Below are 72089 nucleotides of genomic sequence, written 5' to 3' on the forward strand. Positions count from 1 at the left end.
GTGGGTGTATATAGCCCCAATTCTATTGCTAGGGGACTTGCAGGGTATTTCTGAGGTGAAGGTGGGGGGGCACACCGTTGGAACGGGGATTTGGGGTGTATATATGGGGTATACGGGAATACACTGTCAGTGTGTTCCATTCAGGATCCTGGGAAAGCTGGGTTGCGGCGATTGAGCCCGTCAGTGCCACGTTACACTGACAAGCTTCTCCCTGGAATTGAAGTTATATGTAAGCCCAATATATTCTTTGAATTCCCAGTGAGACAATGGCACTATATGGCAGTAGCAAAAATAGTGGGTGTATATAGCCCCAATTCTATTGCTAGGGGACTTGCAGGGTATTTCTGGGGTGAAGGTGGGGGGGCACACCGTTGGAACGGGTATCGGGGGTATATATCGGGTATACGGGAATACACTGACAGTGTATTCCATTCAGGATCCTGGGAAAGCTGGGTTGCGGCGATTGAGCCCGTCAGTGCCACGTTACACTGACAAGCTTCTCCCTGGAATTTAGCTCTTATAAGAGCTGTTGGTTGTCTTCTCCTTCCTATCCTAGCCTGTCCCTGCCTACCCAGAATCTAACCCCTAGCTAACTGGACGGAAACCTCCGTCCTCGGTGAATTGCAAGCTCAGAATGACGCGAAGCTGGGCGTCGCTGTTCTTTTAAATTAGAGGTCACATGTTTTCGGCAGCCAATGGGTTTTGCCTACTTTTTTCAACGGCACCGGTGTCGTAGTTCCTGTCCCACCTACCCTGCGCTGTTATTGGAGCAAAAAAGGCGCCAGGGAAGGTGGGAGGGGAATCGAGTAATGGCGCACTTTACCACGCGGTGTTCGATTCGATTCGAACATGCCGAACAGCCTAATATCCGATCGAACATGAGTTCGATAGAACACTGTTCGCTCATCTCTAGATGCGACCCATAGTCCAGCTTCATTTAGGACAAGCATGCTCAGTTTGTCTTTGACTATGCTAAAGAAGCTTATTAGTTCAGGGCTACATATCCATGTATGTGCCGTCCTAATAGATGGAGCATGTGTAGTGCACAAATGAACAGACAGTTAGAGAGCACAAAGGGCAATAGGCACCGGCAAAATTTAGAAAGCAGTCACATGTTCTACATAGGGTTGATCGATCGGGATCAGAAAAGATCGGATTCCGATCGGCGATCGAATAAATTTCATGATCGCGATCAGAATTCCAATCCCGATCTTTTCCGGCGGGATTGAGATCGGAGGTTATCTCAAGAACGGCTCAACCCTACTCATGTATATACTAATAGGGTTGAGCGATCGGATCCCGATTGGCGATCAAGCTAATTTCATGATCAGGATCGGCTGGAAAATGATCGAAAATCGGATTTTAAAAATGATCCTGAATTCTCAAGATCAGCTCAACCCTAAATCTACAGTAAAGACCCACAATTCTGGCCATTGCATGCTGAAAATGTAATAGTGCTATTGGGGTGTAGATTCTGAAATAGAGGTGAATCACACATCTTACAAAAGTTGTAGTTGTATGTCTGTAGGGAAAATCCCTTTAAGTAAGTGTTGATAGAGCTAATGTTATGGGACTGGATAAAGGATGTTCTAATTTTAAGCAAGTTTATTCTCTGTCTGGATTTCCCTTACAGTGTTCCTGGAGATACAAAAATTTCAGAAGAGACCCCAAAGTATAATAAGTAGAGGCCAAGGGGAGGTGTGGGCACATCATAAACACTGATACTCACCTTTCCTTTGTAACTTGCGTCTGAGTGTCATGACCTTGGTGTGCCTCCACCAACTTGGTCGCACCTCCCCTTGGTCTCCCATTATTATATTCTTGGACCTGATAATGATAATTTATGGTTCAGACCAAAACTAAATACTTTTTACCATTTTGGCCATTCGTTACATCTAATGGCTGGGGACAACTTGTGATGAGATGATGGGGACAACCTGTGATGGCTGGGGACAACATGTGACAAGATGATGGGGACAACTGGTGACGAGATGATGGGGACAATCGGTGATGAGATGATGGGGACAACTGGTGACGAGATGATGGGGACAATCGGTGATGAGATGATGTGGACAACCTGTGATGTCTGGGGACAACCTGTGACATGATGATGGGGACAACCGGTGACATGATGATGGGGACAACTGGTGAAGAGCTGATGGGGACAACCGGTGACGAGATGATGGGGACAACCTGTGATGAGATGATGGGGACAACCTGTGACGAGATGATGGAGAAACCTGTGATGGCTGGGGACAACCTGTGATGAGATGATGGAGATCCCTCTTATCAGAATACCATATATACAATATAACCGGCTTTCCTTTGTGAGATTGTCGTCTTTACGTTCCATGCAGGCTCTCGTTGCATTGCTATAAATACAGTATTGTTCAGTGCATACAGTTCAAGGCAATGACTACAAACATAATCAGAACTGATTAAACATAATTAATCAGAAAGTGTTTAGGGCCAAGAATAATTATTCATGTAATCACAGGAATCGGAGAAGGAAATGAAACATATGTCTGTGAAGTCCTGAAATGAATCCTAATACTGTACTTTAAAGGCGCAGGCTGGCATTGTGCATCCTGAGCCGCTTTATATTGTATTTCTACAGAGGCTTTGATGATTGTCTCCGGAACAGAAACGATGAATACTTTCTACAGCGGCTCCTTTGCTTTGTACATGACGATGGCGCAGAATTGTATCCGAACCTGATACCAAAAAATCCACAGGTTTATAGGTGCACTAAAGTATCGGATAAAGCCATGAATCCTATCTTTGTAATTTTTAAAGGGAGTCTATCATTGGTATTATGTCATTTTACCTCTAGTGAAGAAATCCATTCCTCCGTTTTTCCAAAACACATGCAGGTTAATCTTCTTGGAGCACAGGGGGACATTACTCCTGTGCTCTGAGCACATCTGCGTCATCAGCAGTGATCCTTCTTCACCACGCCTTCTTCAAATCGAGACTCCTCCTCTTCACTGCTTCTTACACTTCCTTGGAACTACACAAGTGTAATGCCTCGGCACAGTACGCTCATGTAAGAAGAAATCCAAGATGGCGGACAGAGCAGGTGCTGTATGCTCGCCCACTTTGGCTTCGGGCTGAGCATACAGCACATGCTTCGTCCACCATCTTGGATTTCTTCTTATATGAGCATTCTGTGTAGGCACTGTTTGCTCATGTAACTCAATGCTGTGTCTTGCTGAAAAAATGGAGTTCATTGCCTTGGATCATGCAGTGATGAATAACACATCCATCCCCTACTTCCACCATCACTGTAATGCCTCGTGTTCCAGGCCACAGCACCTTATATACTGTATGTGACATCAGCACTGTAAGGCGTCCACCTACCACTGACTATTGGCTGAGAGGTTGTCAGATGTTGTCAGGACGTCACACACTCACGTCTCTTCTGTATCTTCATTGCACAATGCAATGGGGCGGCCATTTTAGTTTGTCCAAGATGAATCACAAATTATTCCGTTTTATTAACCCCTTCCCGCCGATGGCATTTTTTGATTTTCGCTTTTCGTTTTTGACTCCCCTCCTTCTAAACCCCATAACTTTTTTATTTCTCCGCTCCCAGAGTCATATGAGGTCTTAATTTTTGCGGGACAATTTTTTCTTCATGATGCCACCATTAATTATTCTTTATAATGTACTGGGAAGCAGGAAGAAAATTCAGAATGGGGTGGATTTGAAGAAAAAATGCATTTCTGCGACTTTCTTACGGGCTTTGGTTTTACGGCGTTCACTGTGCAGCCGAAATGACCTGTCCCCTGTATTCTTTGTTTTGGTACGGTTCCAGGGATACCAAATTTATATGGTTTTATTTACATTTTGACCCCTAAAAAAAATTCCAAAACGGTGTTAAAAATTTTTTTTTCTAAAAGTCGCCATATTCCGACGGCCATAACTTTTTTATACATAGGTGTACGGGGATGCATAGGGCGTATTTTTTTGCGGGGCCGGGTGTACTTTTTATTTCTACCATTTTCGGGAAATGTTATTGCTTTGATCACTTTTTATTCAAATTTTTATCAGAATTAAAACAGTGAAAAAACGGCGGTTTGGCACTTTTGACTATTTTTCCTGCTACGGCGTTTACCGAACAGGAAAAATATTTTTATAGATTTGTAGAGCGGGCGATTTCGGACGCGGGGATACCTAACATGTAAATGTTTCACAGTTTTTAACTACTTTTATATGTGTTCTAGGGAAAGGGGGGTGATTTGAACTTATAATACTTTTTATATTTTTTTATATTTTTTTTTACTTTTTTTTTTTGCATTTATTAGACCCACTAGGGGTGTTGAACCCCAGGGGGTCTGATCACTAATGCAATGCATTACAATGCTAATGCATTGCAATGCATTGCAAAAAATCATCATCTCTTTTGCAGGCTGTATACACCAGCCTGCAAAAGAGAGAATTTGCAGACTGGCTGGGAGCCCTTAACAAGGCTCCCGGCTGTCATGGCAACGGGGGTCGGCCCTGGAGCATGCTCCAGGAGCCGGCGATCCCTGCCAAAATGGCGGCGCCCATGCGCCGCCGGGAAGATGGCGCCTCCGGCGCCTTTGACAGCAGCGCCGGAGGGGTTAATGCCTCCGATCGGTCCGGGGACCGATCGGAGCCATTAGAGCCGGTTGTCTACTGCTTAAAGCAGTAGACACCCGGCGGCTATGACGGCCGCCCGGCTCCCGGGCGGTCGCCATAGTTACAGACCCGACACGCACCGTACTATTACGGCGCATGTCGGGAAGGGGTTAAACAATGAACAATTTTGGAATATTTTAGTTGAACCTTGCTCAAAAGGGATCAGTTCAGCCGTGTCTACTTGCTAACTTTACAGTGCATATCTAGGAGTACACTTGTGTAGGGGTCTTAAGGGAATGTTGAGAAGGAGGAAATTTTCTTAGCTGAAATATTCCGTGTCCAATTCTGTGGCAGAATTTCTAAGTTCCGCAGCCTCTAGGCAGAAATTTTCAGGCTTCCATTGACTTCAATAGAAGTTATTAGGCAGAAAGAAGACTTGAGGATCGACCATGACTAGCGTTGAGCCGATCTTGAGATTTCAGGATTGATTTTAAAATCCGATTTCTGATCATTTTCCAGCCAATCCCGATTGTGAAATTTGCTCGATCTTCGATCGGGATCCGATCTTTCCTGATTCCGATCGCTCAACCCTAATTGTATATTATATATACAGTGGGGTTAAGCCGACCTTGAGATTTCAAAATCCGATTTTCGATCATTTTCCAGCTGATCCTGATCGTGAAATTTGCTTGATTGCCGATCGGGTTCTGATCCCGATCGCTCAATCCTAACCATGACACTTATTTTCTGCTAGATGAAGAATTCAGCGTCTGCCTCTCATTTGTCTCAAATTCATCACCAAATTCAGCCGTGTGAACATGAACAAACCTTTGTGGAAAGAAGTCAGAGAAGTAATGTCGCCATAATCCTCTTTTCCTTAATATGTAAATTTGTCTACAAGTGCACAGGAGGTGGGATGATGTTGCCAGATTCCCTACAGATAACCCCCAAGTGCTTCAGGTTTCCTCTGGAATTACTGTGGAACACCCCTTTAACTGAAATCAATATTTTCAGACTCTGCATCAGTGTTGTCTGTATGTACAGCAGAATTATTGGTTTGGGTGGAATTTTTCAATTTTACTAGGAGTGCTGAAAGAATACACGTAGTTTGGGAGTCTGGAATATTCATAAGGACAGAACTTGCTCCAGCACCTACCGATTCTCGAGTCCTCACTGCCCCTCAGATACTTGCAGGATACAAAGTATACATATACACAGTCCAGTCATATTAATGTAACCCTGCCTGCTTTTGTCATCAACATTAACCAATGGCAGAAGGCATCTGGGTGCACTCATCATTGTGGAAGGCACAATGGATCAGCACAAATATGCTTCTATCCTTGCGGACCATGTTCACCCCTACATGTGAATTGTTTTTCCTCAGGATGATGGCATCTACCAGCAGGACAATGCGACGTGTCATAAAGCTCGCAGTGTACGTGCATGGTTCGAGGAGCACCAGGATGAGTTTACCATAATCCCTTGTCCAGCAGATTCCCCGGACTTGAACCCAATCGAAAATCTGTGGGACCACCTCAATCGGGTTGTTCGCACCATGGAGGCTCAACCGCGTAACCTAGTGCAGCTGGCCACAGCACAGGAGTCGGCATCATCACAACATCCCCTCATGTCTCGCTGCGGTCCGATCCGCCAAAGGTGGCTATTCTGGATTTACACAGCAGCCTGTCAATCATTGAACACAAGGGCAGTGGGATGTATGGACTAGTCGGGGGATACCCCCAATGAATACACCAGCCTTATAAATCAGGTATTCTCGGCATTCTTATGAAATAGTGTTCAAAGGGAACATTTTGGCTACTAGAGATACAGGTTTGGCTTCTTTGCATTTCCGCTGTATAAGCATATTGTCATCCTTCCCACCTCTCCGCAGTATCTATCTAAACCCGACGGATACAATAACAATTACCTAAGTTTTCTTTGGCGTTCCATTAAACCCCATACGCGATATCGTCTCTTTGCCAGGATTTCAGAACACATTTCCACAATAGGAAATAAAAATGTAAAAAATGATGTGTCTGACTGGATGTGTATTTATTTCTGTGCCTTAGCAGGGTTTGCACAGGGGGAGAACATACTTTGTGGTAGAAGAGAGCGGGTAATGTGACTCCGGAGACATGGGCAGAGGTGGAATTTATGGATCTGCTGTTAGAGCATCTGTGGCGTATGTTTCATCACGGCGCGCCCGCTCACAGCGTCTGCTGCTTTATACAACTCTTGTTAGTGTGAAACATCACCCCAAGACGGATACAGAACAGGAAGACTCGAAACACTTATTGGAGAAATTCACATTCTAGGAACAATTATATACATTGTAGCCAAATATTCTGGAATTTCATCAGCCGTCATGTCCAGCCCTGATCATATTAGATCATATAGACATCATAAAGGGACCTCTCCCATGTAGAAGCTCATCTATGACCTAGAGCCAAGGACCGCCGACTATCAGAAGCTTTATGGACCCTGGCTCATCCGTGTATTACATAGTAATGGCCGCCAGTGGAGGATACTGGACAGTTTTAAAATGTATGGATAGCGGTCACTTCCGACCTGATGCTGTAAATGCTGGTTATATGGTATATATGATGTATTAGGTTTATTATACACTGCTCAGGACACAGGACGGGTCATCATGGAAGAGACTCAATGGGGAAGAGTATGGAGGATTATAGTCAAGCGATGATGCAAAAAAATAATAATGCAGCTCAGAACAGTCAGGTCATTCATACAGGACAACCATGATGGCGGGTATAGGGCTAATAGTCAATATCTCTGAAGGTATATATTGCTTATGTGTGCATAGATAGATAGATAGATAGATAGATAGATAGATAGATAGATAGGAGATCGATAGATAGATAGATAGATAGATAGATAATAGATAGATAGATAGATAATAGATAGATAGATAGATAGATAGATAGATAGATAGATAGATAGATAGATAGATAGGAGATAGATAGATAGATAGATAGATAGATAGATAGATAGATAGGAGATAGATAGATAGATAGATAGATAGATAGATAGATAGGAGATGGATAGATAGATAGATAGATAGATAGATAGAAGATAGATAGATAGATAGATAGATAGATAGATAGGTAGATAGATAGATAGGAGATAGATAGATAGATAGATAGGAGATAGATAATGAGATAGATAGATAGATAGATAGATAGATAGATAGGAGATAGATAGATAGATAGATAGATAGATAGATAGATAGATAGATAGGAGATAGATAGATAGGAGATAGATAGATAGATAGATAGATAGATAGATAGGTAGATAGGAGATAGATAATGAGATAGATAGATAGATAGATAGATAGATGGATAGATATAGGAGATAGATAGATAGATAGATAGATAGATAGATAGATAGATAGATAGATAGATAGATAGATAGGAGATAGATAGATAGATAGATAGGAGATAGATAATGAGATAGATAGATAGATAGATAGATAGATAGATAATAGGTAGATAGGAGATAGATAGATAGATAGATAGATAGATAGATAGATAGTAGATAGATAGATAGATAGATAGATAGATAGGAGATAGATAGATAGATAGGAGATAGATAATGAGATAGATAGATAGATAGATAGATAGATAGATAGATAATAGGTAGATAGGAGATAGATAGATAGATAGATAGATAGATAGATAGATAGATAGGAGATAGATAGATAGATAGATAGATAGATAGGAGATAGATAGATAGATAGATAGATAGATAGATAGATAGGAGATAGATAGATAGATAGATAGATAGATAGGAGATAGATAGATAGGAGATAGATAGATAGATAGATAGGTAGATAGGAGATAGATAATGAGATAGATAGATAGATAGATAGATAGATGGATAGATATAGGAGATAGATAGATAGATAGATAGATAGATAGATAGATAGATAGATAGATAGATAGATAGGAGATAGATAGATAGATAGATAGATAGGAGATAGATAATGAGATAGATAGATAGATAGATAGATAGGAGATAGATAGATAGATAGATAGATAATAGGTAGATAGGAGATAGATAGATAGATAGATAGATAGATAGATAGATAGATAGTAGATAGATAGATAGATAGATAGATAGATAGGAGATAGATAGATAGATAGATAGATAATAGGTAGATAGGAGATAGATAGATAGATAGATAGATAGATAGATAGATAGATAGTAGATAGATAGATAGATAGATAGATAGATAGATAGATAGGAGATAGATAGATAGATAGGAGATAGATAATGAGATAGATAGATAGATAGATAGATAGATAGATAGATAATAGGTAGATAGGAGATAGATAGATAGATAGATAGATAGATAGATAGATAGATAGGAGATAGATAGATAGATAGATAGATAGATAGATAGATAGGAGATAGATAGATAGATAGATAGATAGGAGATAGATAGATAGATAGATAGATAGATAGATAGATAGATAGGAGATAGATAGATAGATAGATAGATAGATAGATAGGAGATAGATAGATAGATAGATAGATAGATAGATAGGAGATAGATAGATAGATAGATAGATAGATAGATAGATAGGAGATAGATAGATAGATAGATAGATAGATAGATAGATAGATAGGAGATAGATAGATAGATAGATAGATAGATGAGGGAGGGAGATTTGTGGTTCTGAGTTTATCCTCTTCCGACCCTTCCCATTCTCTATATCCAGTATACATTGAGTTGCGCTCCTGTCGTTGCATTTCCTTCTCTCTGTTCCATCTTGTATATGTGTCGCTGTTCTTGTTATTATTTCTCCACCCGCCGCAGATCTCCGCTCCTCTGGCTTTGCCCCATCAACCTCTTTACGTAGGGAAATCCTGTGCAAATCCCCACCGGCCATAACATTACTGCATGACTTAATACCTAATTGCTTGTAAATATTACTAGAACAAGTTCTTGGATTGGGCTAAATTAACTCTTGAGAACTCGCCTCATCAGGGGAGATGGGAGCGCGGCGCGTAGCACGTTCCATGCAGATCTGGTCGAGGACGGAGTTATAAACAGCAGAAATCAATAGACTCTGGGCTGCAGATGTTCCTATTGCACTTGCATTCTCCTTTGTGTGGGAAAACAAGTTCCTGGCATAGATGAATGCCCCGGGCCATCGGACAATCGGTATATTTAGTCACATGTGTCATTATTGGCAGCGCATGGTTAGATATGTGATGGGGCCCGGTCTTATATCAGACAGTGAAATATTGGGTTGTACAGTCTAAGGGCCTTATGCACAAAACTTAACGCTGGGTGAAAATTATCATTGATGTGAGGGATGCACGTGGCATGAAAAAAGTAATTTTTGAAGCACAGCCACGAAAAAAATTGCAACTTTTTGTGTTTCTTGACCAACATTGCTATCTGGTCTCCGCTTCTTCTCTCCTGTTTGCACAGAAAAATGGCCAATGGACGTGTGCAGTGGCCATGACATATAACAGTCACAAGAAAAACTATCATTAAATAAATTAGTAGCAGAACGCTGGAGGAGATACAAAGAAAGCAGGAGAATGCACAGGACCGAGTATGTTTTTGTTTGACAAAGTCTCATTCGTCCAGCAAACAGGTGACAGTTCACATGGGAAGAAGCAGGTCTATCATTCTTTCTATCCGGATACATGTCATGAGATGACTAGCTTATCAAGACAATACTGTTAGCCTGCGTTGTGTCACAAATAGGGTTGAGCGATCGTGTTCGGAAAAGATCGGATTCCGATCGGTGATCGAGAAAATTTCACGATCACGATCAGAATTCCGAACAGGATCTTTTTAGATGGGATCGAGATCGATGATTATTTCCCACAATGCTTTGCTACTGGCCAAGCATTGTGGGAAAAGCTAAGAATGTTAGCCTTCACACTGAGTATACGCTCCGCTCATTCTGAGCGAGTGTATACTTAGTGTGAAGGCTCCGCTGCGGTTCCATAGGAATGAATTGAAGCAGCCGGCACACAGCCTTAACCCTCTGTACGCCGGCTGCGTCCATTTATTCTAATGGGAGACTAGCTAACATCTCTAGTAGCTACTTACCTGCAGAGATGGCTGGTCCAGTGCCCGGTGTTCTCGTTCTTCTTCGCCTCGCTGTCCCCTCCTCCCAGGTTAGTGTTAAAGAGCTAGGAAGAAGGCGGGGCTTGTGGCTTAGGAGAGTGTGGGCGGGTACAGGGTGGGGAGACGTGACATGTCCCCTCCCAGTACCCGCCCACACTCTCCTAACCTGGGAGGCAGGGGGCAGCAAGGCGAAGAAGAACGAGAACAGCGGGCACCGGACCAGTCATCTCTGCAGGTAAGTGGACACCAGGGGGGGCTAAGTAGCCAGAGGATTAAAAAAAAAATCCTCTGGCTACTTAGTGATTAAAAATAATCACTACACAGCGTGGATTCTAACAATTAAAGTGTTCAATTGTTAGATTCCATGCTGTATAGTGAATAGGATTGCTCTTAAAATCCGACCTCCGATTAGTAAAAAAATCCCATTGACTTGCATTGGGATCGGAATTGGGATCGAGATCGGGTTCGAATGAAAAATGATCGGAAATCAGATTTCAAAATCGATCCTGAAAAGTCAAGATCGGCTCAACCCTAGTCAGAAAGTAATATGATATATATGTCCGCCCAGTGGTTGTATTGTGAATTGCAGACTCTCAAGTGTTTTGTTATTATATCATACTCATGTGGAATTGGAGTCCTGAGATAAGTTAAATAGTTTGTATAGTAATTTTTTTATTATTATAAGAATTAGGTTCTTACTGCTTTTCTCTTGAGGTTTATAAAACACCACATCACGCGGTAATATGAAATGTAACATACAGACCCGCGGATAATAAGAGGCGACATATTCAATTAAATGGAGGCGTTGTACGGCAAGCCCAACACTAGATCTAGGATAAATAAATGATAGGTTCTATAAGTGACACATACATCTGACCATCTCCCTTCCCGCCAACACCTGTTTATGAAGGTGGTCGGCTACTTACAGAGCCATCATTCACACGCAATGTCATTTAAAAGCCCATCTTGGATCTGGAATTTAGAACATCCTAGTGAATCTTTAAGTAGATCAGTAACCATGGTTTCTCCGCCTGAGACTACCATCGCATGCAAAATCTGTATGTTTTCCCTTTCTCTCAACCATAAAGAATGGAGAATAATGAGCCTCCTCCGTTACAGCCATTCAAGCCTGAAGACAACAATAAATATCTGCTTAACTAACAGGAACTGACCTTTTTATCTTACACGCTTTTATATTATGCTGACAATTTATTTTAAACGCTGTTCTCACCTGTGGCGGTATACGTTACATTACATTACGTTACGTTACGTTACATTACGTTACATTACGTTACGTTACATTACATTACGTTACATTACGATACGTTACATTACATTACGATACGTTACGTTACATTACGTTACGTTACATTACGTTACATTACGTTACATTACGTTACGTTACATTACGTTACATTATGTTACGTTACATTACGTTACGTTACATTACATTACATTACGATACGTTACATTACGTTACATTACGATACGTTACGTTACATTACGTTACATTACGTTACATTACGTTACGTTACGTTACATTACGTTACATTACATTACATGACGTTACATTACATTACGTTACATTACATTACATTACATTACGATACGTTACATTACGTTACATTACGTTACGCTACGTTACATTACGTTACATTACGTTACGTTACATTACATTACATGACGTTACATTACATTACGTTACGTTACATTACATTACGTTACATTACGTTACATTATGTTACATTACATTACATTACGATATGTTACATTATGTTACGTTACATTACATTACGTTACGTTACATTACGTTACATTACATTACGTTACATTACGATACGTTACGTTACATTATGTTACGTTACATTACGTTACGTTACATTATGTTACATTACGTTACGTTACATTACAATAAGCTAAGATGAAAAATTAAAAAAATACACAATAAGGGATAAATCCGATATCGTGAAAAAAATAGAATTGAAAAATTAACATTCTATTTTTCAGACTTTGTTCCCAATAGGGGGAGCTCTTTGCATAGACATATATTTTTAAGAATGCATAATATTAAAAAAAAGTTGCAATAACTTGGATACAAATGTTAAAAAGTTTATTGTGACCTATATAGTTACCAGGTATCAGAGGACCCAGGATGTGCCAAGAAACCCTTCCACCCAAAATGACTCCACCTCCACCAGCCTGAACCATTGACGCCTTACAGGATGGGTTCATGGATTTAGGCTACCCTACAAAAACAGTCTTACCTCATGTGGACCTAAAAAATAAACTCAGGGTTTGGAGATTACAAGCCTATAAAAAACTAGTCTTGGATGGGTGTGAAGAGTACACAATCAAAATGGAGGAAGCCACTGATCCCAAATGTGCAAAGCAAGGAAATAAAGCATCTTAGTAGGAATGTGGGGGTGCACCAGTGCCACCTCCATCTTCTTCAGGAACGGGTCTTCTTTGCGTCTTCTTCCAGCGGTGGCTTCAAACTTCTAGGCCTCGGGCAGCCAACTGTGCATGCCTGTCGGCCACAAGCAAATAGCCGCTTGCAATACTGTGTAAGTGACCATTTTCTTGTGGCCATGGGCATGCGCAGTCAGCTTTGCCCTAGGCCCGGGGCCTAGAAGTTTGAAGCCATCACTGGAAGAAGACGGCGGTGGAGAGTTCTCTCGCCACATTGGGGACCGCTCAACTCATTTGCATACCGACGTAAACCGGATTATATACCGAATGGTGGCACGGAGAAGACATCTAATTGTAGGAGAACAATAGCCTTTCTTAAGGCTATCCTGATGTGGTACCCAGAAAAAATTTAATTTTAATGATAGGATCCCTTTAAATGTTAAGACTAGAGATGAGTGAACAGGGTTGTAAAAGGTTGGGCTCTTTATAAGTTTTCCAAAAATATCAGGTTTGGATGAATTTGGGGTTCTGAGTATTTGTCACTCCAAATTATTATTATTCTACTCTGTTTTGTCTTCAAGTCCCAGAAAATAATATGCTGAGACCTCACAATATAGAAATAAAAGCACTACGGTTAGAACTGGAAATGAAACTGGAAACTTTGTGACTCTTCATGAATTGAATCTTGGGGGCATAAATATGGAGTACTTAAAAAATTACATGAATAGAGATGAGCAAACTGATTGAGATCAAATAGATTCGCCCCAAAGTCTAATAGTTTTGGGCTCAAACAAAACCTTTTTGGGATCATTCACGAAACACATATGACATGTCATGATGTCTATGCAGATCTCTGAGGGTGAATCATTGGCCTTAATGATGACCCTGGAGCCTGTGACATCAGCCAGAGGTCAGGAGAGGACACCAGGCTGGATGCCACGAGGATGTCCAGGAAAGGTGAGTATAACTGTTTGTTATCCCTGTGGTCTCCACTTATGGGGTCTTGGGATTGATGTGGCTAGCTGGCAAAGGGAGAAGATGTGTATTACAGAGCTCCTCATCCCCTTTCGCTTAATCCTGCCAGTATCAGGGATATCCTGAGCCTGATTGTGTCCTAAATACCCAGAGACCTTCCCCCCGGGTCTCCGTGAGCCAGTCTGGGGTGTTTTTTCCAGTTTACAGCCTTTCCTGATCTTCCCTAGCCCAAGGCCTACCTGACACCGATGACCGCCCGCCATATTGGATCTTGCAGCCTAAAGTGCATCGACGAGTGGCAACTCAGCCTTCTGGTCCTCAGCCCTACCACCAGTTGCTTCATCCATAAGTGCGGGCCTGACATCCTGACAGAGGTGCCCCTTCTCGCTCCTGCCGGGCACCTTGTCGGATCTACCTCTTGTGGTTGGCGTGTCCTCTTCCTCCGTCCCTGCGAGGATGCCTGCTGGCAAAGGCCTTCTACAGACACTTATGGGGTCTTAAGAGACAGAGTATAATATGAATTGGAGGGTCGAGTCTCACAAATATCCGTTAGCCCATCTCTAATTATGAATTTTTGGAGTGAATCTGCCTCCATATTGGCTGTAGACTCCTTCCCATTTGTGTAGGACAGGTTATACTTAGAATAGAGTTAAGTTGGACCCTACTGTCCCCGTTCACCTTGTAGGACGGGCCATCTATCTTCATCTATTGTGTTAGTTCACGTGTACACCTTGCAGTAATATCGGCTACAGACGGCTAATGCAGCTGTGATGAATGTAAAACTGAAGGCTCCTCATTAAATAGAATTTTAACACTTGGCCTTCAGAAATATCAGCAGCGACAGGAGCATGTACAAAAAAAAAACTAAGAAAAAAAACCCTCGATATTCATTTCCACCAAAATGAGCAGAGCAGGATTATTTCAACTGATGGAAAAATTAATGAAGGGGCTGAGAACGTTCACGTTGCATTTATAATATTGTGCATGTCTTCATGTTAATGGAGGTGAATCTGATTACAGCGAGTTACTAGATACTTTATTGCTGTGTTCTAAAGTGCATGCATATTAATGTGAGATGTCATACTGTGCGATGGGAATGTCATAGATATGGCTTATACAGTATTCATAGAACAAACCCCCCTCCAAAAAAAAAAAAAAAAAATGTAAGAAAGCTCCCGCCTGTACTATTATACAATTTCACACTATTTATAGGGCTGGGAAATCATAGCGCTCCAAATCTGTTGCCTCCTGTCGTAGAGTTGAATGGAATCTCCCGTGATTCGGGTTTTCTCGACTCCGACCAGATGTTTAAATCTGCATGAAGCCTCTTCTGCTCAGCGGCGTAGCAGGGGGAGGCTTAGATGGTGTTTTGTTGACTTTGCAATGTAACGTCTCTTACAAGAGGTGGAAATTCTCTAAGTCATAATGAGCATCACAGTGGCCAGACTGGGGGCAAAATCTAAGGAATCGCCCCAATCTTCACTCTTAATCTCCATATCATGAACATTACTGGTTGGAGTCCCAGGTTGTGATTTAAAATAGTCACCAATGGACTGCAGTAGTGATGACAATAGCAGGACGGTAGTCATGGTCCAACCACATATGGTTCGCTTTGGGAATATTTGTGAGGCTCAGCTGGAAATTTTGTTTCAGATTGAATCGGAAGTGAGGAATAAAAATGGTTAGTATTAACTATTCAGATTCCAGAGTATAATAAGTAGAACAAACATACAGACATCGACAGCACTGACAAATAGGGTTCAGCCGATCTTGAGATTTCAGGATCAATTTTAAAATCCGATTTCCAAACATTTTCCAGCCAATCCCGATCGTGATCGTGAAATTTTCTCAATCGTTGATCAGGATCCGATCTTTCCCGATCTCGATCGCTCAACCCTAGTCAATGCTTCTCTATGGGAAAAGTCACTTTTGGGGTTGAGCCAAACTTGAAATTTCAAAATCCGATTTCCAATCATTTTCCAGCCGATCTTTCCCGATCCTGATTGCTCAACCCTACTGACAAACAACGTGAACAAGTAATGCGGGTCTACCTAGCCATAGCTACAATAAACATGTAAAGAAAAAAGCTGCTACAGTATTCTGCTAGCACCAAGAGATTTACTGATAATTCCTATAAAAATACATGAAAATGAGGTTCTTGGTCTGCATTTCGATTAAATCCATCTAAAAATGGTCACCTTGTCACTGGGCAGATGGGCTTATACAATTACTCAAAATGTAAATCAAGAACCTCATTTTCATGTATTTTATATACTGTAGGAATTAGTAATAATATTATTGGTGCTATTGTAGCTTTTTGTGTTTATAATAACTGGAGACCAAGGAGGTCTTCCATGACTATTCACTTTCTTCTTCATATTCCAGGTCGCCAATGAGGCCTTCTATCATATATGCTGTACTGCCAAAGCTTGATGGCTTCAATTTTCTCCCACAAGATTGCTGAAGTGATTCTGGGGACTCAGCACCAGCAACCCTAGGCTATAGACCATAATACTCATAAAATTGCATTTTTTTTTAAGCCAAAGCATTATTGTGTTAGAGTCTAAGACACTGGAAGGTCCTCTAGTACTCTGGTGGGCCAGTCCAACACTAGGCTACATAGAAACTTGACTAGGGTTGAGCCGATCTTGAGATTTCAGGATCGTTTTTAAAATCCGATTTAAAATCATTTTCCAGCCGATCCCGATCGCAAAATTTTTTGCTCAATCACCGATCGGGATCTGATCTTTCCCGATCCCGATTGCTCAACCTGATTGGCCAGTGGCCAAGCATTGTGGGATCTAACGTGAGACCTCAATCTCGCTGAAAAAGATTGGGATCAAAATTATGATCGCGATCGTGAAATTTGCTCGATCGCCAATTGGGATCCGATATTTCCAGATCGCTCAACCCTTTTGGCCAGTAGACAAGCATTGTGGGAACTAACATGAGACCTTGATCCCATTGAAAAAGAACGGGATTGGAATTCTGATTGCAATCGAGAAATTTACTCTTACAGTCAGGATTAGGGTTGAGCGATCAGGATCAGAAAAGATCGGATTCCGATCCTGATCGCTCAACCCTAATCCTGACTGAAGGACAGGAAGTAGAGGAAGTAGCATAGTGCCAGTCTCTTTCAGTCTCTTGCCAGTCACACCATCTGTCTCTATTATATATAAATGATAACATGAATGAAATTGATTTATGGCATGTTAAGATGAACACAGAAAAACTAGTCTAGAAAACCTGTTCAATGGATGACGAATCCACCATCGGCGCTGTCGCTACTCCAGGATGTAATAATTAAACTCGACCTTGAGACATCCTTATGCAGAGAGCTGATCTGTGACTCTGCAGGATGAATTCAGTCCATCTGAACAGTTCCCTCACATTAAACACACCATAAATATCATTTTTAGTATTTTCTGCTTTCTAATGTGCAGTAAATTCTTCTTTTATATTTCTCTTCCTTCCTCTCCTAATTTTCTCCATCAGTGATCACCTGTTTTTATTCCGATGACAGAAACGCTCGCAGTTATATCAAGTGTCGCCGTACTCTCTTCCTACATTCGAATTAGCTTCAGAGTTTTTGTTACTTTTTGTTACTTTGTTGACTTGAACGCCATGGAAACAAAATATTAACGGACCAGAGTCTAACGTGGAAACAAGTTGCAATTGAAACTAATCTCCTACCAAAAGTGGAAAACTTGGGATTGGTCAGGAGTAGAGATGAGCGAACAGTGTTCTATCGAACTCATGTTCGATCGGATATTAGGCTGTTCGGCATGTTCGAATCGAATCGAACACCGCGTGGTAAAGTGCGCCATTACTCGATTCCCCTCCCACCTTCCCTGGCGCCTTTTTTGCTCCAATAACAGCGCAGGGTAGGTGGGACAGGAACTACGACACCGGTGACGTTGAAAAAAGTAGGCAAAACCCATTGGCTGCCGAAAACATGTGACCTCTAATTTAAAAGAACAGCGACGCCCAGGTTCGCGTCATTCTGAGCTTGCAATTCACCGAGGACGGAGGTTTCCGTCCAGCTAGCTAGGGGTTAGATTCTGGGTAGGCAGGGACAGGCTAGGATAGGAAGGAGAAGACAACCAACAGCTCTTATAAGAGCTAAATTCCAGGGAGAAGCTTGTCAGTGTAACGTGGCACTGACGGGCTCAATCGCCGCAACCCAGCTTTCCCAGGATCCTGAATGGAATACACTGACAGTGTATTCCCGTATACCCGATATATACCCCGATACCCGTTCCAACGGTGTGCCCCCCCACCTTCACCCCAGAAATACCCTGCAAGTCCCCTAGCAATAGAATTGGGGCTATATACACCCACAATTTTTACTACTGGTATACAGTGCCATTGTCTGACTGGGAATTCAAAGAATATATTGGGAATACAAATACCCTCATTTCTTGCTACTGCCATATAGTGCCAGTTTCTGACTGGTAATTCAAAGAATATATTGGGGTTACGTGCACCCACAATTTTTACTACTGGTATACAGTGCCATTGTCTGACTGGGAATTCAAAGAGTATATTGGGAATACAAATACCCTCATTTCTTGCTACTGCCATATAGTGCCAGTTTCTGACTGGGAATTCAAAGAATATATTGGGGTTACGTGCACCCACAATTTTTACTACTGGTATACAGTGCCATTGTCTGACTGGGAATTCAAAGAGTATATTGGGAATACAAATAACCTCATTTCTTGCTACTGCCATATAGTGCCAGTGTCTGACTGGGAATTCAAAGAATATATTGGGGTTACGTGCACCCACAATTTTTACTACTGGTATACAGTGCCAATTTCTAACTAGGAATTCAAAATGCGCAAGGCTCCCGGAAAGGGACGTGGACGAGGCCGTGGGCGAGGTCGGGGGAATGGTTCTGGGGAGCAAGGTAGCAGTGAAGCCACAGGGCGTCCCGTGCCTACTCCTGTGGGGCAGCAAGCATTGCGCCACTCCACAGTGCCAGGGTTGCTTGCCACATTAACTAAACTGCAGGGTACAAACCTTAGTAGGCCCGAGAACCAGGAACAGGTCTTGCAATGGCTGTCAGAGAACGCTTACAGCACATTGTCCAGCAGCCAGTCAGACTCTGCCTCCTCTCCTCCTATTACCCAACAGTCTTGTCTTCCTTCCTCCCAAAATTCCGAAGCTTTACAGAACAATAACCCAAACTGTCCCTGCTCCCCAGAGCTGTTCTCCGCTCCTTTCATTGTCCCTCAACCTGCCTCTCCACGTCACGATTCCACGAACCTAACAGAGGAGCATCTGTGTCCAGATGCTCAAACACTAGAGTCTCCTCCATCTCCGTTCGATTTGGTGGTGGATGACCAGCAACCCACCCTCATCGACGATGATGTGACGCAGTTGCCGTCAGGGCATCCAGTTGACCGGCGCATTGTGCGGGAGGAGGAGATGAGACAGGAGTTGGAAGAGGAAGTGGTGGATGATGAGGACACTGACCCGACCTGGACAGGGGGGATGTCAAGCGGGGAAAGTAGTGTGGATGTTGAGGCAGGTGCAGCACCAAAAAGGGTAGCTAGAGGCAGAGGCAGAGGTCAGCAGCTTAGGCGAAGCCAGGCCACACCCGGAATCTCCCAAGATGTTCCAGTTCGTACCCAGCCCCGAAAAACTCCCACCTCGAGGGCACGTTTCTCGAAGGTGTGGAGTTTTTTCAAGGAATGCGCCGAGGACAGATATAGTGTTGTCTGCACAATTTGCCTCTCGAAATTGATTAGGGGCTCTGAGAAGAGCAACCTGTCCACCACTTCAATGCGCCGTCATTTGGAATCCAAGCACTGGAATCAGTGGCAGGCAGCAACGGCAGGACAAAGGCCGCCTGCCGTTCACGCCACTGCCACTGCCTCTGCCACTGCCACTGCTGACTGTGCTGGCGATGCACTCCAGAGGACGAGCCAGGACACCACTTCATCTGCCTCCGCCACTTTGTTGACTTCTACCTCATCCTCCCCTGGTCCTGTCTTATCTCCTTCTCCTGCACCATCAAAGGCACCATCAGGCGTTTCTTTACAACAACCCACCATCTCTCAGACATTGGAGCGGCGGCAGAAATACACTGCTAACCACCCACACGCGCAAGCCTTGAACGCCAACATCGCTAAACTGCTGGCCCAGGAGATGTTGGCGTTCCGGCTTGTTGAAACTCCCGCCTTCCTGGACCTGATGGCAACTGCGGCACCTCGCTATGCCGTCCCTAGCCGTCACTACTTCTCCCGGTGTGCCGTCCCCGCCTTGCACCAGCACGTGTCACTCAACATCAGGCGGGCCCTTAGTTCCGCGCTTTGCACAAAGGTCCACTTGACCACCGACGCGTGGACAAGTGCATGCGGACAGGGACGCTACATTTCACTGACGGCACACTGGGTGAATGTAGTTGAGGCTGGGACTGCTTCCCAAACTGGCCCGGTGTACCTCGTCTCCCCGCCTAACATTCCTGGCAGGGACACGAGAAGAACACCCCCCTCCTCCTCCTCCTCTACCGCCTCCTCCTCCGCCACCGCCTCCTCCTCCGCCACCGCCTCCTCCTCCGCTGTTAGATTGACCCCAGCTACGAGTTGGAAACGTTGCAGCACTGGCGTTGGTAGACGTCAGCAGGCTGTGCTGAAGCTGATCAGCTTGGGGGACAGACAGCACACTGCCTCCGAGGTGAGGGATGCCCTCCTCGATGAGATGGCAATATGGTTTGAGCCGCTGCACCTGGGCCCAGGCATGGTCGTTTGTGATAACGGCCGGAACCTGGTAGCAGCTCTGGAGCTTGCCGGACTCCAACATGTTCCATGCCTGGCCCACGTCTTCAACCTAGTGGTGCAACGTTTCCTAAAGAGCTACCCCAATGTTCCAGAGCTACTGGTGAAAGTGCGGCGCATGTGCGCCCACTTTCGCAAGTCGACAGTAGCCGCTGCTAGCTTAAAATCTCTCCAGCAACGCCTGCATGTGCCACAACACCGGCTTTTGTGCGACGTCCCCACACGCTGGAACTCAACGTTTCAGATGTTGAATAGAGTGGTTGAGCAGCAGAGACCTTTGATGGAATACCAGCTACAAAACCCTAGGGTGCCACAAAGTCAGCTGCCTCAGTTTCACATCCATGAGTGGCCATGGATGAGAGACCTTTGTGACATCCTACGGGTCTTTGAGGAGTCCACAAGGAGGGTGAGCTCTGAGGATGTGATGGTGAGCCTTACAATCCCGCTCTTGTGTGTTCTGAGAGAATCCATGATTGACATCAGGGATAACTCAGATCACACAGAGGAGTTAGGGATAGCATCCGATCCGTCACAGCTGGAGAGTAGGTCCACACATCTGTCCGCTTCACTGCGTTTAATGGAGGAGGAGGAGGAGGAGGAGGAGGAAGAAGAGTTGTCCGATGATGTGATGGTGATACAGGAGGCTTCCGGGCAACTTCGAATCGTCCCATTGTTGCAGCGCGGATGGGTAGACATGGAGGATGAGGAGGAAATGGAGATTGAACTTTCCGGTGGGGCCAGAGGAGTCATGCCAACTAACACTGTGGCAGACATGGCTGAGTTCATGTTGGGGTGCTTTACAACCGACAAGCGTATTGTCAAAATCATGGAGGACAACCAGTACTGGATCTTTGCTATCCTTGACCCCCGGTATAAAAACAACATCTCGTCTTTTATTCCGGTAGAGGGGAGGGCCAATCGCATCAATGCTTGCCACAGGCAATTGGTGCAGAATATGATGGAGATGTTTCCAGCATGTGACGTTGGCGGCAGGGAGGGCAGTTCCTCCAGTAGGCAACCAAGTTCTCACCGGTCCACACAAACGAGGGGCACACTGTCTAAGGTCTGGGACACCTTGATGGCACCCCCTCGCCAAAGTGCCGCCACGGAGGGTCCTAGTGTCACCAGGCGTGAGAAGTATAGGCGCATGTTGCGGGAATACCTTTCCGACCACAGCCCTGTCCTCTCCGACCCCTCTGCGCCCTACACGTATTGGGTGTCGAAGTTGGACCTGTGGCTTGAACTTGCCCTATATGCCTTGGAGGTGCTGTCCTGTCCTGCCGCCAGCGTCCTATCTGAGAGGGTGTTCAGTGCAGCCGGTGGCATCATCACTGACAAGCGCACCCGTCTGTCAGCTGAGAGTGCCGACCGGCTCACTTTGATAAAAATGAACCACCACTGGGTAGAGCCGTCATTTTTGTGCCCACCTGTGTAAAGCACCCCAACATGAAACTCCATGTCTGTACTCAACCTCTCCAATTCCTCCGCATCCTCATACTCATCCACCATAAGCGTTGCACAATTCTGCTAATACTAGGCTCCCTCCAACATGATTTCCCCCAACTCTGCTGGTTAGAGGCTCCCTCCACCCTGATTTCCACCAACTCTGCTGGTTAGAGGCTCCCTCCACCCTGCTTTCCCACAACTCTGCTGGTTAGAGGCTCCTTCCACCATGAATTTGCCCAAACTGGGCTGTTTAGAGGCTCCCTCCACCATGAATTGGTCCAAACTGGGCTGTTTAGAGGCTCCCTCCACCATGAATTTGCCCAAACTGGGCTGTTTAGAGGCTCCCTCCACCATGAATTGGTCCAAACTGGGTTTTTTAGAGGCTCCCTCCACCATTAATTGGTCCAAACTGGGCTGGTTAGAGGCTCCCTCCACCATGAATTTGCCCAAACTGGGCTGTTTAGAGGCTCCCTCCACCATGAATTTGCCCAAACTGGGCTGGTTAGAGGCTCCCTCCACCATGAATTGGTCCAAACTGGGTTTTTTAGAGGCTCCCTCCACCATTAATTGGTCCAAACTGGGCTGGTTAGAGGCTCCCTCCACCATGAATTTGCCCAAACTGGGCTGTTTAGAGGCTCCCTCCACCATGATTTTGCCCAAACTGGGCTGGTTAGAGGCTCCCTCCACCATGAATTTGCCCAAACTGGGCTGTTTAGAGGCTCCCTCCACCATGAATTGGTCCAAACTGGGTTTTTTAGAGGCTCCCTCCACCATGAATTGGTCCAAACTGGGCTGGTTAGAGGCTCCCTCCACCATGAATTGGTCCAAACTGGGGTGGTTAGAGGCTCCCTCCACCATCAATTGGTCCAAACTGGGCTGGTTAGAGGCTCCCTCCACCATTAATTGGTCCAAACTGGGCTGGTTAGAGGCTCCCTCCACCATGAATTTGCCCAAACTGGGCTGTTTAGAGGCTCCCTCCACCATGAATTTGCCCAAACTGGGCTGTTTAGAGGCTCCCTCCACCATGAATTGGTCCAAACTGGGTTTTTTAGAGGCTCCCTCCACCATTAATTGGTCCAAACTGGGCTGGTTAGAGGCTCCCTCCACCATGAATTTGCCCAAACTGGGCTGTTTAGAGGCTCCCTCCACCATGAATTTGCCCAAACTGGGCTGGTTAGAGGCTCCCTCCACCATGAATTGGTCCAAACTGGGTTTTTTAGAGGCTCCCTCCACCATTAATTGGTCCAAACTGGGCTGGTTAGAGGCTCCCTCCACCATGAATTTGCCCAAACTGGGCTGTTTAGAGGCTCCCTCCACCATGAATTTGCCCAAACTGGGCTGGTTAGAGGCTCCCTCCACCATGAATTTGCCCAAACTGGGCTGTTTAGAGGCTCCCTCCACCATGAATTGGTCCAAACTGGGTTTTTTAGAGGCTCCCTCCACCATGAATTGGTCCAAACTGGGCTGGTTAGAGGCTCCCTCCACCATGAATTGGTCCAAACTGGGGTGGTTAGAGGCTCCCTCCACCATTAATTGGTCCAAACTGGGCTGGTTAGAGGCTCCCTCCACCATTAATTGGTCCAAACTGGGCTGGTTAGAGGCTCCCTCCACCATGAATTTGCCCAAACTGGGCTGTTTAGAGGCTCCCTCCACCATGAATTTGCCCAAACTGGGCTGGTTAGAGGCTCCCTCCACCATGAATTGGTCCAAACTGGGGTTTTTAGAGGCTCCCTCCACCATGAATTGGTCCAAACTTGGCTGTTTAGAGGCTCCCTCCACCATGAATTGGTCCAAACTGGGGTGGTTAGAGGCTCCCTCCACCATTAATTGGTCCAAACTGGGCTGGTTAGAGGCTCCCTCCACCATTAATTGGTCCAAACTGGGCTGGTTAGAGGCTCCCTCCACCATTAATTGGTCCAAACTGGGCTGGTTAGAGGCTCCCTCCACCATGAATTTGCCCAAACTGGGCTGTTTAGAGGCTCCCTCCACCATGAATTTGCCCAAACTGGGCTGGTTAGAGGCTCCCTCCACCATGAATTGGTCCAAACGGGTTTTTAGAGGCTCCCTTCACCATGAATTGGTCCAAACTTGGCTGTTTAGAGGCTCCCTCCACCATGAATTGGTCCAAACTTGGCTGTTTAGAGGCTCCCTCCACCATGAATTGGTCCAAACTGGGTTTTTTAGAGGCTCCCTCCACCATGAATTTGCCCAAACTGGGCTGGTTAGAGGCTCCCTCCACCATGAATTGGTCCAAACTGGGGTTTTTAGAGGCTCCCTCCACCATGAATTGGTCCAAACTTGGCTGTTTAGATGCTCCCTCCACCATGAATTGGTCCAAACTGGGGTGGTTAGAGGCTCCCTCCACCATTAATTGGTCCAAACTGGGCTGGTTAGAGGCTCCCTCCACCATTAATTGGTCCAAACTGGGCTGGTTAGAGGCTCCCTCCACCATGAATTTGCCCAAACTGGGCTGTTTAGAGGCTCCCTCCACCATGAATTTGCCCAAACTGGGCTGTTTAGAGGCTCCCTCCACCATGAATTGGTCCAAACTGGGTTTTTTAGAGGCTCCCTCCACCATGAATTGGTCCAAACTGGGCTGGTTAGAGGCTCCCTCCACCATGAATTGGTCCAAACTGGGGTGGTTAGAGGCTCCCTCCACCATTAATTGGTCCAAACTGGGCTGGTTAGAGGCTCCCTCCACCATTAATTGGTCCAAACTGGGCTGGTTAGAGGCTCCCTCCACCATTAATTGGTCCAAACTGGGCTGGTTAGAGGCTCCCTCCACCATGAATTTGCCCAAACTGGGCTGTTTAGAGGCTCCCTCCACCATGAATTTGCCCAAACTGGGCTGGTTAGAGGCTCCCTCCACCATGAATTGGTCCAAACTGGGTTTTTTAGAGGCTCCCTCCACCATGAATTGGTCCAAACTGGGCTGGTTAGAGGCTCCCTCCACCATGAATTGGTCCAAACTGGGGTGGTTAGAGGCTCCCTCCACCATTAATTGGTCCAAACTGGGCTGGTTAGAGGCTCCCTCCACCATTAATTGGTCCAAACTGGGCTGGTTAGAGGCTCCCTCCACCATTAATTGGTCCAAACTGGGCTGGTTAGAGGCTCCCTCCACCATGAATTTGCCCAAACTGGGCTGTTTAGAGGCTCCCTCCACCATGAATTTGCCCAAACTGGGCTGGTTAGAGGCTCCCTCCACCATGAATTGGTCCAAACTGGGGTTTTTAGAGGCTCCCTCCACCATGAATTGGTCCAAACTTGGCTGTTTAGAGGCTCCCTCCACCATTAATTGGTCCAAACTGGGCTGGTTAGAGGCTCCCTCCACCATGAATTGGTCCAAACTGGGTTTTTTAGAGGCTCCCTCCACCATGAATTTGCCCAAACTGGGCTGTTTAGAGGCTCCCTCCACCATGAATTGGTCCAAACTGGGGTGGTTAGAGGGTCCCTCCACCATTAATTGGTCCAAACTGGGCTGGTTAGAGGCTCCCTCCACCATTAATTGGTCCAAACTGGGCTGGTTAGAGGCTCCCTCCACCATGAATTTGCCCAAACTGGGCTGGTTAGAGGCTCCCTCCACCATGAATTGGTCCAAACTGGGTTTTTTAGAGGCTCCCTCCACCATGAATTTGCCCAAACTGGGCTGGTTAGAGGCTCCCTCCACCATGAATTGGTCCAAACTGGGGTTTTTAGAGGCTCCCTCCACCATGAATTTGCCCAAACTCTGCTGGTTAGAGGCTCAATCCACCCTGATTTTCAAAACAAATGTTGGTGCCAACCTCAACTTACTACAAGGGCCAAATTCACTGCTGGTGACAAGCTCTCCTCACTGCAAGTGCCAAATACACATGTTTCAAGGTGTTTTCCTACTGTCAGAGAGGTGGTATTGAGTGTGTAAAGTGTGTAGTTGTTAGGCTGTGATGTTGGGGTAATAGAGGGTCTTTGGTGTGTTAGATGCCCCCAGACATGCTTCCCCTGCTGTCCCAGTGTCATTCCAGAGGTGTTGGCATCATTTCCTGGGGTGTCATAGTGGACTTGGTGACCCTCCAGACACGGATTTGGGTTTCCCCCTTAACGAGTATCTGTTCCCCATAGACTATAATGGGGTTCGAAACCCGTTCGAACACACGAACATTGAGCGGCTGTTCGAATCGAATTTCGAACCTCGAACATTTTAGTGTTCGCTCATCTCTAGTCAGGAGCATTGACGTCCCACCTTTCCATTGAATTTTTTTTTTCACGATGGTCATCCAATATAGTGTCCGCTAAAGAAGTAGATGGGTTGACTCGTGGCTAGAATGGCTTATCTCAGTATCAGAAGAACTTCCAGTGGGACCAAGGACAGAGCAGTAATGTCCAGACCATTGAGTGGAACAACTGCTGGGACCTCCATCGGTTACAAGGGAGCAAACGTTCCCCTCTATCTTCCATGTGGATGTAGGGCTGGCGGAGAGACTGTTAAATATTCACCAAAAAAGTGCTTGACGTAATCTGAGCATGCCAAGAACTCAATGGTGAAAAGGAACCACCAAGTCTGCAAAAGAGTCAAGATTTGATGTAGTCATAGAGCCCCAGTCTCACATATATCGACCACAAGGAAAATTTGTAATCAAGTCCTCGACAAGGGCAAGAGGTTCCAGAATTATAAGACGCTCTGACATCTTGAAGAAATCCTATCATTCAAACTCATTTTTTTTCTCACTAACACGTTTGAGTAGCCTTAAGAAAGGTTATTCTTCTCCTACCTTTTGATGTCTTCTCTGCACAGCCGTTTGCCTGAAATCCCGGTTTTCTTCTGTATGCAAATAAGTTCTCTCGCAGCACTGGGGGCGGTCCCCAGCGCTCAAACAGCACTGGGGGCGATCCCCAGTGCTCAAACAGCACTGGGGGCGTCCCAAGTGCTGCAAGAGAACTCTCTCTAGTGCCGCCTCCATCTTCTTCAGCAACGGACTCTTCACGCATCTTGCACATGCGTTGAATTTTGACCCCCCGCATACGCAAGTCAGCTCTGCCAGCGGGCCTTGGGCAGAGCCAATTTCACATGCGGGTGGCCATTTTTTGTGGCTGCTTACGCGAACATGCGCAGTACGCTCCTGTAGTTCTATGGCTGCCCGCATGTGAAGGCCCTCCAGCAGAGCCGAACTGCGTATGCGGGGGGTCAAACTTCGACGCATGTACAAGACGTGTGAAGAGGCCGTTGCTGAAGAAGATGGAGGCGGCAACAGAGAGAGTTCTCTCGCAGCACTGGGGACGCCCCCAGTGCTGTTTCAGTGCTGGGGAACGCCCCCAGTGCTGCGATGGAGAACTCAGCTGCATACTGACGAAAACTGGGATTTCAAGCGAACGATGGTGCGGAGAATACATCGAAAGGTAGGAGAAGAATAGCCTTTCTTAAGGCTACTCAGATGTGTTAGTGAGAAAAAAATAAGTTTGAATGATAGGATCCCTTTAATAATTCAGGTCATACTTCTATGAAATCTTTGCAAGTGAAGCATGGCTTCCTGGTTTGAGTTATAGTAAATTTGTTGGGTCAAGAGGTCACTGCCCTGGCCAGCCTTGGTCGTCACTTCCATAAAAAATAAAGAGCAGATCATAGAAGGAACAATGTAACAAGTTTGATGCAAAGATACTCCATATGTACACCGGAAAACTAACATAGATGGTTTAGTAACACCCCCCCCCCCCCATCTTCTGACGTATTTTTCCACATTTCCCACTCTTACACTGTAGAACATATTATTAGTATTATTCATGTACTTTTCCATTATTAAACAAAATGCATTTTTAGAGGCTGACACTTGCAATTAACCTCGACTAATAATGTTAATTTACTCACTGCTCCACTTGATGATTCATTAATAGGTGTTATAATTTACCACGCTTGGACATGTGTTACATAATGTTCCTTTTATAAAAAAAAAAAAAAGATTCTAGAAGGAATATCTGCATGATTACCTCTAAAGAGGGCAATTAAAAAGTGTAGAATTGGTCAACTTATTGGAAAGGTCATGGAAGTGTTCACACAATTGATGGGTTACACCGCACGTTGGTGTTATCTTTTATAGGCTCCATAAATCATCCTGAAAATACATATTTTGCTATATTATACAGCGCAAATATTTAGGAACAAAATTCAACCTACAAGACACGTATTCATTGATAATGCCAGATTATACAGTTTATAGAGGACCTTCCACCTTCTCCACCAACTTCAACGATGTACAACCTTCAATAGGTGGCGCTCCACTGATTCTGATGCAATTTTTTATCTAGCCCCCACCATTCCTGAGCATTCAGTGCTGTTAGGTGGGCAGTCCTGGGCTCTCCAACTAACAGCACCGATTGCTCAGAAATGGTGGGGGCTAGAGAATAAATGCCAAGTTTATCAGAATCAATGAAGGGGATCCTTTTCAAGTAGGCAAAGAGTTGGAATTGGTGGAGGTGGTGAGCGCAATGAGACATTAATGAAAGATGCAGATGGAGCTCCCGTCATCTGGAATTGACCTGCAGACAACTTAATGGTAAAAACTAGACAGATTCTTTCTTCCATCATGTCTTTTACTTTTCTGATGGAAAATAAAGTTGTGTTTCATGGGTGATGACTCCAAAAATTTTGTGTTGAGATCAAGACCAAAATTTTTGCAAAATTTGGGTCATAGCAGGTTCCATTCAAACCCATTTGCTCATCTGTATTCCGAATATTCCATGTATTCCATGGTTTTGTATGTACACAAGATTAATGTAATGAATATTCCTGGAGTTCCAAACTGAAAACAGTTTATCATACTGTGGGGTCTCCTCTTATTATACTCTGGGGGGCTTTGCATATTATTCTCTGGGGTCTCCGCTTATTATTCTCTGGGGTCTCTGTTTATTATTCTCTGGAGTCTCCGCTTATTATACTCTGGGGTCTCCTCTTATTATACTCTGGGGTCTCCGCTTATCATACTCTGGGGTCTCTGCTTATTATACTCTGGGGTCTCTGCTTATTATACTCTGGGGTCTCCTCTTATTATACTCTGGGGGGCTTTGCATATTATTCTCTGGGGTCTCCGCTTATTATTCTCTGGGGTCTCTGTTTATTATTCTCTGGAGTCTCCGCTTATTATACTCTGGGGTCTCCTCTTATTATACTCTGGGGTCTCCGCTTATTATACTCTAGGGTCTCCGCTTATCATACTCTGGGGTCTCTGCTTATTATACTCTGGGGTCTCTGCTTATTATACTCTGGGGTCTCCACTTATTATTATTATTATCTGAGATCTCCGCTTATTACACTCAGGGGTCTCCCGTTATCATACTCTGGGATCTCCGCTTATTATTCTCTGGGGTCTCTGCTTTTTATACTCTTGGACCTCTACTTATCATACTCTGGGGTCTCTGCTTATTATACTCTGGGGTCTCTGCTTATTATACTCTGGGGTCTCTGCTTATTATACTCTGGGGTCTCTGCATATTATACTCTGGGGTCTCCTCTCTTTATACTCTGGGGTCTCCGCTTATTATACTCTGGGGTCTCCTCTTATCATACTCTGGGGTCTCCTCTTATTATACTCTGGGGTCTCCGCTTATTATACTCTGGGGTCTCCTCTTATCATACTCTGGGGTCTCCTCTTATTATACTCTGGGGTCTCCGCTTATTATACTCTGGGGGTCTCCTCTTATTATACTCTGGGGTCTCCGCTTATTATACTCTGGGGTCTCCGCTTATTATACTCTGGGGTCTCCTCTCATTATACTCTGGGGTCTCCTCTTATCATACTCTGGAGTCTCTGCTTATCATACTCTGGGGTCTCCGCTTATCATACTCTGGGGTCGTCTCTCATTATACTCTGGGGTCTCTGCTTATCATACTCTGGGGTCTTTGCTTATTATACTCTGGGGTCTCCTCTTATTATACTCTGGGGTCTCTTCTCATTATACTCTGGGGTCTCCGCTTATCATACTCTGGGGTCTCCGCTTATTATTCTCTGGGGTCTCCGCTTATTATTCTCTGGGGTCTCCGCTTATTATTCTCTGGGGTCTCCACTTATTATTCTCTGGGGTCTCCACTTATTATTCTCTGGGGTCTCCGCTTTTTATTCTCTGGGGTCTCCTCTCATTATTCTCTGGGGTCTCCTCTCATTATACCCTGGGGTCTCTGCTTATTATTCTCTAGGGTCTCCGCTTATTATTCTCTGGGGTCTCCGCTTATTATTCTCTAGGGTCTCCGCTTATTATTCTCTGGGGTCTCCGCTTATTATTCTCTGGGGTCTTCGCTTATTATTCTCTGGCATTTGAAGAGATCTTTAAAGCAAGTCATGACCGGTCTTGGTGGTCGTCCAGGGCCCATAATATCACCCAGAAGGCTGAAAACTAGTCCATGGGATATCAGGGAAGGTGTCTGTGTTATTATATTTCTGCACCTCCTCTGGGCCTCTGTTTATTATGCATTGGGGTCTAAAGAGACCCCAGAGTATAATAGACATTCATGGATGGTGAGCCCCAAACATCTTGTAATTATTGGAAAAATTTGTTACGAATCAATTTGCTCACCATGAGACAACCCCTGTAAGGAGTGGAGGAGTCTAAACCCATCCTGATAAACAGTGCTATGTCAATGAGTTTGCAGGAATTACTAATGGTGCCGTTCCTTGGAATAAATGGCTCCAGATGGGGGCTTCATTTTTATTTCTTGGCCTGAAATCATTTTATTTGAAGCTAACATATCACCAATATAAAACGTCTCTATTTACATCAGATATTTTTCCTGCAGAATATCTTGATGCATTTCCCTGGTGTCTCAGCATGAAAGCAAGATTAATGCCTGTACTACATGCATACAAGCATTCCGCAGGAAATATGCACATATTTAACAAAAGCCACACACAACCTGATTTCTTGTGGCCCCTTCTCCAGAAATAGATAAACCCCCTATACATTAATTGTATTAAAATTCCAAGGTTATTGCCGGGATTCATAAATTCCATCGAGCGGTTTTCTGTCTCTTCTTACATAAGTTAATAGAATACAGTCATGTGTAGTCGATTATAGCGAATTGTTGTCATAACTGCCTTGAGCGGGAAAATCACGAGGAGTCTTATTATACAATGTAATAGATGTCTGTACAATCAATTAGCTATGGAATGACACAATTGCAATCAATTCTCAGATTTCGTAAATCCTATGGTCTAAGTAATGAAATATAGGTTACAGAATTGTAGATAGGGAGTCATTTCCCTAAATGGACCAGCCAATGGATAGGTGACCTGGGTAGTTGCACAGGATGGTAGTTGCACCAATCCTTCAAGGAGATACCCCCACGCATGGTCAGACTTGGTAGCCATTGGGTAGTGATTCTAGGTGTACTGTGTGGCCGTAACATCAGGGTCCCATTGTCTCTTCTGTTGTCTGGTCATTGTAGTAGTAGCAGAGGATGCTGAATAGGATCACACTTATATAGACTGACCATACTAGGCAAGTACCTGGCTGAATAACAGGCTTGTAATCTTTTTTTTTGCCCCATATCACCGGGGTAAATGTCCCTGTAAATACCCCAGAGCATCTGAGATATTACCCTTCTAATTACTCTAAATCCCCAGGGGTGTTATCCCCATAAGTCCCCTAAATCACCAGGGATATTATCTCTGTAACTTTCTTAGTTTATTAGGGATATTGTGTTCATAACAACCTCAGATTACCAGGGATATTATCTCTGTAACTACTCTAGATCACCAGGGATATTATCTCTGTAACTACTCTAGATCACCAGGGATATTATCTCTGTAACTACTCTAGATCACCAGGGATATTATCTCTGTAACTACTCTAGATCACCAGGGATATTATCTCTGTAACTACTCTAGATCACCAGGGATATTATCTCTGTAACTACTCTAGATCACCAGGGATATTATCTCTGTAACTACTCTAGATCACCAGGGATATTATCTCTGTAACTACTCTAGATCACCAGGGATATTATCTCTGTAACTACTCTAGATCACCAGGGATATTATCTCTGTAACTACTCTAGATCACCAGGGATATTATCTCTGTAACTACTCTAGATCACCAGGGATATTATCTCTGTAACTACTCTAGATCACCAGGGATATTATCTCTGTAACTACTCTAGATCACCAGGGATATTATCTCTGTAACTACTCTAGATCACCAGGGATATTATCTCCTTTACTACTTCAAATTACCAAGGATATTATTTCTGTAACAGCCCCAGATCACAAGGGGTATAATCCCCATACCTACACCAGATCATCTGGGATATTATTCCCATAAGTACCCTAGATCATTGGGATATAATCCCCAGAATTAGTCTCGATCACCAAGGATATCCTTCCTGTAACAACCTCAGATCACCAGGGATATTATCCCCATAACAAATCCATATCATAAGGTGTATTATCCCCTTAGCTACCCAAGATCACCTGGGGAATTATTCCTATAACTTCCCTCAATCATCAGGATATTATCCCCCGAATTAGTCTCGATCACTAAGAAATTTTTTCCTCTAACAACCCTAGATCACCAGGGACATTATCCACCTAACTACCCCAGATCACTGGAGATATAACCTCCTCATCGACTATAGATCTTCAGATTGTTCTTCTGTGTGTTCTTACAAGTTAACATAATAGAGTCATGTGTAATACATTTGTTGTCATTAATCCTTGGAGTGTGAAAATCACGAGGAGTCTTATTATACAACGTAACAGATGTCTGAACAATCAACGACACAATTACAATAAATTCTCAATTTTCATAAATCTTATGTTTCTGATTTGCCTTCAGAGTTAATTTCCCTAAAAGGGCCGGCTGCTGGATGTGTGACTTGTGTATCTGTATAGGATATAGCACTCATCCTTTAAGAAAGGGATTCAGCCTCAATCCCACGGTCAGACTTGATACCCAAACCCCAAATGTGGCCATTGGGGAGTGATTCCGCCCACTTATAGAGTATATTGTGTGGCTATAACTTCAGGGTCCCGTCTTTTCTGCTGCTTACTATGGGTTCACACCAGCGTTCGGGTCTCCATTCTGAAACCTGTCAGACCGAGTCCGGCCATGACTGGGTTTGAAAAATGCCTGCAGGTTTCCGTCTCTTGCCCAGTTTCGTGCAGGAAATGGAAACCTGCAGAATGGAGGTTGGGACGCAGATGTGAACCCGGCCTTACCCTGTACTTATCTCTATGGTCCTTGCAATGCTTGAATGGGATCAAATCTGATGCTTATTAATATCTTTTATTAAGTGCGTTGCAGAAGATGTGATGTTTCGGTCATGAAACACCAAAATATGCAGCATTGATTGTTCTGGAATGGTGTGGGAACTAGAGAGAAAATTCCAACTATTACGTAGCCAAGATCACCAGAAACTCTCTATATCAGGGTTATTATCCCAAAATACAACCCCAAGGAATATTACGGAATATTAATCCTTGGAATAAAATGTAGCGAAAATTAACCCTATCCAAGGCTGCCAAGATTTTTTTTTTTTTTTTACTCCCGAAGGCTCCAGGTACATTCACCTTTAAACTTTCACGAATATTTTGCAAATCTTCTGAATGACATTAATATTATATTATAGATCACCGCTATTCAGACTTGTTATTGGACTTGTTCAGTATCTGAGCTGTATAGTGTAGCATTGTCTATTAGGAAGGCACACAATACGGTATAGTTATTTCTACACTAGTAAGCTATACATGGGCTGTCCATAAAGCTGGATCTGCTTTACGTGACAAAGTCAATAGGGTTGGCCTGAAATTTTCCATTAGTCATAAGAGGCACGTGCCTGTGAGCAGCCATGCAGGGAAGGTCAGCTATTCCCCAGGGTCATTGTTGGATTTAATTCAGTCTATTCAGTCCACACAATGTAGCTGTATGCCATCTGTATGGAGAGTAGAATACTAGATTGTTACTTGACCATATTGTTGGGTAACCTCTAGTCTTGTCTAGTCTGATCTATATGTTAACTGAGAACAATTGGTACCTGTAAACCTAATCAATATATGTTATAGGGTGAAAGATGGAAATGTATAGTATAATATAATTGTCAATAACGTATTTCCATCACCCGTGGAACACTAAGTGTACAGCCAGACCTTGTTACAGTTATGCCAAATCTTAATTTTCTAGAGAAGATCTCCTTGGTGCCATCTTGGAAATATCTTTGATGACCTCATTGGACCCCAGATTACCACATTATTATACATTGGGAATACTAGTTATAGGCGGACCTGTTTCATTTCAATTGGGGTTTGTTTTCTACAGTCCAAAGATTTGTTTCGGTGGAAATGTAACCAATTTCTATCTTGAGCTCTCTACTCACCAGATATATAGTAATAAGATGCTGCCCCCATTCCACCTTCTCCCCACCCAAGTATACTTGCAGTAAGCCCCCACCCCTAGAACTCTGCTCACTCTTCTCAGGATCCAGTGGTGAGCAATATGCACCATAGGATCTCTGAACCTCCTACAAATCATATAAGCAAAGGAGTCAGGAATTGCCCAAAAACGGGGTTTATTGTTTTCTTGATATGATTGCAATGAATTCCTTCAGTTTGAGACCACTTCAGTAAGAGAAGGAGTCCCTACACTCTGGTGCACAGTGCTCCCTAAGGCTCCGTACACCAAAAAAGGAGGGTACTATTTAATTGGACAAAGAGTTCTAGAACCCCTTGCAACAAGATGTGAACCAGCCATTGAGATGTCATAGCCTGGTCTACTCCATGAGAGACCACAGCACCAGACTTGGACCAATAAGTATGATAACTGTATCACGTGGAACTGGTTAGCCACAAGGAAACGCAAAAATTTTGATTTGATCGGCTTAACTTGGTGCGGTAGAACATCTTATCCCAAAAACCCAACAAAAGCCATTGGAAAGGTTGAGATAAAGTTCTGTATCACAGGGTAATTAAGTATCAAATGTCAAGTTAAACTTTGCTACATTTCTTCTCGGATATTTCGGTATATGTCTGTATGCACACTCATATAAACATATTAGCATTACCCGCGACTTCGCCCACGGTCCATTCCCTCCCTGCATGACCCACCTGCTCCTGCCCCCATCCTTGCTTTGCGGTGGCCGCGGGCCCCTCCCACACTATTCCACCCACGGACCCCCAGCACCCCCCGTTGCTCCCCCTACCCCCATCCCCTCTTCCCTCCCATGGACCCACCTCTTCCTCCTCCCTATCCCGCGCCCCCATTCCCCCCTCCTTTCTTCCCCCCACCCATGATCCTGGGCCCCCTTTCCCACCCACCTGCGAAACCAGCCTCCCCTTTCCCCCAACCCCCACTCGCAACCTTGGACCCAGCTCCTCCTCACCCACAACCCCGGCCTCCCCTTGCTCCAAACGGAGAACAGCGCGAAGGCTTGGAGGCCGGCTTCAGCCTCTATAGATCTGCCCCCTCTATCGGAAAAACGCGCGACAGTCTGCAATGACATCATCTCAGGTCCTTCAGTCTACACCAACTGTGATTTTGGTGCTCGCAGTCGGCAAACCCGACAACCTATGGGGATGGTAAGGTGCCTATGTTCCATTCTGGGTGCCATTCTAGGTATGTGTCAAATTTGAGTGTAATCTGCTTGGCCGTTTCGGCGTGATTGCGGAACAAACATCCAAACATCCAAACACACAAACTTTCACATTTATAATAGGAGAGGATAATTAGCATATCACTTTGTGATAACATATCGGAAAACCATATTGGTTTTAGAAAAGCTCTTCAACGTGTCATACTCATATCTGGACATATGTGACCAAGAGGACAGGTAAGAGGGGACACATCAGAGCCTTCCCGACTTTTCCCTTTACAAATAAAATCTCCGCAAATCTCAGATTTGAAATGAGGCAGAAGAAAGTTTTACTTTTTGGCAGTTTTGGACCTTTTGTTTGCAGCCCCACTTGGCTAAATGTTCTTTAAAAGCAGATGTTGAGGCAGAACACGGAGCAGAATTTAGATTGCGGAGCTTCAATCAAGGTTTTATTTTTCCTATTACCACCGATTGTGTTTGCTCATTTTCATTCTGTTCACTCGTTCCTGGAAAAAAAACAAAAAAACATCTAATTAATGAATCACCGGCACCTGCTCACAGTCACAGGAACGGGCCATGAAACTTCACATCCTGTAGCCGGCTCTACTGATTGCAGATAGCAGGAATATTACTCAATGGAGACGACTTCCAACTACTATATTACAGGACTAACCTGATGGAAGTCGCTTTACTGCAGCGCTCGTCTCACGTCTAAACTCGCATCTGAAAGGGTGTGAATACTTTTGCAACCTTTAGGTGACATAGACATGTACAGTGTTACAGATTGTATGCAAATATTCCATGAAGAAAATCCACAGCATAATGCATTAGGTTTTAACCCCTTTCTGTCGCAGCCATTTTTGAGTTGTTTTTTTTTTTTACATTTGCATTCACAGAGCCATATAGAGGCTTATTTTTTGCAGGACAAATTGTACTTCCTATTGTCACCATTTTAATATTCTGAATGATGTACTGATAAAAACTCAGAATGGGGACAGGACTTGGAGACCACATTGACCCCAGTTCGAGAGCAGCACATTCATTGGTAATGGCACCTGGTAAGTCACTCTTATGGAGCCCTCTTGAAAATTCTTCATAAAACCTATTTGGTTCCCTCTAGATTACATAGACTTTACCCTATGGTTTCACCTTTGTTTTCGGGGTTGTGCCACTCCACCTTCCTATCTGGTGGACTTGCCTCCTGGCCTATCGCTTCTAGACATTCATCTATAGGATGGTACAATGACTCTTGGGTCAATCGTTCCCTCTAACTGCTCCAGTATTATTACTTGGTCTGAGACCATGTACGCTAAGATATGTGCAATACAAATCACCCCAATTTTTTAATGGCAACTGGGAAAAATGTTTCTTTCATTGTCAAATGTCATTGGACTAGTCGGCACGATCGTGTTATATGAAAAGCTTAACTCTGCTATTTCAGATACCCGTCCACTTTTTGACAAGATGTGTTCTCCCTGGGTTAATAGGTCCAATAAGGCTGAGTTCACCTGGCGTTTTTTGGACCAGGTTTTGATGCAAAATCGCCTCCAAAAAACACCTCCCATTGACGTCAATAGAAGCCGTTCACTTCTTTTTTCTGCTAGCGTTGAGCCGCCATATTTGGATACCTATAATTTTTTGGTTTCCTTGTGTGAGGGTGCGTAAGGTATCTATTTTTTTTGCATGGCCATATATACTTTTGATAGGGTTGAGCCGATCTTGAGATTTCAGGATCGATTTTAAAATCCGATTTCCGATCATTTTCCAGCCTATCCCGATCGTGAAATTTGCTCGATCGACGATCGAGATCCGATCTTTTCAGATCCCGATCGCTCAACCCTAGTCAATGGTTCTCTATGGGAAAGTCACTTTTAGGGTTGAGCCGATCTTGAGATTACCTCCGACCTCAATCCTGCTGGAAAAGATCGGGATCGGAATTCCGATCGCGATCGTGAAATTTACTCGATCGCCGATCGGATTATGATCTTTTCCGATCCCAATTGCTCAACCCTAACTTTTAATTTGGGGAATATTTCTTTGTTTTAATCTAAATTTTTATAGGAGGAAAAAAAGTGATGAAACAGTAGTTTGACTCTGATCAGAACCCTTCCCACTTCCCCATCCCCTATGGTGGCATGGATATACAGGAGGTCTGCAAAGGTCCAGGAGCTCCACCATGCCGGGGCTAGAGAAGAAAGAAGCCATTATAAACCACTTGGTGTTCTCGTCAAGGTCCTCTTTTTTTTGTAATAATTGAGTAAAACGCTCTTTTATTTCCCAATGTAATTTTTTGAGCCGTATTAATTGACTATTTGCAAATTTTTCTAATTGCAGTAATTACAGTGAGAAGAGCGGCACTTTGACTCGGCCGTCTGAGTGGACTCTTTAGAGCCATCTACGGCTTCCAGTTTCCAGCAGGTACACTAATTGCCGAACACTCAGGACCCTTTCATGGATACCTTTTCAGACGCACTTTACAGACATCCTATTGGCATAATTCTATGAAACAAATATGTCCTGTTTTATAATATTCTTGTTTCTTGGAAACCACACACCATGAGGGCCATTCAGTTTAATAGTTGCTATGGCAGCTAATATTTTCTCTATACTTTAATAGTTGCCATAGATGCTTTGCATTTTTTACTTTATTTTTCATACTTATAAAGGTGGAGGTGCAAAGGCTCTCGATACATTTGGAGACGTAACGGAGTGACTCATCTTCAGGGTTGGGAGGAACGTTGGATGGGACTATTTCTTGGGACTGGTAAATCCATTGCTAAACTTGTACATAACATTGGTAGATGTTTTTGGTCCTATTATTGTCCTCATGGGCTCATGGTAGGGCGATAAGGGTTGGTCTATAGGCTTGAGCTTCATGGTTTTCATGATGTGATGTTATCTATTCGATGGAAGCGGAGACTATAGGAGTGCAATGGTTGCATTCAATAAGAGCTCAAAAACTTAAACTACAAAAAGTCTTCCCATGGGTTTGAGCACATGAATATATTATGACTTCATTCTGTATGGAAATGTCATAGAACTTTCATGAACTTCCTCATTGGTGTCTCTACCAAAGGATAAGCCATAAGTATCTTAGAGATGCAGATCACTAATGTATCACATGAGGATTATCTTATATTGGCTTCTAATTTTTATTTAGATTGTGTATGTAACCATGGGTAAGGAATATGCAAATATGTTCTAGGTGGAAAAGGAGAACTTGCTCCATGGCTCCCTATAGGTTAGTGTCTTGTTTTCCTGAAACCTAGTGATATAATATGGGAATAAAGCCAAGCCAAGCCAGAATAACTCCTCCAAAAGGGGATACCGAGCCAATCCTCATGTAGTATATCAAGGTCAACAGTGAGAGATATAAAAACAGATACCTGTTCACCTCGAGGGGTTGTAAGGTAGTCACAACAACCCAAGAACATCAATACATGTAGATCCTTGGAAGGTCCAGACACAGATTCCGGACTGCAGATTGCACCGCTAAGGAAACAGGGGAAGGAGACTCTCTCTGATACTATGGCGGCTAGCTAGGCCCTGCCTACGGGTGGTGGTCAGCTGCCCCCAAGCTAGCCTTGGCCCCGACAACTCCTGGCTCTCTAGCACGAAGACCTAGCCGACAGATAGGGCAAGAGCTACAAGAGAGCTAGGGACTGGGGATTCTAAGGTGGTGACCCCTCGAGAAATTAAGGAGCAGCTGCAGACAAACAAACAGGATGGGATGTGCTGAACAATGGACATTCAGCACAACACAATACAAAACAAGAGAATGAGGAGAGGGACAGTGGAGAGGTGAGGAAAGGGTTAACACAGGACTGGGGCAAAATAAACTGGAACCCACCTCAAACAACCAGATAGTGCCAAGCAAACAGAAGTGAAGGACAGGGCAGAGTAGAAGTGTGGAGGGACAAACCAGACTCAAACACAAATAACACTCAAACTCCTTCCTAGACAGTTGCAGCACAGGCAAAACACTCCTCCTCCCAGGACCACGAATTTTAGTTTGGGACCACAAAAACCAGCAACTAGTGGAGCCAGCCCTCTTCCTTATAAAGGCCCCAGAATCCTCCCATAGGTTGATGGCAATAATTAACACCCGAGGTTCGATTCCTGGAAACTCAAGTATGCTCAGAGGACTGACACCAAATACCCAAAACGATGGTCCAGTGGCAAAGAAACCACCACCAGCAGAACACAGGAGCCCGGATCAAATTCCCAACCGAAACACACACCATCATATACAAATAATAAGGTCATGACAGGCAGCAGCTGATGGACATTACTGGGACATGAGATACACCAACAGAAGAAGGACCAACCGGGTTCAGGCTAAAGTACAGCGCTCACCCAAATAATTCCAGAAAACCTTCTTTATTGAAATTTGGACAGTGGATATGGAGAAACACGTTTTGGACCCATATGGTCCTTTGTCAAGTGCAAAATTACTAAACTGGATGGTTCCAAACGTTTGAAGAAAGGAGGTTTTCTGGAATTATTTGGGTGAGGGCTGTACTTTGGCCTGATTCTGGTTCAGGTTTGTCCTTCTTCTGTTGGTAACTCCTCCAAAAGGAAGAGGGACCCATCCAAAGATAAACTGATGCAAGGCTATTGCCTTCCATGAGTGCAAAGCAGAGTAACAACTGACTGGTTAACAGGGAAATCTGTACACATGTGCGTTACCAGTATATAGGACTGTAGCATTAACCACATAGTAGGTATAATGGATGTGGCTTGATGACAGGTGGGTAAGGGTCCCAATCCGTACGTAGTATAATAAAGAGTCCCACCAGAAAATAATTACTTTTGCGTGAGTGCTTTAATATTTTGAAGATTTGAACACGGTTGGTGAAAACGATATATAACATAAACGTTTTCGGCCCAGACGGCCTTCTTCAGACTCTACAATTGAAAAAAGTGTCAGACAAAACGACAAGTGAGTGTTCCACCAAAATTTCGCATTTTACATTCTATACATGAGAAATTTAGTGGAACATTCACTTGTCGTTTTGTTTGACACTTTATAATGGAGGGCGGTGAATCATCACGTTTCACGCTATCTTACAATCTTCAGAGATGACATTTCATATACACAGCAATTTGAGATGATCCTCAATAAATGTTCATACGATTTAATGTTACTAACTATTTCCTTCCTCCAGAAATCCATTGTTTCTCTTAGGTCACAGATTGAAGCCACCGAACAACAACTAAGGAGCACAAGCTCCCAGGCTGATTTCGAATCCGCCAAGGAGGCTCTTCGATCAACACTATCTGAACACCGCAAAGAGGTTGAGGCGCAGAAAAGAAAGAAATTTCAACGCGACCTCGACGACTATAACTATAACAGAGTTTATAAATGGCAGGATGGATTCCGCAGAGATGGTCCCTCCAACCATCCAAGGTCCATATCTCCTACTACCTCTGATTCCGATTCTACACGATCATTCTCGAGAGACAGTGGCCCGGCGTCCTCTACTTCTACCAGGAGAGGCAATATGAGGCAACGCGGCACGAACCGTGAACAACAGGGGCAGAGCAGTGATTCCTACAAGATCCCAGGTAGGTCACGAATCTCTTGTTATCAATATTAGCTCTAAGACCCTTGACCCCACACTCATTGATCTGTTAAAGAGAGGCTTGTCATTTTGCCCCTCATACAAGTTTAATTTATTTCAAACCGATCTGGACTTACAAAGGTTTTTCAGATCGCTTCGTCTGAAAGCCTTTTTCTCGACCCAACCAGTTAGTGTCAGGGCCCCCGCCATGGACTCTCAAGGACTCATCTCTTCTAAGTCACTTGGACTTAAGAATAGGAGCAGTTTCCAACCCCCTAAGAATATTTCAGCCGTTGAAGCTACTATTAATCTAATTCAAAGGGACGTTAATCTATTAAGGAGGGAGGTCGAAGGTAACAGACTTTCGTGTGTCTCAAACTTGACACCCGAACAAAGAAAGATCCTTCGATCCATCACGGAGGACAAATCGCTGATTATCAAACCAGCGGATAAAGGAGGCGCAACAGTGATTATGGACAGAACTGATTATGTTGAGGAAATAATGGGACAATTAAATAACAGGGAGGTATACGAACCCCAAAGAATGGACCCATTGGGTAACATTAGGGACAGAATCCAAGTAACACTACAACTTCATAAACAATTAGGGACCATAGATGATGATACGGTACAGTTTCTCACCAATATGTCCCCCGTTACCCCGGTATTTTACATCTTACCTAAAATTCACAAGAGGCTACAGAAACCTCCTGGTAGACCAATAGTTGCCTCCACGGACTCCGTCCTGTCACCCCTTGCAATCTTTCTAGAAAAGATATTGACCCCACTGACTAAAAACACCACTTCATTTCTGTTAGATACCTCTATGTTTCTCATGTACATTCGCGCACACACCCCGATCCCTGCTCACACGATCCTGGCATCCTTTGATGTAGTTAGTCTTTACACCTCCATCACGCACAGTAAAGGTATTCAAGCCACCAGGAAACTGCTGGCAAACTCCACACTACCCCCACAAGTAACATCTTTGGCTATCGACTTACTCAGGATAGTATTGGAAGAAAACTACTTCCTATTCCAGGACAGCTACTACAAACAAAGACAGGGTACCGCCATGGGGTCAAATGTGGCCCCCCCATACGCTAACGCATATATGGCGGACTTTGAGGAGACATGGATTTATCCACATCCTCTTTTCACTAGCCATTGCACACTATGGAAAAGATACATAGACGACATTTTTTGCCTATGGACAGGTGGCCTGGAATCTCTGTTTCTCTTCAGGGATTACATCAACAGTATATGGCCAGAACTCAAATTCACTCTAACCCATAGCCAAACGTCCATCAGTTTCCTAGACACACTGGTCAGTATGGATGACCACGGTAATCTATCCACCGATCTGTTTGTTAAAGACACTGATAGGAACAGCTTACTCCACTATTCTAGCTTCCACCCGTTAGCAACAAAGAAATCTTTACCAAAATCCCAATTTACCAGAGTCAATCGCATAGTCGAGAACCCCGAAGTTCGGGCAGCTAGGATAGAGGAAATGAAATGCAAGTTCACCGCACGAGGGTACCCGCCATCCGTTCTTGATAATGCCGGACCCAACAGCACACAGGGGGTCACAAGGACAAAACCTAAACGCATCCCGTTCATTCACACTTACCACCCGTTCAACTATAAGATTCACTGGATTATCCGCAAACATTGGGGCACACTGAAAAATTCCTTCCCAAACGTTGAAGAATTCCAAAATGGGTTCATGCCATGTTACAAGCGACCCCGCAATATACGTGATACTGTTGTGAAGGCGGACCTTGGCTCTAGCCTAAAAGTCTCTAGGCAGACATTCCTGGACACGCCCAGGAGGGGCACCTTCCCGTGTCTAGGGTGTCTGCAATGTTCTAACATCCTGAGGGGGGACAGAATTTATCACCCTCTCTCCGGACGCACTTTTCCCTCAAAAGGTTTTTTTACCTGTGAGTCTACATACGTAGTCTATCTGATTAAGTGCCCGTGCGGTCTCGCATACGTTGGGGAGACCACCCAGCGTGTGCGGGACCGCATACGCCAACATAAATCTAACATTCGTTGCCGTTTATCACACCTTCCAATCCCAGCTCACTTCATCAACCAGAACCATAATATTGCTCAGCTCAGATTTCAGGTGTTAGAACAGGTAGACCCACCGAGGAGGGGGGGTGACAGGATCCGTCTTCTAAAACGCAGGGAAGCTTTTTGGATATATACTCTACAAACAATGGAACCCTTAGGGTTAAATAGGGAATACGACATCGCTGCTTTCCTATGAATTATGAGCATATATACTAACAATATCTTCATTTTTTCCAGAATCGCCGCTAAGATACTTCGGTGAAAACATCCTAGAGGTATCCTTGGTCAATCTCTTGTCATACTATCTATATGTTACAATATCCCACTTCTCTTTTTCTCCCTTAATTTAATTTTTTTTCCCTTTTTTTCCCTTTTTTTCCCTTTTTTTATTTTCATTTTTATTTTTGCTTCCTTTATTTCCTGTTCTCCATACTTTTTACTCCTCATCTTCCCTTATTACTTTCTTGGTGATCTTGGTGATCCTTAACTCAGCACCCACAGTACTCACTGTTAGCCTCTATTGATCATCTTATTCATACAATAACATATAGAGTCATACTCGAGCATTTCCGCAGGCTTAGGCCATCCTAGGATGCAGTCACAGCACTGCGATCTTCTCCGTGCAGCTACTACACATAAAGCGTCTGCCCGGCACCGTTTGGTAGCCATAGTAACAGTTCCGCCCCTCCTCATGTGACCACACGACCGCTCTGCCTCACGCCCATAGACTTACATGGGACGCAAGCGTGGCTCTACGTCATTACGCACGGCGCGCATGCGCCGTGGTGACAGGGCGGGCCGGTCCGGCGCACGATAAAGCGCTGACCGTCCGCAGCATCTACCACAACACCTATGACTCGGGACACATCATACAACGCTCGCTAGAGGTAAGGACAGGACAGGACTCCTTGGGCACCTCCTTAGTGTTTACCTTCACTATGGTCCAGCTAATATTGTTTTGTCTACCATAGGAGACACTGCACCACCAATGTTATACTCCCTGAGATATCACATAGGCGTCAATTAGCAGGTATTATAATTGAACCATTCCTCTCACTGATATTTATACATGCTCCCTTTTTTTATAGTTCGTCTGTTTTTCTACATATCTTGGTTTTATTGCAGCTGACCCTGCTTACTCCAAGGCTTAACTGACCTGGTGACTATATTCACTTCAGTCCATATTAGGGTAAGCCAGTATCCTATAGGATACTTACTACAGATATATCATTTACTACAGGGTACTGATACCACGGTATATTGTTCCTTTAGGGCTATGATCCCCGCTCTAATTGGAGCCAATCATCTATGTTCCGTTTTGAGATACAGCTTTTAGGGTGAGCACCTATATCTTTTTTCTGCCTCATACCGATTCAGTACCTTAGGGTTATCCTCTAGATTCAGGCATAACACACTCAATTTCTCTCTACAGGCGCATCCCTCTTTATTTTGGGCTTTCCCTAATCCTCTATTCCTTGCATCTTATCTGAAACGGTATGTCTTATAATCATCATCTATGTACAGTAATTACTCCTATCTGCTTATCACAGGGTACTATGGCACTCAAGGGATCATCTCAATTTGCTCACCAAAAACGGGTTATGTACTACAAGCTTCACTCTATGATTCTATCCTTTCTGTCTACGACCAAGGACCTCATATATGTCTCCATGTGTGTATTCATATTTAAAGATGAGATCATTCCATGTGGCTTATGCCATGTTTGGGAGAATCTCCTGGTCTATCTGCTTGTGTCCGGGATCATCATAATATTTCAACTTGAGTGATGATTATGTATATTTTGTACAGTATGTTTATCTTGTACAGTTGGTTATGGTCAAATTTCTCATGTATAGAATGTAAAATGCGAAATTTTGGTGGAACACTCACTTGTCGTTTTGTCTGACACTTTTTTCAATTGTAGAGTCTGAAGAAGGCCGTCTGGGCCGAAAACGTTTATGTTATATATCGTTTTCACCAACCGTGTTCAAATCTTCAAAATATTAAAGCACTCACGCAAAAGTAATTATTTTCTGGTGGGACTCTTTATTATATTATATGTAGCATTAACCACATTACATGGCTGTAGCTCCAGTTTTACATCAAGATATAGTGGAGGTGGTGCGCTGAGGTCAAGATGAATGAACACGTGATGAATTTGTTGGAACTGTATTGGGACAAGTCATTCATCTTGACCTGAGTGCACCACCTCCACTATTCTTTGTCTTAGCTGTCTATTCCCGTTCCCCCTGGTGATCGGTGTATGTTGGGTGGGCTGCCACCTCCGCCTGTTATTATACATTGCCCTATATGTGGTTGTGACAATTTCATAACTGTAACAGGTGAGAGGCCAATTGGTTCTTTGTTTACAGTTTTTTGGATATCCACTGTGATTCTCCAGCATCGCTACACTATAAGGGTAAGTTGACACAGAGTTTTTTGGCCAGGGTTTTGAGGCCGTATTCGCCTCAAAATCCTGACCAAAAAGACGACTCCCATCGAAATCAATGGGAGCCGCTCAGGTCAAGAAGCAAGGTGCTCACTCTTCAGGCTGAGTCCCCTCAGGATTCGGCTTGAAGACACCCTCCTCCGGACTAGGCCCATTCATTGGGCCTAATCCGGAGCAGAGTACATGGCTGGTTGCCATTGCAGAGCACTGGCTTTCACTCGCGGATACCCAGTCTTTGGATCGGAACTTGAGGCGGCCTCCGCCTCAGGTTCCAGTCCAAAACCCCCCGTGTGAACTTACCCTCAGGTTGCTCAGTGTCTGTCCTTCTCTTTTAGCTACAGTTTTATACCATCTACACAAAATCAATCGAAGTATTAGCTATAAAATACGTTGACATATTACTAGTTAAAATATCGGGCAATGAGTACAGGTGCACAGGACAGAGTCCCCCTGGTAAGGCTTGGAACCCTTCTAGTGATAACTTCACAGCCTGTTTTCTATTTTTAAAAAAGTTACATAGGTTAACTAAGTATATTACAAAAATGTTCACCCTCGTCACACAGTTACACTTGAATATGATGATCTTTTGGGTTCTCAACCACCCATCCATGATAGGCACCAAGGGGGTGTCTACTTTACAACCCAACTCCGGAGCCTTGTCATACAGCCCTAGCGCCTATCCAGTATCCATGTAGAGAAGATGTCTCCAAGGGGTTAAGGTGGTCACAATAACGTTGAACCCAATAGTAAAATCACCTCTCCTTCTCTTCACATTCATGTCACCCCGTAAAAAAAAACATCCTCTAAGTTTCTTCTCGAGCGCAAAGCATTTTCACCTTGTTAGAAGGTAATACAGTTACGCAGGGGCTTATTTAATTTTACCCGAAAGAACACAGTGAAATAAAAACATGATGTAATAAAATAATCTTAGCCGCAATAATTCGCAGTCTCCTCTGGATCTCTCTATACGATATAATAAGCAAGCCGTACTTGACCTTATTTTTTTGTCATATCCATTTAGTTCTCTACTTGGCAAAGATACTGATGGCAATCAGCCCAGTACAATCTAAAGTCACAATGTATTCTGAGGTCTTTCAATCACCAGAAATAATAGGACCAAATTTATGTGACATTGATAGGCGCTATTATCTGAGCCGACATTCTCTATTATTGGAAGTTGGGGCTTGAAAAGTTTGAAGTTACTTTTTTACTTAAGGTGATTATAATAAGCAGGTAGAAATAAGGAAAGGTTCTCCTGCTGCAGAAAATCCCATTTCATAAACCTCACGATACAAGAAGTCAACTGTTTTTGACAATTTTTATTCTTTATAATTTATCAATGTTATTATTTTCTGGGAAAGGGGGAATGTTTTAGATTTTTTTTTTTTTGGGGGGGGGGGGTGGGGGGGGTTTGGATATAGATTTTAGAGTGTTAATGTTAAAAGTAGGGATGAGAGAACTGGTTTTCCAATTTTCCAAGAAGTTCGGGTTTAGCCGAATTCAAAATTTTGAGTGCTCACTAGAGATGAGTGAGTAGTTAAATACTCGATATTTGATATTCGTTTCGAGTAGCCCCTCAATATTCCACTACTCAAATCGAATATCGAATCCTATTATACTCTATGGGGGAAAAACGCTCGTTTCAGGGGTAGGCAACATTCAATCAAATTGAACTTACCAAGTTCACGAGTGAGGGTCGGGCTGGATCCTCCGTGCAGTCTTCTCCTTGCAGCGTCCCCGCAGCATCTTCCAGCTCTGAATTCACTCTGCCAGGCATCGGGCCTGCGCAGAGTCGACTGTGCATGCCCGCGCTACAAGAAAATGGCTGCTTTGGCTCTGCCCAGGCCCGATGCCTGGCAGAGTGAATTCAGAGCCAGAGTACCCCATGGGGAAGCTGCACGGAGAAGACTTCTAAAGGTAGGAGAAGAACCAGCATTGATTGGCCGACTGTATAGCATTCGTCCAATCAATGCTGGTTCTGCATCGAACTTTTACATTCGAATAGCGAGTGGTACTCGATCGAGTATGAGTATTTCAAATACTGTACTATTCAATCGAATACCTACTCGCTCATCTCTAGTGCTAACTAGGGTTGAGCCAATCGGAATCCAATCTTTTCCGATCCTGATCGCTCAACCCTAATGTTAGCTTTTCCCACAATGATTGGCCAGTAGCCAAGCATTGTGGGAACTAACGTGAGACCTCAATCCTGCTTAGAAAGATCGGGATCAGAATTCTGATTGTGAAATTTGCTCGATCGCTGTACTATTCAATCGAATACCTACTCGCTCATCTCTAGTGCTAACTAGGGTTGAGCCGATCGGAATCCGATCTTTTCCGATCCCGATCGCTCAACCCTAGTGCTAACCCAATACAAACTAAGGAGTTTATTATTATATATTGTGGTCTCTACTGGTCCCAGATTTTAATAATTTGAGGACAGTAGAAATGTTTCTTTAAAGAGACAGGTGTCGAAGCCCCAGTGGGACCGCCAAGGTCCAATCATAGTCCTCAATGGTGATATGTCAGGAAGAGAGCAAGAAGACATTGGGGAAACCCAGGAAACAAGACTGGAGGAAGCCAAGGTAAAGCCCATGAAAGATGAGTAATTTTTTATTTATTTTTTTTACATTTTTGTCCTTCTTGGCTTTTGATTAATATAGTCTGGGGCCAGAAGAGACCCCAGAGGGTAAAAAGTGCCCTTCCAGTTCAGACTAGAAGCTAATGTTCCCAATGAATATCACAATATTTGCTCATTGCTAGTTACTAGAGATGAGCGAGTAGTACTCAATCGATTAGGTGTTCGATCGAATACTACGGTATTTGAAATACTCATACTCGATCAAGTACCACTCGCTGTTCAAAGTTTAAGGTTCGATGCAGAACCAGCGTTGATTGGCAGAATGCTATACAGTCGGCCAATCAACGCTGGTTCTTCTCCTACCTTTAGAAGTCTTCTCTGTGCAGCTTCCCCGCGGCGTTTTCCGGCTCTGAATTCACTCTGCCAGGCATCGGGCCTGGGCAGAGCTGACTGCGCATGTCCACTTGTAGTGCAGGCATGCGCAGTCGGCTCTGCCCAGGCCCAATGCCTGGCAGAGTGAATTCAGAGCCGGAAGAGGACGCGGGGACGCTGCAAGGAGAAGACTGCACAGAGGATCCAGCCCGACCCTCACTCGTGGACTTGGTAAGTATAATTTGATCGAATGTTGCCTACCCCTGAAACGAGCATTTCCCCCCATAGACTATAATGGGGTGCGAAACCTATTTGAACAATCGGATTTCGAACCCCGAACATTTTAGTGTTCGCTCATCTCTACTAGTTAAAAGTTCATTATAATTATGAGGGCAACACGGTGGCTCAGTGGTTAGCTCTGTAGCCTTGCAGCGCTGGAGTCCTGGGTTCAAATCCTGCCAAGGACAACATCTGCAAGGTATTTGTATGTTCTCCCCGTGTTTGTTTGGATTTCCTCAAATACTCCAAAGACATACTGATTGGGAAAAAAAATGTACATTGTGATCCCTATATGGGGCTCAAAATCTACAAAAAAATGTAATAATAATAATAATAATTACAACCATATCCAATGTGTAGAATTTGTAGGTTTGGGAAATATGTAACTACTTTTGTACATATAATTTTTTTTTGTTAATTAATTAATTTATTTATTTATATTTTATTTTGGGCATTTTCTAACTACCCGGTACATTGTATATTATTTCCCCTCCAAAACTAAAAATTGTGGTTTTGATGGGTTAATATTTGCAGCAAATCAAAATAATTGGTTAAATAAACCAGATATCTGCTAATTTTTGTAAAAAATATATTATTGAGTAATGTTATTACCGGATTAAAGGGAAGGTGTCATGTAGGTAATTTCACTGTCTTTAATTAGTTGTAAATCTGTAGTGGAGAAGTAATGGAGCCGATAGATCATGCCTTGTACGTGACCTCCCTTCAGCCTTATACAGGAGTCTTCCACTGTGATCAGATGATCAGGCCACCAAGAAGGAAACAAAAAGATCAGAAAGTAAATTCCAGCACAGAATAGATATGACAAAATGTATTACTGATACAAATGTGGCCAGAAAATCTAACGTTGTTCAAAGACTCAGGTATTGCTGTAACCAGATTCGATGACACAAAATGTCAGACGCCGCAAGGTTCCGAACAGGGAACGGAAGGTGAGCATAAATGTTTGGGGTTTTTTTGTCCCCTCTCCTAGGCCTCCATTGTATAATGATTTCCATATTGGGGGTTCACCAAGCACAGGATGAAACATATGTTTTGGGGTCTGCTCAAAAAGTCTAAAAAGTGGCTGTGGCTAAAAATATTATATTTTCTCTCCATACCTTTAAAGAGATCCTTTCACATCCTCGGGCACCGCTAGAAAGTCGACAGTGTGCTTAATTCGCCTTTCCAGTTCTGTGCTCCACTGAAGAGTTATCGGTGCCGGTACCGTAGCTCTTCACTGTCAGAAGGGCATTTCTGACAGTCTGTGAGTAACGCCCCTCCTCACAGTAGCGTCTATTGTGCTGTACTGTGAGAGGCGCCGTTCCTTACCACCCAGCCATGATGCTGAGCGGTGAGGAACGCCTCCCCTACTCTTGACAGTACGGGGGAGGGGGGGGGGGGCGTTAAGGAATTGACTATCAGAAATGCCCTTCTGACACTGAAGAGCTACGGTAACCGCAACCATACATATGTTTACCTTGTATTTACTGGGTACATATGTTTGCCTTGTATTTACTGGGTACATATGTTGCCTTGTATTTACTGGGTACATATGTTTGCCTTGTATTTATTGGGTACATATGTTTGCCTTGTATTTACTGGGTACATATGTTGCCTTGTGTTTATTGGGTACATGTGTTTGCCTTGTATTTACTGGGTACATATGTTGCCTTGTATTTATTGGGTACATATGTTTGCCTTGTATTTATTGGGTACATATATTTGCCTTGTATTTATTGGGTACATATGTTTGCCTTGTATTTACTGGGTACATATGTTGCCTTGTATTTATTGGGTACATATGTTTGCCTTGTATCTATTGAGCATGTATGTTTGCCTCGTGTTTATTGGGTACATATATTTGCCTCGTGTTTATTGGGTACATATATTTGCCTTGTATTTATTGGGTACACATGTTTGCCTTGTGTTTATTGGGTACATATATTTGCCTTGTGTTTATTGGGTACATGTGTTTGCCTTGTGTTTATTGGGTACATATGTTTGCCTTGTGTTTATTGGGTACGTATGTTTGCCTTGTGTTTATTGGGTACATATGTTTGCCTTGCATTCATTGTATACATAGGTTTGTCTTGTGCTTATTGGGTGCGTATATTTGCCTTGTGTTTATTGGGTACGTATGTTTGCCTTGTGTTTATTGGGTATATATGTTTGCCTTGTGTTTATTGGGTACATATGTTTGCCTTTTGTTTATTGGGTACGTATGTTTGCCTTGTGTTTATTGGGTACATATGTTTGCCTTGTGTTTATTGGGTACATATGTTTGCCTTGTGTTTATTGGGTACGTATGTTTGCCTTGTATGTATTGGGTATATATGTTTGCCTTGCATTCATTGTATACATATATTTGCCTTGTGTTTATTGGGTACATATGTTTGCCTTGTATTTACTGGGTACATATGTTTGCCTTGTGTTTATTGGGTACATGTGTTTGCCTTGTATTTACTGGGTACATATGTTGCCTTGTATTTATTGGGTACATATGTTGCCTTGTGTTTATTGGGTACATATGTTGCCTTGTGTTTATTGGGTACATGTGTTTGCCTTGTATTTACTGGGTACATATGTTGCCTTGTATTTATTGGGTACATATGTTTGCCTTGTGTTTATTGGGTACGTATGTTTGCCTTGTGTTTATTGGGTACATATGTTTGCCTTGTGCTTATTGGGTACGTATGTTTGCCTTGTGTTTATTGGGTACGTATGTTTGCCTTGTGTTTATTGGGTACGTATGTTTGCCTTGTGCTTATTGGGTACGTATGTTTGCCTTGTATTTATTGGGTACATATGTTTGCCTTGTGTTTATTGGGTACATATGTTTGCCTTGTGTTTATTGGGTACGTATGTTTGCCTTGTATGTATTGGGTATATATGTTTGCCTTGCATTCATTGTATACATAGGTTTGCCTTGTGTTTATTGGGTACATATGTTTGCCTTGTATTTACTGGGTACATATATTTGCCTTGTGTTTATTGGGTACATATGTTTGCCTTGTATTTACTGGGTACATATGTTTGCCTTGTGTTTATTGGGTACATGTGTTTGCCTTGTATTTACTGGGTACATATGTTGCCTTGTATTTATTGGGTACATATGTTTGCCTTGTGTTTATTGGGTACATATGTTTGCCTTGTGTTTATTGGGTACATATGTTTGCCTTGTGTTTATTGGGTACGTATGTTTGCCTTGTATGTATTGGGTATATATGTTTGCCTTGCATTCATTGTATACATAGGTTTGCCTTGTGTTTATTGGGTACATATGTTTGCCTTGTATTTACTGGGTACATATATTTGCCTTGTGTTTATTGGGTACATATGTTTGCCTTGTATTTACTGGGTACATATGTTTGCCTTGTGTTTATTGGGTACATGTGTTTGCCTTGTATTTACTGGGTACATATGTTGCCTTGTATTTATTGGGTACATATGTTGCCTTGTGTTTATTGGGTACATATGTTGCCTTGTGTTTATTGGGTACATGTGTTTGCCTTGTATTTACTGGGTACATATGTTGCCTTGTATTTATTGGGTACATATGTTTGCCTTGTGTTTATTGGGTACGTATGTTTGCCTTGTGTTTATTGGGTACATATGTTTGCCTTGTATGTATTGGGTATATATGTTTGCCTTGCATTCATTGTATACATAGGTTTGCCTTGTGTTTATTGGGTACATATGTTTGCCTTGTATTTATTGGGTACATATATTTGCCTTGTGTTTATTGGGTACATATGTTTGCCTGATATTTACTGGGTACATATGTTTGCCTTGTGTTTATTGGGTACATGTGTTTGCCTTGTATTTACTGGGTACATATGTTGCCTTGTATTTATTGGGTACATATGTTTGCCTTGTGTTTATTGGGTACGTATGTTTGCCTTGTGTTTATTGGGTACATATGTTTGCCTTGTGCTTATTGGGTACGTATGTTTGCCTTGTGTTTATTGGGTACGTATGTTTGCCTTGTGTTTATTGGGTACATATGTTTGCCTTGTGTTTATTGGGTACGTATGTTTGCCTTGTATGTATTGGGTATATATGTTTGCCTTGCATTCATTGTATACATAGGTTTGCCTTGTGTTTATTGGGTACGTATGTTTGCCTTGTGTCTATGGGGTACGTATGTTTGCCTTGTATTTATTGTGTACGTATGTTTGCCTTGTGTTTATTGGGTACATATGTTTGCCTTGCATTCATTGTATACATAGGTTTGCCTTGTGCTTATTGGGTGCGTATGTTTACCATGCATTTATTGAGTGCACACACTATCTCTCCATGGTAGCCTTCAGTATTTCAGCTGTCCTCATGCCTCCTAATATTCCTCGCCATTTCAATCATGTCCCGATTTACACATTTTTGCCAATGTTAATACACAACTCGTAAAAACAACGATTTGATGTGACAAAAATGACACGTTTCAGAGCCAAGGAAATGCAATTAAAGAGAAATGTGCATCAGGATGTGATGGACGTGACATGTTAAATGGTGCAGTGTCCAGAATGTGACTGTCAGTAAACAGGATGACACAGTGAATGGGCAAATAATTGACCAATATGACAAGAGAAACCATTTTGGAAAGAGCTGTAGAAATGTCATTGCCCATCAACACATTTGAAGCAGTCAAGTACAGATTTTACCGCACTTCACAGAAATTCTAACTTTAATGCATTTCCTGAGATTTCTGTATAAAGAAGACTCAAAAAAATGAAAGAAGTTAACATGTACAGATCAAATATATTAAGATGGCGGTGGTATATTATAGGTAAGGATGAACACACTTGTTTATAACAGTTTGTTTACAAATTTTCCACAAATTTTGGCTAAACCCCAAATTTTTTAAATTTTCCACATATGTATCACTATAATCCTAATCTCATCAGACCCCAGAGTATAATATGTAGTGATCTCAAGAGAGACATGGAACATAACAAATACATATACTGACCTTTCCTGGTCTCTGTCTTCTTTGGGCGTCTACTAGCCTCCTAAGTAATGTTAGTAGCCCTGGGCCCCAATAGTCATGTGGGGCATGGAGACATGATGAAGCTTGCATCTAAGAGTCACAAAGTCGTCATCCCTCACATGACCACTGAGGCCCAATAGCAGGCCAAAGCAGTTCATCTGGCCATTGACATCATTGAGGAGGCTGGAAGAAGCTTGAAGAGAATGGGAACCTGCACTGGAGCCCGGGAAAGGTGAGTATTAGTGCTTGGTATCTTTACTCACCTCTGATTAGACTCTGGGGTCTTAAGGAACCTAGAATATAATAGAAAATTGTATGTGGGGCGTAACAAAAAAATTTAGAATTCTGGCAAACCTGACATTTTTGAAAATTTTGTAACAAACCTGGCTCTTTACCACTCCATTGGTTCATCGCTGATGTCTATGCTAAAGGCATTAGTGCTAATCTTGGGCCATTGCCTGCATAGTCACCTAGCAGAGCCCTATCTTATCCTTATCCTTATCCCTATAAATCAGGATTAAGGTCAAGCCGATCTTGAGATTTCAGGATCGATTTTAAAATCTGATTTCCAATCATTTTTAGAGATGAGTAGTAGTCAATTGAATAGGTATTCGATCGAATACTACGGTATTCGAAATACTCGTACTCGATCGAGTACCACTCGCTGTTCGAATGTAAAAGTTGGATGCAGAACCAGCATTGATTGGCCGAATGCTATACAGTCGGCCAATCAACGCTGGTTCTTCTCCTACCTTTAGAAGTCTTCTCCGTGCAGCTTCCCGGCGGCGTCTTCCGGCTCTGAATTCACTCTGCCAGGCATCGGGCCTGGGTAGAGCCGACTGCGCATGTCTGCTTGTAGTGCGGGCATGCGCAGTCGGCTCTGCCCAGGCCCGATGCCTGGGAGAGTGAATGAAGAGCCGGAAGATGCCGCAGGGACGGTGCACGGAGAAGACTTCTCGGAGGATCCAGCCCGACCCTCACTAGTGGACTTGGTAAGTATAATTTGATCGAATGTTGCCTACCCCTGAAACGAGCATTTTCCCCCCATAGACTATAATAGGGTTCGGTATTCGATTCGAGTAGTCAAATATTGAGGGGCTACTCGAAACGAATATCGAACCTCGAACATTTTACTGTTCGCTCATCTCTAATCATTTTCCATCCGATCCCGATCGTGAAATTTACTCGACCGCCGATCGAAATCTGATGTTTTCAAATCCTGATTACTCAACCCTAGTTACTTTGTGTTTATGGAGTAGGGTTAAGCCAATCTTGAGATTTCAGGAATGATTTTAAAATCCGATTTCCAATCATTTTCCTTCCGAGCCCGATCATGAAATTTACCCGATCGCCGATCGGAATCTGATCTTTTCCGATCCCAATCGCTCAACCCTAATCAGGATTTCTCTCCACCTCAATGGATTTTCCATGTTACCTCTCAAAAACTCAAGAGGCAGAGTGAACGCCTGACTTGTACTCTGGTTCAAGGACGAGATAGGGCTATGCTAGGTGACTATGGAGGCATTGCCAAAAGATTAAAAGCTATCACCAAATATGGAAGTGCTATATTTTAACCAAACTATATGGCTTTCAATGGGAACCTATTGCCAGATGTGGGGGCCCCTTCTACTGCTGGGGTTCAGACCCCAGTCCCATTGGCCACTCTTCTCTCTGACGGGGAAGAGTCCTCAATGGAGGAATCTCAAGAAATTGATAAACTGCTTCTCTTAACTTTCCACTTGACTAACCACATTGACTTGGAGTAAATTAGTGTCTGTTAACAAACTGCTCCGTGATATTGATCAACATTGTAATTTAAGGGAAAGATCGCACGGGGCGGGATGTTAAACTAGTAAGACATCATTTGTCAGATGTTTGGACACTGTAGCTATACATCACTTGTGGACACAAAACACCTTGTACCATTGTCATGGTCTAACGTATGGACATTACAGTCGTGAATCACAAGAAGACGAGAACAGTCAAGTTCCATCAATGGAAGACATTAAATCTTCAGAATTGTTATCGCTTTATCGCCCACCAGACGCAAAAATCACCGGCACATCCACAAGAAATTGAGAGAAATTTATCAATTTTGCAATTTTTTTTTAAAGCAAATTGTGCCGTTTTTGAACATTGCCAAGTATTGACTGAATTTATCTTCTGTTGGCCGCCCCGAGAATGGATTTTCACAATGCACATCATGTTTGTATTTCTAGCCAAAGACTTTCTATCTAAAATCGGCATAAATGGAGTTAAATTCATCGATGTATAATTTTTTATTGGAAACACTCCAATTCCTCAGCAGCTGAAGAAATATAAAGAAATACGAGGGTTGTGAAAAGGGAATTTAATAAATAATTTTTGTAAAATTCATCATGCAACGTGCGCTTTTTCAATCAGTTTTGCACAATTTCCGACACATCGTTAAAACGGCACAAGTCATTAAAGCGCCATAAAACTTCACAAGGTTGATTAATTCTCCTAATACCTGTCCCTATATATAGACCTGCTATTTTCATCCTATCTTCATATTTTCATCCCTTGGAATAGGATAATTGGGAAATATACTTTTTGTAAGCAGGTAAAGACCTCCTTATATCACTCATAACTAGGGTTGAGCGATCGGGATTGGAAAAGATCGGATTCCGATCTTTTCCTGCGGGATCGAGGTCGGAGGTTATTTCCCACAATGCTTGGCTATTGGCCAATCATTGATAGTAGGGTTGAGCCGATCTTGACTTTTCAGGATCGATTTTGAAATCCGATTTCCGATCACTTTTCATTCGAACCCGATCTCGATCTCAATTCCGATCCCAATGCAAGTCAATGGGATTTTCTTTTACTAATCGGAGATCAGATTTTAAAAGCAATCCTATTCACTATACAGCATGGAATCTAACAATTGAACGCTTTAATTGTTAGAATCCACGCTGTGTAGTGAATTTTTTAATCACTAAGTAGCCAGAGGATTTTTTTTTTAATCCTCTGGCTACTTAGTCCCCCCTGGTGTCCACTCACTTGAAGAGATGGCTTGTCCGATGCTCGGTGTTTTCGGTCTTCTTTGCCTCGCTGCCCCCACCTCCCAGGTTAGTGTTAAAGAGCTAGGAAGGTGGGGCTTGTAGCTTATGAGAGTGTGCGCAGGAACAGGGCGGGGAGCCGTGACGTCTCCCCTCCCAGTACCCACCCACACTCTCCTAACCTGGGAGGCAAGGGACAGCGAGGCGAAGAAGAACGAAAAGACCGGGCACCGGACCAGCCATCTCTTCAGGTAAGTAGCTACTAGAGATGTTAGCTAGTCTCCCATTAGAATGAATGGGAGACTAGCTAGAAAAGCATTGTGGGAAATGATCACTTATCTCGATCCCACGATCGCGATCGTGCTTTTTTTTCTCGATCGCCGATCAGAATCTGATTTTTTTCCGAATACGATCGCTCAATCCTAATTGTTAGCTTTTCCCACAATGATTGGCCAGTAGCCGAGCATTGTGGGAAATAACCTCCGAATCCGATCTTTTCCAATCCCGATCGCTCAACCCTACTCTTCTGTGTCCATGTGAAGTAGTGGAACATCTAGTCTTATTAAACAGGTTATCCAAAGTGAGTAACACTCGTTGTACAGATCTCCCTCCACTTCCAGGCCACTGCTCTTCAGGTCCTCTGCTGGTCTCTGTAACTGGTCCTCCAATGGTAATATTTCGACATTCACATGTGACTTATGTCCTAACCTCAGGCTGCAGTGGTCTCCTGTAAGTCACATAACCAAAAGAGACCTGTAGGGGACATTTGGAGGCATCAGATAGCTAAGGTGAGTATTAGAGACGAGTGAACCTCTGAAGATTTGTTTTGTTTCAGGTTTGGAAGAAGCAATCCTCCAAATTTTTTTGGATAGGACTGGAAGTAAAATTATTATATTTTGGGGTCTCTCTAGACCCTGGAATATAATAGATGGAGGCTCAAGGGATGTGAAAAAAAATGTTAAAAATTTAGACTCACCTTCCCTCACCTCTTTTGGGTCTCCTTGCGGTAACTCTGGCACTCGGTCTCCTGAGTGACATCATGCGTCCATGGTCATAGCTGGAGCTTCTGATTGGGCCTCAGCAGTGACACTTGCTTGGCATATACATGTGACTGCTGTGGTCCAATCACGGGCTTCAGCAGTGTCTGGAGCGACTGACATCACCAGAAGAGCACTGGACGCCGGAAGGGGAACCAAAAGAGGCAAGGCGAGTATAAATGTTTGCTTTTTTTATTCACCTCCACCTATTATACTTTGGGGTCTGAAGAGTATAACAATTCTCCGCAATGTACATCTCCAACTGACAATTTAGTTGCACTTATTGCACTTATTGCTCAGGAATGGTGGGGGCTAGAGAAAAAATCCAACTGCTCTGGAAACAAAGCAACAATACCTGTGAACAGAAGATGGGAAGTTGAGGGAAGAGGGGGATGCAGGTGCAGAATCTGAGTGTCTTTGATGTTCGGAATTGAGACTATTTACCAGTCTCTCCTTCTCATCCTGTATGTGAGATTTCTTCCTGTTACATAGAGGAGGAGCTGGAGATATCTGGTTGCCTTAGAGTAGGACATAACAATAAAGAGGAGTAGTCACAGTAAAATCTCTTTTATCCTCTGTAGAAGACTTTTGTAGTGAGATAGTTGGAGGGGGATGGAAGAGAATTTCCTCATCTCTCATTGTCAGCCTGTGTATGAGATTTCACACTGTGAGAGAGGAGAAGGAGCAGCAGGGGAGCTAAACATCGGAATTTGTCACAGCACACAGCACAGTGGTGACATCACAAACAAGCAGGTAAAATGAATATTCACAAAAAGCAGCAGATAGAAGAAAATGGACCATTATCATGAATGTTAGATATGCGTCCGACTTAATATACCCAGTGCAAATTATTATTCAACTAGCCATGCTCACGCAGTAAAAGGCCACTGCCCCTGATCATGGCTACAATTGGTTTTTATGCAAGTGGATATTCCCTCTTCCGTTTCTCCAGAACTCATCCTCTACTATGACCCTGCTGGATCAGGTTGATGTTCTCCTGATCTGGATGAAGAGCACCATCAGGTTGTCGCCTGAGGACCACAACGCGCCTGCCAGTTAGTTGAAGTGACATCCTCCTGCCAGTCTTTGCTGTTGATAAAATGTTTTATTCTGGTTTCTGATTCTGACTCCTAATTGATCTTATCTTTTTCTTGGGTATTGCCTCCTGTCTTTCTCCTTGGAATTATTCACCTGGTCCCTGTTGTCTTACTCCTGGTTCTGACCATTAGCTCTATCCCAATGTCCTTTTTTTTCATTTCTACCCTTGTCATGGTGACAACTAGGGTTGAGCAATCGTGTTCAGAAAAGATCGGATTCCAATCGGTGATCGAGAAAATTTCACGATCGCAATCAGAATTCTGAACACGATCTTTTTAGGTGGGATTGAGATCAGTAGTATTTCCCACAATGCTTTGCTTAGCCTTCACACTGAGTATATAGTGTATACTCAGTGTGAAAGCTCCACTGCGGTTCCATAGGAATGAATGGAAGCAGCCGGCACACAACCTTAACGCGCCGGCTGCCTCCATTCATTCTAATGGGAGACTAAAGTAACATCTCTAGTAGCTACTTACCTCCAGAGATGGCTGCTCCAGTCCTGGTGTTCTTGTTTGCCTCGCTGCCGCTCCACGCTGCTCTTCTCGCCTCGCTACCCCACCTCCCAGGTTAGTGTTTAAAAAGCTAGGAAGGCGGGGCTTGTGGCTTAGGAGAAAGTGGGCGGGTACAGGGCGGGGAGACGTGATGTGACGAGATGCCACCCACATTCTCCTAACCTGGGAGGCAGGGGGCAGCGAGGCGAGAAGAGCAGTGTGGAGCGGTTGTGAGGCGAAGAAGAATACCGGGCACCGGAGCAGCCATCTCTGCAGGTAAGTGGACACCAGGGGGACTAAGTAGCCAGAGGATTAAAAAAAAAAAATCCTCTGGCTACTTAGTGATTCACTACACAGCGTGGATTCTAACAATTAAAGCATTCAATTGTCAGATTCCATGCTGTATAGTGAATAGGATTGCTTTTAAAATCCGATCTCCGATTAATAAAAAAATCCCTTTGACTTGCATTGGGATCGGAATTGGGATCGAGATCGAATTCAAATGAAAAATGATCGGAAATCGGATTTTAAAATCGATCCTGAAAAGTCAAGATCGGCTCAACCCTAGTGACAACCCTTGGGATTGTTTTCTTGCCTATCCAGAGTGTGAGGACCTTCTACCAGTAAAGTTCATCCCACTTGGTGGGGTTAGGGGTGATGGCCCTTAGGAGCTCCAGACCAGACTCTCCATATGGATTCCATTTTACACAACACACCTACGTGAATAGAGCAAACGAGTAGAGTTGCCTCCAAAATAAACGCCAAACGTCAGTCGGTTTTATTACCGCGTTTTATTTATTTATTTTCTATTATTTTCTTGATTTCCGACGCTCCGTTATTCGGAACTCAATAGATTAAATAAGACAAGGACTCTATTAACCTCCATATAACTTTGGAATATTCCATCCGACAGTCGCATTAGGAAGCTGTTTGTCTACTGACAAGTCTGTTCTCTGTTTCAGAAGACAAACAATGAAAGACACAGGGATCCGGCGGAGACGTTTCTAAATAGCCCACAACAAGAATCAGTCTGAGGTTTGTGTAGGTGCCTCGCCGTTACCAAGCAACTATTATGCGGCGCATAAAGCCAGTTAAACGCTTATTGATCTGTACATTGCTAATTTAAGTGAAATTACTGAGCCATATTGTCAGACAAGGGTCAGCCGAGCTATAACACTCATTAATTGATTAACCCCCGGCCCACAACGCAGATTTTTTTTTTCCCTTTAAATCCAATGCATTTAAATATTGAGCAAATTGAACGGAAAATTTATGTGGGTGAGCGCAGGTCCGTTATTCCATTACCTTCTCTGATCTTTTGTCTTCTTTTTAATCTGTTCTTATACATCTATTATATAAACACGTAGAATTAAAAAAAGCAAAACAAAATGGAAAGGAATTCAAGGAACCGGAAAATAGAAACAAAGTTGCCAATACTGATTTTGGAAACAAATAGAATAAAATTACGTTAAATGGGTTGTGCGGGATTAGAAAACATGGCGACTGACTTCTCTTCTCATGGAAGTGACTTTATGCCCTTTGGTGAATGGGACCGAGCTACAGCATGGCCTTGTGACCAATGGATTTCATGTCATCTGGGAACAAGAAAGTAGCCATGTTTTGCAAAATTCTAAATTTCAGAAAATCTGATGGTTGATCACAGTGGAATGATATAGCAGAGGTTGCAACTATTCGTCCACCCTTGTCTTCAGATTTGGTTAAGGATTCTATTTTTTCATCCTACAAAATTGAATACAATATCATAAAATTCTTCCAAACCCCGGAACAGGTTCCAATTCAGAACAAAACCATTGGGCGGTCATGCATGGACACATTTGCATCCTCGGGCAGGGTATCGTAAAATTGTGTTTTTGTTCAAAACTAGTCATTTCATGCCACGTATCATGTCAAGTCAAGACAATCTGTACTGACAGCCTGGTGAATATTCCATATGACAGAAGCCGGGGAGACTTCAGTGTTTTGTCTTTTGGTTGTAAGTCATTGTACTGAATGTTCCAAAAATGGACACAAAAATTCAAGATACATATTATCATCATTTTTATATGACTTGTTCCCTGCACCAAAATTACCCAAATGTATCTACTTATTTAATTTTCTTACCTTTCACACATTCTTCTGTTGTTGCTTTTAGGCTTGCTCTTTGGTCTTCTATGGCTACCCATCTATGGACTATGATGTTCAATAATAGAAGAAATTTTTTATATATTTCACCAAAGTAACAGCTGGATATGGGTCATGATTAGGGTTGAGCGATCGTGTTCGGAAAAGATCGGATTCCGATCGGCGATCAAGAAAATTTCACGATCGCCATCGGAATTCCGAACACAATCTTTTTATGTGGGATCGAGATCGGTGATTTTTCCAACAATGCATTGCTTAGCCTTCACACTGAGTATATGCTGTATATTCAGTGTGAAGGCTCCGCTGCAGTTCCATAGGAATTAATGGAAGCAGCCGACACACAGCCTTAACCCCCTGCGCACCGGCTGCCTCCATTCATTCGAATGGAAGGCTAAACTAAATCTCTAGCAGCTACTTACCTCTAGAGATGGCTGCTCCAGTGCCCTTCTTCTTCTTGCCTCGCTGCCCCGCCTCCCAGGTTAGTGTTTAAAGCGCTAGGTAGGCGGGGCTTGTGGCTTAGAGTGTGGGCGGGTACAGGGCGGGGAGACGTGACGTCTCCCCTCCAAGTACCCACCCACACTCTCCTAACCCGCCAACACTCTCCTAACCTGGCAGGGAGGGGGCAGCGAACAGGGGTGAACCATGTGTTTCTGCCGCCTGAGGCGGATGTCAGAAAGCCGCTCCCCACCCCCAGGAGGGGGTGGAGCGGAGGGGGCGGGGCCGCCGGAAGGGACGGGCCGAGCGGAGTGAGCGTCTTTAGCAGGCAGAGAGCAGGCAGGGAGAGGACCTGCTCACTGCCTGAGCGTGAGGGGCGGCCGCTGGAGCAACGCTGCTCCAGCAGCCTCCCCAATCCACCGCTCAGTGACGGTGACCCTAAGCCAGTCCAGGACAGCTTGTCTTGGACTGGCTTAGGTCAGCAAAAATGCCGCCCTCCCCGGGGCCCTGGCATAGCGCCGCCTGAAGCGGTCGCTTCAAGTCGCCTCATGCGAGGTGCGGCACTGGCAGCGAAGGAAGAAAAGCAGCGTGGAGCAGCTGCAAGGCGAAGAATGAAGGCACGGGGCACAGGACCAGCCATCTCTGGAGGTAAGTGGACACCAGGGGGTAGGATTGCTTTTAAAATCTGATCTCCAATTAATAAAAAAATCCCATTGACTTGCATTGGGATCGGAATTGGGATCGAGATCGGGTTCGAATGAAAAATGATCGGAAATCCGATTTTAAAATTGATCCTGAAAAGTCAAGATCAGCTCAACCCTAATCATGATGGAAGCCATGGTGAACCTAGTGAACTCGAGTAGCGCTACACTTTACAGGTGGAGCAAGAGTGCACCTAGAGAAGATGCAGGGGTGAATACCGAAACATATGGTGGGCACGTAGAAGGGATGCTAACTAGAGATGAGCGAGTACTGTTCGGATCAGCCGATCCGAACAGCACGCTCCATAGAAATGAATGGATGCACCTGGTACTTCCGCTTTGACGTCGGCTGGCCGCTTAACCCCCTGCGTGCCGGCTACGTCCATTCATTTCTATGCGAGCATGCTGTTCGGATCGGCTGATCCCAACAGTACTTGCTCATCTCTAATGCTAACAGTTTGCTCAAATTAATCAACCAGAACAAAATAAAGAGAAAGACATATTTAATAAAAACATACAATTTTATTGGGCCACCAACACTGCATACAGGTAAAAGGCCATAAAATGGTAAGATGGTATGGTCCATGGATCCAAAACCTAGAGCCCAATCCGAAACCATAAACATTAATAACACATACATAAGTCACAATCGATATGTCATGTCCTCTTGGTACCCTTGGAACAAATCTAAATCATAAACCTGCAGACTTATACTTGATACCCGGGCAATGACGGATAGTTTTTCTAGTGAAAACCATGGCATAAAGAAATACCATCCAATGAAATAATACCAATTGGTGTGTATGGGGGCTGGAATCCTAAACTCTGCCCTATGCGTATCGCATCACCAGTATAATAACTGGCTTCCTTAGGGGTCTTATGGTCAATATGCAATCATATATTGTAGAGATAGCAGAATTTGTTTTGCACATGTTCTTGAGGTTCATCCACCAGTTTTGGTTCAGTCCTTTTGTTATACATTGGGGTTTCTTCATACTCCAGAATATAATAAATCGGAGGCACAAGAGAGGAGCAGAAAAATTAGAAACACTGATATTCACCTTTCCTCCCCTGTCCTGGATATCTGGTCTTCTTTCCCTATATCTGGCCTTCGCCCATGAGCTCCTGTAGCTTCTTCTGACCTCGTCCTGTATCTGCTCTGACATCACATGCCCTTGGATCATTCTTGTGGCTCATGAGTTGGCCTCTTCATTCCCATCATGACACTTGGGATATGATCCTGTGGGCAAACACTGGGAAAGAAGACTGGATGACCAGGAGACTTGAGGAAAGCTGAGTATCTTTTTTTTTTTTTTTGTCTGTCCCTCTCCTGGACCTTCTCATATTTAGGGTCTGAAGACACCAATGGTGTAACTACCGCCATAGCAGCAGAGGCAGCTGCCACAGGGCCCGGGACATTAGAGGGCCCGGTGACAGCCACTACCGCTGCATTTTTTTTTCTTTTTAATAGGCCGTTACCGGCCCTATTTACTTACTGAACCTGGCTGGGCCAGAATCGGTAAGTGACACCGCGGGCCCCACAAACACTATCATTATACTCGGGGGTCTTTGCAGACCCCTGATGTACAATGATCGGAGGCCCGGGAGAGTAAGAAACATAAAAAAAAAACACTGTTACTTACCTCTCCACGATCTGCCAGGCCTCCTTCCTAGTTGTCTGACATCTCTGACGCCACATGAACACGGCCTGCGTCCCAGGTCATGTGACGTCTGACGTCATTGAAGAAGGACAGCAGTGGAGGCTGACAGCGTAGGAGACAGGGGACAGGTAAGAAACAGTAGTTTTTTATGTTTTTATTCCCCCGGGCCTCCGATTATTATACTCTGGGGTCTGAAAAGACCCCAGAGTATAATAATTGTTTATGGGTGTCCACTATGGGACATAATACTGTGTACAGGGGCCACTGAGGGACATAATACTGTGTGCAGGGGCCACTATGGGGTATAATACTGTGTGCAGGGGCCACTATGGGGGATAATACTGTGTGCAGGGGCCACTATGGGACATAATACTGTCTGCAGGGGCCACTATGGGACATAATGCTGTGTGCAGGGGCCACTATGGGACATAATACTGTGTGCAGGGGCCACTATGGGACATAATACTGTGTGCAGGGACCACTATGGGGGATAATACTGTGTGCAGGGGCCACTATGGGGGATAATATTGTGTGCAGGGGCCACTATGGGACATAATACTGTGTGCAGGGGCCACTATGGGGGATAATACTGTGTGCAGGGGCCACTATGGGGGATAATACTGTGTGCAGGGGCCACTATGGGGGATAATACTGTGTGCAGGGGTCACTATGGGACATAATACTGTGTGCAGGGGCCACTATGGGGGATAATACTGTGTGCAGGGGCCACTATGGGGGATAATACTGTGTGCAGGGGTCACTATGGGACATAATGCTGTGTGCAGGGGCCACTATGGGACATAATACTGTGTGCAGGGGCCACTATGGGACATAATACTGTGTGCAGGGACCACTATGGGGGATAATACTGTGTGCAGGGGCCACTATGGGGCATAATACTGTGTGCAGGGGCCACTATGGGACATAATACTGTGTGCAGGGACCACTATGGGGGATAATACTGTGTGCAGGGGCCACTATGGGGCATAATACTGTGTGCAGGGGCCACTATGGGACATAATACTGTGTGCAGGGGCCACTATGGGGGATAATATTGTGTGCAGGGGCCACTATGGGACATAATACCGTGTGCAGGGGCCACTATGGGACATAATACTGTGTGCAGGGGCCACTATGGGGGATAATACTGTGTGCAGGGGCCACTATGGGACATAATACTGTGTGCAGGGGCCACTATGGGACATAATACTGTGTGCAGGGGCCACTATGGGGGATAATACTGTGTGCAGGAGCCACTATGGGGCATAATACTGTGTGCAGGGGCCACTATGGGGGATAATACTGTGTGCAGGGGCCACTATGGGGGATAATACTGTGTGCAGGGGCCACTATGGACATAATACTGTGTGCAGGGGCCACTATGGGACATAATAGCGTGTGCAGGGGCCACTATGAGACATAATACTGTGTGCAGGGGCCACTATGGGGGATAATACTGTGTGTAGGGGCCACTATGGGACATAATACTGTGTGCAGGGGCCACTATGGGGCATAATACTGTGTGCAGGGGCCACTATGGGGGATAATACTGTGTGCAGGGACCACTATGGGACATAATACTGTGTGCAGGGGCCACTATGGGGGATAATACTGTGTGCAGGGGCCACTATGGGACATAATACTGTGTGCAGGGGCCACTATGGGGGCATAATACTGTGTGCTGGGGCCACTAAGGGGCATAATACTGTGTGCAGGGGCCACTATGGGGGATAATACTGTGTGCTGGGGCCACTAAGGGGCATAATAGAGCGCGCAGGAATGTGGAGGAGGGGGTCGGTCGAGGTCATCAGTGTCGGTTGGGGGGGGGGGCATGTCAAAAGTTCGCCACGGGGCCCAGCCATTCCTAGTTACGGCACTGGAAGACACTTTAGAGTATAATAACAATTCCTAGGTGTTGAAATTTAAAAAAATTGTAACAAACCCAAATTGTTACAAATTCATTCTAATATCTGATTCTATGGAGTAACAGTGGTCTATATAAATGTAACAAGGGTGTCAACAGGACATGTAGAGGTAGCCCGAAGACATGACTATTACAGGTAGGTGGCCCCATGACAGACTTTGCCTCGGAACCCTGGAGCCTTTGGTTATGCTTTGGCAATGGGGAGCTAAAGGGGACTTCTCCTCTGTAGGAAAGAATATCTTGACTCATCTAATGGGATCTCCTGGAGACGTGGCCTGGCGGCTTTATAAATGGCGGAGCCCACTGTTATATCTCTTGTAAAACATGGAAACCCCATTGAATATTGATCTAATATTATTTTTAATGCTTTTTTTTACAAATTACCGAGAGCCTATGAGTAATATCTGATAGGAAAAAAAAGAGACTGGATAATGGATAAATGTTCGCGATTGTCTGTTAGAAATGCAACATTAACAAGGTAAAGGAAATAGCTCCGAAAATTACCGACTCATTTTCCCTCTTCTGTAGGGATTTCACGGCATAAATGGCTTATTATGTCCATTAAAGAAAGGAGGACTTGGACGCGGCTTGGAGAAATGCATATTTTCTGGGGTAGATAAACAGCTCCTATTTATTGAAGCCACAATCCTCCTTCAGCGCCGATCCCGGCGTCAGGGTCCGGTTGCCAAGTGGCCAAGCTGGTTTCTCTCAGAACAAGACATTCCTTCAAACCCTGACAGCAGAACAAATCAAAGCCTTCTATTGGAAAGCGCCTTCTCCCAAACGTGCCTCATTTGTTAGCAATATCTTAAGGTGACTCGACGGGTCGAAGGATCCAGCGGTCTACGGAGCCAGGCGAAGGCAAGCTAGACGGCAAGCCGAGTGGTAATTTAGTCGTGTGCTTTGCTTGATTATATTATTTAAAGAGCCATTATTGCAAAACAAAAATGGACTCCCCGCGGTCCCATCCTTTGTAATATCTCGCTTATCGAAAGACCACACCGCCGCCGGCATTAAGGGAGCGTCGGCCTGGCAGAGCTTCCATGGCATTTACACAGCCATTCAATTAGGCTGCCAGGACTTCTAAGGGTTCGTCGACAAATTAAGGTAAACACAAAGCCGCTCGCATAAAGGGAGGAATAGTCTGCCTTCCTAAACACCAGCGACCGGATCCGGCGAGCGCCTATGGGCCACGACGATGGCCCCCCGGTATTCATCATCATTCAGTCCGCCTTTCAGAAAGTAAATAGAATCTTTAAAATAATCAGATTCTTTTTCGCCTTCCATTTTTCTTATTAAACAAACACATAAGTCTTGAGAAATCAATAGTTTCGTCGGAGCGGCGGGATTGGATCCCGGGGTGCAGATAGTAGCGCGTTATCTGCGGCCATGTAATTGTAAAATATGACAATGATACCAGATTATCGGCGGGGTAATTTCACCAGGCTGCTGATGTTGTTGCATTTCCTTCTTGCTTGGAACGTCCTTGTGTATCACATTTCAGAAAGGGAAGGGGAAGAAGAAGAAGAATCCGGAATGAGTCTGTCTGAAGGCGGCGAATGATGAGTTCCATAATGAAGAGGTTATCTTTAAGCCTCTTGGGGAAGGGGGGAGGGGGGAGCGCCGTCTTATTATTCTGAATGTATTTCTCATTTAATTTGTCATTAATAAAGGGAGGATTTAGTTCATTTTTCTCAACTCAAAAAATAATCTCTAAGTAGAGGGAGGGAGAATCATTTTATATAGAACGCGCCGAGGACGCCAGAATGACAAATTCTCGGTGGATTGGGAATATGGAGTCGAAAAAAAAAAACTTTACTTTCAACTTTGTTTCACTTTAGAGAAGGAACTAAGTTTCTATGTTAAACATAATTTTTTTATCTATAATTCAAAAAGTATTAGATTCTGCAATTTTCACTCTGGCCACTAAGCCTAATAATAGATTGAGAACTGCCAGTTCTAAAGGTTTTTTTTTGGCAGCAGTCACCTGATTTATGGGATTACAATAGAAGATAACACCTTGATAGTTGACAACAAATAACAGTCATCATTGTATCCACTACTGACAATAATTGACCCATAATTGGTTCCTATAAAAATACAACTTGTCCCGCACAACACAAGGTCTCCACCAGCTACACTGATGAACCCCAAAATCAGTGTCAAGTTCCTACACATGAGGCTCGAAGACCGGTGCTAAAGCCCATGGGGGGTGAGTAATACTATTTGCTATACTTCACACCATCCCCTGGGCCTCTCCACATTATACTCTGGGGTGTAATAATAGGTCAAGAGTGGAGAACCCCAAAAACGTTTGGAAAATTTATTGGGGAAACTATGGGAAGTTACACCATGTGGAGGGTCCGCTATGGTATACTATATTGTGTGGAGGGTCTGCTATGGTATACTATACTGTGTGGAGGATCCACTATGGTATACTATACTGTGTGGCGGGTCCGCTATGGTATACTATACTGTGTGGAGGGTCCGCTATGGTATACTATACTGTGTGGAGTGTCTGCTATGGTATACTATACTGTGTGGAGGATCCACTATGGTATACTATACTGTGTGGCGGGTCCGCTATGGTATACTATACTGTGTGGAGGGTCTGCTATGGTATACTATACTGTGTGGAGGGTCTGCTATGGTATACTATACTGTGTGGAGGGTATGCTATGGTATACTATACTGTGTGGAGGGTATGCTATGGTATACTATACTGTGTGGAGGGTCCGCTATGGTATACTATACTGTGTGGAGGGTCTGCTATGGTATACTATACTGTGTGGAGGGTCCGCTATTGTATAATATAGCGCACTCCATTAGCAAGGGAGGCTTGGAGGAACTTTTGGTCCCCCATCCTTCTGATCACTGAGAGACCTGGCGATCGCTCCACCGGCGATCAGACACTTAATCCCCTGTGCCTATGGGATAAAAGTCCATAACGGGACAATCCTTTTAATGTAAATTTTGTATCAAGGAAATGCAACATAAATCTGATTTCCATCATGGACTGTTGATGGCCTAAGCGGAGGTGACCATTACCAGGAATTGGGATAGGTAAGTGAAAATTGGGCTGTTGGTGTAATACAGTAGGTATTGGCCTAATGTACCTCTGTGGGGGTCTGTATGGGGGTGGGTACTATGTTGTGTAGGGGACTATAACTGGGGACCTTATTGAATTGGGGCCTGTAACAGGGTACCTTACTATATTGGGGCCTGTAACCAGAGCCATTGCTATATGGGGACCTGAAATAGGTGCACATGGGCACTACCTCTATGGGGACCTGTAACATGGGCACTTAATGAATGGGGGTCTGTAAGGGGGCATTTACTGTGTGGGTACGTTAATGATCCTAAGGACAGCCAGCAATATGGAAGTCCCAGATAAGCTGTATTAGCTCACGATTCTTAAATTCCTGACCGAGCCTTGTTTGTATCCCTGGTACCCCGGGCCTCTATCCCCACCATCCCCACCAGTTATGCCGCTACTGGTCTTTTACCGCATCCAATTTACCTTGACAGTGATAAGGCAGCCGAGCCGCAGCCCCTTCTGCTCTGAACCTCTCCAGAGCCTTTAAATAAGGGAAAATAAACTTGAAAATTGGTGTTTATAATAGAAAATTCTTGTTTGGGAGTGAACAGCAGGTTCTGAAATCCCAAACACTTCCATAAAGACAACATGTCAAGATATTTTTGGAAAATATATCCTTTTAACAAGGAGATCATTACCCAGCAGGGTCCAAAGGACGCAACAGACAAGAAAGGATCAAAAATGATTAAATGCAGGTGCAAACATGTACACAGCTGGCGGAAATAATGAAATAATTCCCGTCCTGGGCAGCATTTTAGCCAAAGTAATTAAATCACTCATGCAGGAATCGGGAGATGTCAAGAGACATCCGCCTTAATGAGGAGCTCGGTTACGGGAAGGAATCTGCATCCTACAAGATGCCGCTCTTCTGTAAGTCATAAATAAGCCGGATTTTACAAAAACATTATAGATCAAGCGTAAGGGGCTCCGAGTTCTAAGATTAGAATTTACACATAGAACATATCCAGATGAATAGCCATGTATACATTGTATATAGAGGAAATGAGACTTGGGGTACATTGGGGTTTGTTCGTTCTTATTTAAAGGGGTTATCCGGTTTCTAAGATTGCTGGTTGGTCCTTAGCCTCGGCAATCAGTAGATCTGCTGGGGTCCTGGGCGTAGCGAGGCAGGGCAGAGCTCAATGGCAGTAACATTTGTAGACAAGCTCTCGCCTCTGTGCCAGTGACCTGTGCCGGTGAATCATCAGTCTTGGAAACTGGATAACCCCTTTAAGTCTTAAAGTAACAAATAATGTAACAAATCTCTTCTCTTTTGGTAAGTGGTGTTGCTCGAAGCTCTTGGACCCAGAAAGACTATAGTTTGGTCCATCCATAACTGGAAGCTAATGGACCCCAATGAAACATCTGTAAAGTGCACTCATTAAGGCTGAGGCTCCATGTTGTGTAAACGCAGTTTTTTTTATTGTTGAAGATTTTGCTGCAGTTTTTTGAGCCAAAGTCGAGACTGGATTGAGCACAAGGGAGATGTATAAGAACTTCTTAGGATCAGGGGACAATCATACTCATTAGGGAGGGTGGGCACCTACACAGGCGTACGGAGACTTATCAGCCATTTCTGCTCCGCTGGGGATTATGGGTAAAATATGCAAATCTATTCTCCAGGATGTAATTAGGAGAACAGTGCCTCTGTTTGCTGCCCTCTAGGGGCAGCCCCCTTAACATCATGCATGACTCATTTAATGGGCCTAATAACATAAAGCAGGGATTATTGCCAAACTATTTCTATTCCAAAAGGAACAGATTTACTACTAAGAACTTCATGCCCCATTCTTTTTGTAGCCCTTGTTGACTTTGGCTCAAAAAAAAAAAAAAAACGCAGCAAAATTTACAACAAAAAACCCTGCATTTCCATAATGTTGGGCCTCAGCCTTAAAGACGCTTCCATTCCATTAATGTTTCTTTAACTAAACAGGTAATAATGGTGTTAAATTAAAACATAATGGACAGGGAATTTAGGCATGAGCAGGTCATCTCAGCTAAGATGGCCACTCACAGCTCTGCATGAACGTTATTGTAGTCCTGTTGTACCTCTGTTGTAATCCAAAACATGTTAGGAGCTGTAAATGTGGGGACTTGTAATCACAATGTATCTGTCTTGTAAGCATAGAATCTTAAATGTATGGACTCCTAGGAGGTTTAGGCACCACCTCCCCAAATATTTAGTGCAAAACATGTAGAAAAAGAACATAACACACAGACTTTAAGGAACACATATTTGGTGCACGCATGGCGGGAGTTTATGATGCATAAAGTAAGCTATGTTAAACTTGGTCTACTTT

Source organism: Leptodactylus fuscus, chromosome 4 (genome assembly GCF_031893055.1).
Source record: "Leptodactylus fuscus isolate aLepFus1 chromosome 4, aLepFus1.hap2, whole genome shotgun sequence".
Classification (NCBI taxonomy): Eukaryota; Metazoa; Chordata; class Amphibia; order Anura; family Leptodactylidae; genus Leptodactylus; species Leptodactylus fuscus.